This window comes from Myotis myotis, unplaced genomic scaffold, assembly GCF_014108235.1.
Source record: "Myotis myotis isolate mMyoMyo1 unplaced genomic scaffold, mMyoMyo1.p scaffold_m19_p_3, whole genome shotgun sequence".
In the NCBI taxonomy this organism is placed as follows: Eukaryota; Metazoa; Chordata; class Mammalia; order Chiroptera; family Vespertilionidae; genus Myotis; species Myotis myotis.
The window spans coordinates 173,220,300-173,292,388 of NW_023416335.1; the positions used below are offsets into that span (position 1 = coordinate 173,220,300).

At 39.4% G+C, this 72,089-nt stretch overlaps 1 protein-coding gene and 1 pseudogene across 1 annotated transcript; one reads left to right on the top strand and one right to left on the bottom strand.

Moving 5' to 3' along the window:
• Window positions 1-14,831: 14,831 nt before the first annotated feature.
• Window positions 14,832-21,897, bottom strand: LOC118650960 (dol-P-Glc:Glc(2)Man(9)GlcNAc(2)-PP-Dol alpha-1,2-glucosyltransferase). Its single transcript, XM_036299589.1, has 3 exons — window positions 21,571-21,897; window positions 19,872-20,069; window positions 14,832-16,630 (listed from the first exon to the last, which is right to left on the bottom strand). The coding sequence occupies exons 1-3, from the start codon at window positions 21,751-21,753 to the stop codon at window positions 15,575-15,577; spliced, it is 1,437 nt and encodes a 478-aa protein (XP_036155482.1). The 5' UTR covers window positions 21,754-21,897; the 3' UTR covers window positions 14,832-15,574.
• LOC118650696 lies at window positions 21,752-33,037 on the top strand (annotated as a pseudogene).
• Window positions 33,038-72,089: the final 39,052 nt, after the last annotated feature.

Below are 72,089 nucleotides of genomic sequence, written 5' to 3' on the forward strand. Positions count from 1 at the left end.
AAGAAAAGTAGTTCATTCATCAAACTGTATTCCAAACTCATAACGCAATTGCTGTGTTGCACTGTAGACACTAATAAGTGAATGAAGTAATAAAATGCACAAATATATGCCTCTGTTGTGTGCTTCTTAGTAGAAAGAAAATGAAGAATTGGGACCATCCAGGATATTTTCCTGTGTTTAGAAGAGGAACACTTCTTTCTTTGGAATTTCTTACTGTTACATGTGTTTGTGCTTCAGATCCAATGAAGTAGCATGGGAAGTAGAAAGAGCAAGATAATTCTGAGCTCATGGCATGGCATCCTGCCTAGCAGCTGAATGAACTCACATAGTTTCTGTGCTTCTTTGCCATCAATAAAATTAGACTAATACTACTTGCCTAACAGAAACCTAGAGAGGATTAAAGACTATAGTATGTGTATAGAACTCAGGGCTTTTGCATTTACTGTTCTCTTATTAGAATATTCTTCTTCTTACATTTCCATTAGCTGTTTCCTTCTTAATATTCAGGATTCAATACAAATATTCCCTTCTCAGAAGTGTCCCCTTCCTTAACCTCATCTATCACATCAGCCTTTAAAATTTTTTCTTCATGGCACTTACTATTATCTGAAATTATCTTATTTCCTTGATTATGATCTGCCTCTTCTATTAGAATGTAACCTTTTTGAAACCAGAGATCTTAACTAACTAGTTCACTGGTCCATCCTCTGCCCTGAAAAGTAAATGCATTGCATGAATTCATGACAATTAATAGTCCATGTAATTCATGAAATCTTATTTTTCTCCTTCTTCCTGGGGGCAGGGCCAATATTGATTATGGTAAGAGCACATAGAGTGTGATCAACAAATAATCTGAGAAAATACAGGAAAAATTTCTGTGCTGTAAGAACCTCTAGACCAGTGATGGCTAACCTATGACACACGTGTCAGAGGTGACACGCGAACTCTTTTTTTTGGTTGATTTTTCTTTGTTAAATGGCATTTAAATATATAAGATAAATATCAAAAATATAAATCTTTGTTTTACTATGGTTGCAAATATCAAAAAATTTCTATATGTGACACGGCACCAGAGTTAAGTTAGGGTTTTTCAAAATGCTGACACGCTGAGCTCAAAAGGTTTGCCATCACTCCTAGAAACATGTCCTTTGGTATCTGGTATTAACTTTGATTTGCACAAACCCATATGTGTGACTATTTTAACTCACACACACATTTTTTAAAAAACACAATAAAACACACACACACAGAAAAACACATTCTTTCCTGAATGTGAACCCATCTGGCAATCCCAATACCAGCTCTATATAAAGTTGGATAATTATGTCTCTAGAGGTTACAGACAAGTAAGGTCTTCAGTCAAAAATTCACCTCAGGATGATGAGTTTGCTTCTTTATCTTTGTTTATGGCATCTTAAGAGCAATGACTAGTTTCTAAACGGCTTTTCTTTTCCCTTCTGCTAAGGGCAGTGGTAAAAGAAGAAAAGGAATTGCTTCTGGATTTGATAAAACAGCCCAAGAGATGAGCTAGGCAGAGTCGTTAACCTGCACACCCCTTGCCAGCCTCTTCACTGATGACGGGAGTTTTCAGAATGAGGAACTTGGGATGTTCTATTGGGTTCAAATAAAATAAAGAAGCTTTATAACAGTCAACAAAGAATCAAAGGTAAAAAGGAGTTGAGAGAAAAACTCCCTCATTTATGGAAATTTAGCTTGCTCCACAACACTACATTTCAAAAGGTATCAATCCCTATTGCTTTATAATTTAAAGACTTTGTCCTACAATATGGAACTTTGATTTATGAATTACTGTAAGTCATTTCACTGCTTATGGATGTTTTATTTATATCCAATAGTACAAAGTACTTGTGCCATTTTTTATAAAATTACAGTTAAATCAATATTCTCTATAAAGTTAATAACTAATGCCCACATAAAGAACAGGAAATAATGCAGATCTGAGCTCAAGCAGGGGTAAGCACAATAAAAGTAAAATAAATCCAATAAAAGCTTTTGTGACAGGTCTTTGCTTTATGTGGTCATTTACTCTCCAGTCAAAATTATATTTAGGCCTTTTATGCCCCAGCTGTCCAGATAAACATGAGACTATTTTTTTTTTTCCAACTCTTAAGAGTACCGAATGGCATATTGCCAAAAAAATAAAAAATAAAACCCACCTACAAATGTATTTCAAATTCAGTCTTTAAAAAGATGAGCCATTGTTAGTTATATAGAGCTTTTTTGAACATACACTGTAATTTTCTAGGAGAGGCCTATGTAGAAATTTGGGAAATATTAAACTACTATTTTCTCAAAACATCCAAACTATGGTGGATTGACTAGGACATCACCCCTAGAGTTGCCTTCCCTGTACTGAATCATGGCTCTGCCACTTACTTGATGTGCAACTTCGGAAAAGTTACTTAGTCTTTTTGTTCTTCAATTTTGTCATCTGTAAAATGCACATAATATGAAATTATACCTACTTGATATGATTGTCTCCAATAGTTCCTGTGAGGATTAAAATTAGTTAATCATGGATAGCTCACAGAAAAGTACCTGGCAGGCAGTAAAATTCAATAATTTGTATTTAATGATGATAATAAGCTTTCCCAGCTCTGGAGCCAGAGTAATCAAAGGTAATGGATGAAAGAAATCTCAGCCCAAATCCTTCCACTCTGATTACTGAGCTGATTGCTTCTGCTGGTCATTCCTCCTGACTGAGTAGAGAAATCTGGCTGCAGTAGGAGAAAATAAGTCAACGGCAAACAGAAAGATGGAGCCATACACTATCTCTTTGTTTATCTGGAGAAACAAAGATGGAGGTGTTGGGAATTTTGAGGGCCAGTGGTAAATCTGACATTCTCAGAAGAGTTCAGATTCTTGCAGCTCTTTCTTTAATCTTCCAATAAATTCATTTTTATTTTATTTTGCTTTTGCCTAAGTGTGGGTTGTTTTTTTGCACCTTACAACTAATAGGCTCTTCCTAGATCCTGGGACTAACAGAACGACACCAGATGAAGTGGTCAGCAAGATCACACACTCAAGACTTGCCAGGCTCCCAGGTGTCAGTCTAGCTCCAGAGTCCCTTTCCATAGGCCTTTTGCTGAGGACCCTTTGACCCTGGCTTTAGGGACAGAAGGGCAGTATTGAATGAGCTCAGGAAAGTGAAATAGGAAGAGAAGGAAACACAGAAAAATAAAGAGACAGTGTATGGCTCCATGATAAAGAAAGAACATGGTTTTTTTAATGTGTGACTTCAGAATTCAGAAAATAATTCCAAGGAAGGAAATTCGAAAATATTTGGAACAAAATGTAACCATTTCAATGAAGGTAGATTATTTTGACAAAGAATCAAAGGTAAAAAGGAGTTGAGAGAAAAACTCCCTCCTTTATGGAAATTTAGCAAAGCTATCATTTAGAATGAAAGGACATATAAAGAGCTTCCCAGATAAGAAAAAGCTAAAGGAGTTCATCACCACCAAAGCAGTATTACAAGAAATGTTAAAGGGTTTTAATTTAGAAGAAGAAAATATATATTAATATGAATAAGGAATATAATGAACAACATAAACTGATGAACAAAAACAGATTCAGAGACAGAGGAGCATCGATCAGACTGTCAAACCTCAGAGGGAATGTAAGGGAGAGTGGGGGTAAGGGGGAGAGATCAACCAAAGGACTTGTATGCATGCATATAAGCCTAACCAATGGACACAGACACCATGGGGGTGAGGGCAAAAGTGGGGGGTTGAGGAGCAATGAAGGGATAAGGACACATATGTAATACCTTAATGAATAAAGAAAAAAATATGAATAATAAAATAACAATAAATACATATCTATCATCCATATATTCATTGCAGCATTATTTACAATAGCCATATGGAGAAACCTAAGTGTCCATCAATAGATGAATGGATAAAGAAGTGGTGTTTATATATAATGAAATATGACTCAGCCATAAAAGGAATGAAATTTTGCCATCTCCAACAACATGGATGGACCTAGAGCGTATGGTGCTGAATGAAATGTCAGATAGAGAAAGACAAATGCCATATAATTTCACTTAAATGTGATATCTAAAAAAAAAAAAAAAAAGTAAATGAATAAGAAGAATAGAAACAGGCCCAGCCAGCATGGCTCAGTGGTTGCGCATTGACCTATGAACCAGGAGGTCCACAGTTCAATTCCAGGTCAGGGCACATATCTGGGTTGTGGGTTCGATCCCCAGTGTGGGGTATGCAGGAGGCAGCTGATCAATGATTCTCTCTCATCACTAATGTTTCTATCTCTCTCTCCCTCTCCCTCTCTGAAATCAATAAAAATATTTTTTTAAAAAAGAATAGAAACAGACTCATAGATGCAGAATACATTTTGATAGTTGCCAGAGGGGAGGGGGACTAGGGGACTGGGTGAAAACGGTGAAGGGATTAAGAAGTACAATTAGTAGGTACAGAATACTCATGAGGATGTAAAGTGCAGCACAGAGAACATAGCCAATAATATTGTAATAACTAAGTATGGTGTGTTAGATTTATCAGGATGATCACTTCATAAGTTATATAAATGTCTAATCACTGGGTTGTACACTTAAAACTAATATACTATTGCAAATCAATTCCAATTGAAAAATAAACATTATTAAAAAGAAGAAAAAATAATAATAAATTTAAAAACAAAACGAGCAGAGACTTGATAATTGCTTTATGCATTGTGGCTTGCCCGCTCTTGCTGCTCTTGAGAGCCCTGACAACGCCGCCATGTGAGGGAGCCCAGGAAAGGCTGACATATGGCCCAGTCACCCTGACTACTCCAGTCAAAAGCTAGCCCCCTTCCTGGTCAAAACGGTTTAGCTAAACCTGTCAATCTAGTTGAGACCAACAGAAAAGCATGCAGTTGAGCCCAACCCACATTGTTGAGTCCAACCCACCAGAATAATGGGCTAAATAAATTGTTGCTTAACTATTATGACTTTATTGGTATTTACTTTAAGCTGTGATCTATAAGATCACAGAAAGGTATTGATTGTAAATGTACAATTCCATAGAATTGCTCAGTAAGAATTATAATGTCCTATTTCATCACATCAGGTATGAGTTAAATCACTGCTACTTAAATCACCTTTTATAAAGAGCACAAGAACTTCATCAAGTATAAGAATGTCTATTTTAAATGCCAAACCATTAAGAAATATAAAGGCCACATTTTATCAGGATTTTCTTCTTATATGCTTGCCAACTAGTTCTCATAATCAGCTACTTCCATTATTTCAATTCGATAAAAATTTGCTCCTGATAGAGGAAAACTGTATTAGGAAGAAAGTGAAATTATACTAATCCCTTATATTTTAAGGATAAATTTAAACTGAGAATTTATGAAGAAAATAACAGAGTAACTCTAGAGAGTCATAGATTGCATGCTAATGCACTTATGGTTTCCCAAACTGAATAATACATACACTAACACAAGGAAAGAGGCACTATAATATCAAACATTATAAAGAACAAAAGAAAGCCTAACAACTTTCTACTTTCTAGCTATACAAAAGTCAAACATAGCAAAGGCTATATAGCAAGTCACATAGTGAAGGAGGGATGGTAAAAGTGGGTTTACAGTTGTGAGTTTGCCAGTTGTGAGTATGCGAAGCAGAGTTAAGAAGCTATTATAATGATCATAACCTGCATATCTTTTTCCATTCTACCTACTTTTGCATACTTCTGTATATAACTGAAAACCAGTTGGAGACATGCAGAAACTTCCAAATTACATTTATTTTAGCTAAAATGAATGGCTATTTAAAAAATTTACTTCCTAGATCACTCACATAGAACCACAAATAAAATTACTTTGCTTTCTTTCCTTATCAAGTAAACTGTCTATCATATAAGCTGTTGGAGAATGGCTGACTTCTTGTCTAATGGCCAGGTAGAAGGGAATCAAGAATTTCCCATTAACTGAAGGTTTTCAGAGTCAGTGTGTGTGTGTGTGTGTGTGTGTGTGTGTGTGTGTGTGTGTGCGCGCGCGCGCGCGCTGTATTTATTTATTTCCACATGAATTTCAGGTTTGACTGGTATTCCAACTGGGGGAGAAATATAAATGTTTCCATATATTCTTAATATGGGGGATGAGATGCAGTTGCAATTATCTGACTCAAGTTTCCACTGGTCATATGTTTTCAAAATGCTCCGTGACAAAAATAAGCAAATCTATTTGCTCAGAGCTAACACATTCAAAGAATGTCTTTTAAAAAGAAGACAATGAAAAAAAATTAATATTTGTGACATTATGATGTAAATAAAATGGTACAAATTTCCTGTCAGAGTAACAACAGGCAAAGGTGTCTAAGATTGACACCTTGAGTGAAATTTAGGATAATGCATTTTGAAAACAAGATTAGCAGAAAAGGTTTAAAATTTGCCCAGCACAGTTATCCTCACTAAAAAAAAATCACATCATTCTGAATTTTTATTGTGCAAGCAGAGAGATCAGCATGATTTTCATCCCACATCCTACTGTATATCTCTTTCTTTTCACATCAGTATTCGGTACACATTCCATAGGAAATTAGCCTCCTGAATGAAGAGAGAGAGTGTGAGAATGACTAATGCATGAGGAAAGTCTCTCTCCAGGCCACCCTTCTCACAGTCAGGGGAAACTTTGTCTTCAGTCTCACCGCTGCTCTCTTCTCCTTTCCTGAGCAATGTCCCTCGAGTTCTCAGCTCCTCATCTCCAGTAGTACTTGCACTATGTCGTAGGCAGCGGTGGGGTTGGTGGAGTGGGCCGGGGGGTTGCATGGTTGCAGGGGACACACAGGTTTTCTCATCTGCTTCTAAAATACGAATGCCTGAGTAGCCTTCATGTGTTAATTTCCCCCTGCCTTTCAAAAGGGACAAAATCCTATGACCAAGACATAGATTTCGAGATGGGGTTCATTAAAATTACACTCTTAGATCAGCAAGGTCACCTCCTAGGTGGGGGTCTCCTCCCAGCTCTGAAACTTTGCAATCTATGTGGTCATCTGGCACAAGACCAAATGCGTACAGAAGCATCACTTTGAGTTACCGCTCCAAGTTTGTTCTAAATCTAGAGACTGGCAGGTTGTAAAAGAAACTCTATAAAAATGATAGAGAACAACACCTATTGAGAAAGATTGATAAGGCATCTGCCTCCTCTCGTGTATTTCAAGATCCTCTCAAGAAATGCTTCTCCTCAGAAGACGGCATCTCTCCTCCTGGCTTCAACACCTTTCAGGCCAAATGTTGTAGGGAACCCCCCGCCCTGCCCCAAACCCTTAATGCTTATTAGAACCACCCTTCTCCCTGGTCCCGGAACCACCAACAGGATTGAAGGTGGGGGTGGGCACTGAGCAGTTCTGTTCATCTTTGTGTTTTAATGGAAACTTAGCTCTCCTCTCCCAGGTATTAGCTTTTCTCCAACCCACTTATCCCAGGGTCTGTGGGTGGGGCGTGTGTTCTTGCTCCTCACGGCTCGTAGCAGAACATTGTGGTATTTTTTAACTTTCTACAAAGAAAGAAGCTCAGCTCCTTGGAAGCGTAGGCTGTGAGATTATACAGATGTAGAGGGCAGGTCCTGGAGCCACTTCCTAAGTCTGCAAATGGTTTCAAAATTCACGTGCCTTATTTCCCTCATCAATAAAATGGGAATCATAGTATTTTCCTTACAGAGATATTGAGGCTTAATTCACTCATGTTTAATATTTAGACTAAGTGCCTACCTAGCCTATGGCAAGCGCTCCATACCGTGGCTGCTGTTATTGCTGCCTATGGGGTAAGTGTGCATGCAATTCCCGTCCATGTCCCTCGGTTCTGCCTGGGAAGTATTTCAGTGTCTGCACAGATCTCCATCAATGGCTCCATCAGGCACCATTCTCCCCACAAAACACTGCTTTGTCCCTTCAGCCAGATATGGTTTCTATTCCTGTGTAACCTCCTTAGCTCTTTATGCCTCCTTGCTGGCCACCATTCTATACTTTGCATATTGAGGGCCCCAGTTAGGTGAACTCCTCCTGCCTGGAATTCTCAGTCACTTTTGCTTCTTATAACATTTTCACATAAGGGACCCTCAAAAAATCATTAAATTACAAATATTATGATTTACTATATTAGGGGGCCACATTAGAAGTCAATATTCCAAAAACAGATGGACACCGCCTGAACTGTTTTCAGGACTCCCCTACTTAATTCTTTAAAGCAAAAGTGACAACCCCAACTTCCTTGTACATGAGTAGAAAGTGACAACTCTAACCAACACCAGGCTCCCTCCTGGGCAGGTAATGGCAAGGAACTTTAACCACACTAACCCTCCAGCAGACTGACTGAAAAGGAATGCGAGGTAAAAATCGACTTGAAGGCATGAAGAGCAAACTAAGGCAGGACCTAGATGGGGTTTGATCACTGAAAGACCTCAGGGGTGACTTTCCCCTGACACACCCAGTCAGAAAGCTGCAATATTATTGGCTTGAGATGTGAGAGGATGGAGTTTAGGATGCCAGAGTGGCTAAATTAAGAAGGGAAATCCCAGAAGGGAGGGTTGCAGCGGAGCAAGCCCTGAGTCTGTGTGTCAGTCCCCGGCTGATCTCTGGCAGGAGCCCAGTGGAGAGCAAGAGCTAGAAGTCTGAGAATGCCAAGGGCCAGCCTCTCGGCTTGGAGTCCTGCCTAGCCAACGGTGTTTGGAAAGCTCTTTGGACTTTCTATAGACCTTTCTATAAGGAAGGAACCTAAGCTTTCGCAAGTTCCAAGTGATCAGCCAGTAATCTAACTGTCTTCCCCTACTGTGAGAATAAAATAGTCATACAGGCTAGTGATGGGTGCTTCAAAAATAGGACTCAGTCTTATTATTTCAAGAAGACTAATCAAACATAGGATTTGTGGGTGGGAGACAGGGACAATGGCTACTAATCCCAAGTGAAGGGAAGAAAAAGCCACTAGCACCCAGTTCAGAATAAGGGAATGTTAGACATGATACATTATAAAATATTACAAAACACGAAGTTATTTACAAATGAAATGAAATCATGCTATTTGAACAAACTTTTCAATAAGGAAAGTCTTTTATCCTTATAAAGAATAGATTAAGTTAAAAATCAAGTTGAAACTCCAGGAACCCACAACATAATTTTAGAAGTCAAGTAAGCCTCTCTATTTTCCAGAATAACATCTAACAAAATATACAATGCAAAGATTAAGCTTTTCCAGTTAAAATTTTTTTTTTAATTCCAAAATATGTCATATTTAACTGAGAATTCATTTCCAAATAGGAATCTCTGGAAAAGCTGTTAGTTTTCAAACAACCATGCTCCTCCATTTGGTAGCTGGACTCATTCTCACTAAAACAAGGTCTTTATTTCAAAGCAAATTAGTATAGCTAAAAGCTCAAATCCTGAGTTTTTAGCTATATTATTTATTTTAGCTATAATATGTCTCCCTTATTTTCATATGTACGTAAACATCACTTGGAGATGCCATCACAAAGACATAAATGGAAGACACAATGTCAAATGGACGATTACCTGCCTCTGGAAGAGCCAGAACTAGTGTGGGCCTCACTTCCTGACCCGTGCAAACAGGGAGTGTAACCACATTTTCCAAATCACATTTCTTCCTAAAATGTTGCAAACTCGAAGGTAGACATTGTGCCCACCTCCCCCCACCAAACTGACAGAGGTTAACATGGGTTCTGAGTCGGCCTGCCTAGGTTTAAATACCAGCTCTGGCAAAATACTCAATCGCTCTATACTCAGTATCCTCATGTCTTCACAGAGTGGAAATATTAACAGTGGTACTGATCCCATAGGGTTGTTATGAAGCATAAATAACATAGGTAAAGCAGCCATTTAAAACAGTGGCTGACACAATGCTATATGGGTTTTCAAAATTTGTCATCATCATCAGTGTTTGTGGCAAAAGATCTTGACTATGCCATATGAAGTAAAGAATGTCTATGGGAAGATATATTATGTTAAATTACCCAATATATGATTACAAAACACAGAAATTATTTTTAACATCTACCTTAGCTTCATACAATTCAGAAAACATTTTTGAATGACATTATAATAAAAAAACATGGATGCTATAAATTACTTTATAGTTCAAAACCTAAAACTATGAAAGTTAATTCAGACGAGTAAGAAAGTTTAGCACAAGAACACTTGGGAAAATAGCACAATATCGCCACCTAGTGGATATTTAATTTTAAACAATTTTGTGGATTGTGCTTATGCTATTTTATAGTTAGGGAAAAAATTCCTTTTCAAAAAGAAGCACATTCTCTTCACTAATGGTAAGAAAATTAAAATAGGAAAAAATTAAATGCTATATTAGCAGTTCTCTTAAACACTGTAGCTAAAAATACCTTCTAAGTTGTGTATCTCAAAATTGTTTCTAAAACAAGGTAACAGTTTTGGTTCAGAAATTTCAAGTATGTCGAAAACCGCATACAAGTCACCAGCTATTTCATCATGGCCTCCCAATTAATGCAAAAAATATTAGCTATAACATAAATTTAAAATCATAGAATTGTGAAGCATCTAAAAAGCCATTTACTCTACCTACTTGCTGAGTCTCTTCTGAAGCACCCCTGACAAATAGAAATCTTGCCTTCAGCAAGCAACCAAATTTACTTTTCTCTGGGTTCATTGCCCTATAGAGACTACACAATTAGAAAATGTATGTTTTTCATGAGTTGAAATCTGCTGATCCTTGATTTATACTTCAGGGAATATAGAATATTCCAATCCTTCTCCCAAATAATTATTCAATTATGAGAGCATATCAAGTTATAGGATCTCTGCTTCTCTGAGTTAAATATCCCATATATTCTTCTAGCCATTTCTCTTGCAACGTAATTATAAACACTTATCTGTTCATACTTCTTTAAACAGTTTCTAACATTTCTAAAAATGACTATAACCAATACAAAGAAAATATGCCATGAATGGCTTGGCTAATGCAAAGATATGTTATCACTTCTCTCTCCATATTCTACCTCTCTTATAAAAAACTTTCACAGTAGCAGTCAAAAACAGCCTTGGGAATCAGACCAAGCTATGTTCTTCAGGGACAGCGTGGACTTCTAGAGAGCTACCTTTCTGCTTGATCTTCAGTTTCTCCAGCAATCGAACAGAAATCAACATGTGCCTCACAGGAATATGAGTAGGATCAAACGTGACAGTAATTGTAAATCAGCTAGAAGTATTACACCCAGAACATTGTAGGCGCTCAATAAACGATAGCAATTATTTTGGGTGTGCCATACACACACATATATGGTTAACTGAACTGATATTAAAGTTCCTAAACAGTGTGAAAAATCAATACTGGATTTAATATTTTCTTTTGTCAAGAAAATACCATGTGTCTTTTGGTCTGATGGTGAAACACTGACTTCAAATGAACACTAAATTTATCAAATGCTCATTTTTTATTTTATAAAGCCCAACATAAAGGTATTATTGGATTACTTAATTGCAGCAAAATTTCTTACCCTAGAAATGATTTTCAAATGTTAAATAATTTAGTGTTGGAGTCGTGGGTAAGTTTTAAAAAATGTAACTTCAATATAACCCTTTTTATTAGAATTTTCTAAGCTATACAAGTTTTAGCATATTAAACATGTTTGTCTTGTCAATACAGAAAACATACCCTAAATAAAAGATAATTAAGTTATCCCTAAAGTAGTAAAATTAAGCCTAACTAAAACACAAAATAGTCCTAATTGATTGAAAATTCTTTTCCCTTAAAGGTCTAATCAGTTCTACTATTATAATTTAATGGTTGAAAGTTATTTTTCTTTAAATAGTAATAATTTTGAAATATTTACTTACATATATTTATAAGTAAATATAAGTATTAGGCACCATGGTAAAGAAAAAAATTCAAACTAAGTCAGTAAATTTAGGCAGAAAAAGTTAAGGTTGACTCTCATTGTGAAATATGTGATTTATTTCCTAAAATTAACTAATGTAATTTTTTCTAGGATATTCACTTCTTTCTATACTAAAAACTTCATTCAGTATTCATTTACTCAATATTTATTAAATAACTTATTTATGAACTTTTTGGATATATAACAGGGGCTGATTCTTTTTGAAATAAGGCTAGACATGGGCCAGGCACTGACCAGTTAGGACAAATACTCTACTCATTTGAAATGAGGACCAAAGGTTAAACCACTTGCCTATTGATTCCAAAACCACAGTCAAATATAAAAATCTTAACTGCCAAGCTAAATGCTCTTTCTACAAGCCCATAGTCCCTAAATTATGTTTAATTTTCCATTACAAAAAATGTTTCATATTATTTTCATGATACATTTTGTTTCACTTTTTAATAAAATGCTAATTGTTTTAAAGATAATAAATGCTAATTTAATGAACACGAATTTATTTCTTTATATGAATATTTTATTTTAGGAGTGAGTCTACACAGATACAGAGAACATTTTGATAGTTGCCAGATGGGAAGGGGGGGTTGGAAGCTGGGTGAAATAGGTGAAGGAATTTAAAATGTAAAAATTGTTAGTTACAGAACAGTCACAGGATGTAAATTACAGCATAGGGAATATAGTCAATAACATTGTAACAAGTATATACGTGTTCAGATGGATACTAGATTTATTAGTGATCACTTTGTAAGTTACATAAATGTCTAATTAGGGGGTTGTACATCTGAAACTAATATAATATTCTAGGTCAACTGTAATTTAAAAATTAAAAAAATAAATAAAAGTACGTCTAATATAATCGTCTATTTGGGGGTATAAATAAAAACTGAGGATCTCTTCTCTTCTCATGGCAGTTAAACTCAAACTAGAAATGTACTATAGTAAGCTACTTGTTTATAAAAATAGATTGCATTAAACTCTTTGTATTAAGGTACCTTATAATAGACGAAGCACATTTCAGAAATAACTTTAAGAAGAGGAGGAAGAGGTCAAAGAGCTAACAAAATTTCTCTTGCCAAATGACATGCTATGTTTAACCTCAGGAACTACAGTTCCAAAGCATTTAAATACACAGTGAGATGCAATAGAAAGGATTTTGGGGTATCCCCTAAGAGAAAACGCATGATATGTGAGGAAACAGCATACGGGAACCTTACTATGCTATATGCTATATAAACATAATACTCAGCTATGAAATTTCACAGAAGAAAAAAGTTCAAACATTTAATACTGGGGCTACACGTATTATGTACTAAATCCGTTTGACATTCTTTAACATAATCCTACTTATATACTTTAATACCAATAATTGTAAGTCTCCACAGGCTTCTTTTTTAAAAAATCACCTTTTAATCAAGAAATTAAATTAAGTCTAATTTTTTTAAACTTCATGTCAAAACATCTATTTGTTATCTCTTGAAAAATGTTCAAAACACAAAGATCACTTAGGATATTCCTAAAAGCAATGCTCTATAACAACTTCTAATTCACAGCATTCTTTTCTAAAATGTTAAGTACTATACTTTCTGTACTTTATAGAAAGAAAAAAAAGAAACTAAGCTAACCTGTTTTCTCTGAATGTAGATTTTAAACCAAAATATTTTTTAACAGGGTAGGAACTTAAAAATTAACTGGGACAGCGATTCCCCCAATGTGGAATGGTTTCCTCATTTTTGCCAGACTAGATTAGAGAGGAAAAGTCTTTCAGTCTCAGAAATATTCCTTAACACATTCATATACAGTATCAGACAAGAAAGCTGTTTTTCCTAAATTACACATTTCTTTTTTAATGTTGACTTCCTGGAATTCAGATTGTCATTATAAATAATAACTTCATTGAGTGTGCTTTCTTGTCTAGTTAAAAAAAAAAGTTTGAGTAAAAACCTCTGTCCTGCAATCACTGTTACAACTAAAAAGTTGATCTAGTTGATCTACTTCCTAAGCACTGAGCAGAGTTCAAGATTGCTCTTTATTTACTGCTCCATCACACTTGTCATTTTCACCTGTACACAATTTTATATTTGCAAACACAGAATACTTTCCCATCCCACTCATTATTTAAAACCCAGAGAAAGCATTAGTCAACATTTAAGACAAATAGGTTCACAAAGCTACTTAAAAATGTTTACAAACATAAAATGAGTTAAGAGATAAATTCTATTCACAGTTCTAAGTATACATGTGAGTTAACTTGTCCAAACACTTTTCTGTAATGGAATGATAATCAAATGAATGCACCAAAATAGCAGACACAGAATCCAAAATCCAACACACAAGATTACATCAGCTGTTCCCCAATCTACTAAATAAGATTAGGTCAAATGATTTCTAAACTTCTTTCAATTCTATCTTTTCTTGTATAATGGAATCAAATACCAGTTACCTCTAGTTTTATATTTGGCCTTGAAAGTTAGTGTTTTTAACCTCTCAGCAACAATTAAAATTTTATTTTAACTATCTCAGCAAAGAAATTATATCCTACACTTTTATGAAATGTATCCTAAAATCTCCTTTGGTAACTTTAGTGGGTTGAAGTGTCCCACAAAAAGACATGTCTGCTTGGAACCTGTAAATGTGATCATATTTGGAAAAAGGGTCTCCAATGGTATAACTGAATTAATACTGTCATCATGAGACCATCGACATTGTCCCTGTAAGATAAAGAAGAGAAGACCATTGGGAAAGCCATGTCAAGACAAGGGCAGAGAGACTGCAGTGATGCATCTATAACCGAGGCAGCAAGGGCTGCAGAGAGCCACCGAAAGCCAGGAGAGAGGGACGGGAGTGGTTCTCCCGGAGCCTCCAGATGGAACCAAGACTGCCGACACGGTAATTTGAGATTTATGGCCCCCAGAACTGTGAGATATATTTTTAAGCCACCGAGTTTGTGGTCATTTATTATGGCAACCACAGAAAACTAGTACAGTAACATATGTCAAAAAGAAAACCCCTTTTTAAAGGTATTATCATCAACACAATTTATCTGTGGCCATCACATAGTTCACATTAGAAATTAGGGAAAGAGCTCCATCATTCCTAGATTTTTAACCAAAACCAGTAACTTAAATCATAGGTAGACAAAGATGAGCCTGGAATTTCTAACACTTACTATCGATGTGAGTCTATTTTGCCTTATGATTAAAATTATATTTACTGAAATGTTAAGCAACTTTTCAATCAAAAATATTACCTGATCATTTGCAAAGTTTTCAAATATTCTGTCTACTATTGCTTTTTGGGAATTAATACATAAGTTCCAGTATTACAATGCGTGCCCAATTTTCTTAAACTTGTATCTATAAAAAGTTCCCAAGCTTTGAGTGGCCAGCAGTACAAAAATGATATCATGAGATAATTGTAAACAATTTTATTTTCCCAGTATTGCTCAGGCTTATGGAGCAAGTCTTAAATGTTTCTAAGTTTTTTACCACTTAACTCCCTTGGGTTTGTTATATATGTTTAAAACACATATAGCCGATGTTTAAAAATAAAACATCTAAAGTGATCTGAGGATCACCACTGTGCCTAAAAGTTCATAATTTTCACCTGTTCAGTTGCTTATGTGGAAATGTGGAAATCTATTTTAGAGTTCAAGATATCTGTGATATTACCACATAAACCTCTGAGTGTCCTGACTATTTGGCCACTGAAAAGTCTTGTTCAGAAAGATATAAAAAGTTATGAAATTAACAACTGCATAGCAACCTAGTTCACAAACAAGTCTAGATATTGGGGGCAGAGGTATGTTAAGCCTATAAATAACATAAGGTAAAATAAAGTAACGAAATTCTAGCAGTTTCTGAGGTACTATAACAGCAAATAAGCATATGAAAAACATTAAGTTCCAGAAAATGGACTTTGACTTCAATGAGTCAGTTATACTCCAACCAGCAAATATATAGACAGGAACTAGCAAATATTTCACAATTTCATATCTTTGAATAACTCTTCTCCACACATAGAATGTATAATGCCTGTTATCTGCTAATAAGTATTTGTGAACGTAAGTGAATTTCCAAACTAAAAATACAGAGACTACAGTGAGCACAAAAAACTGAATTCTACGTTTCCAAACTAAGCAAAGAAAAGCTTTCACTTTGCTAGGAGACAGTAGGTGAGGAAAGGAAAAAAAGAGAGTGAAAGAGAAAAAATAGAAGAGCTGGGGGAAGTGCAGACAGACTTCATGACTGCTCCGATCGCCGACAACAATCCCCCCATTCACTACCACGAAAGCACAAAACAGAAACAGGAGAAGGATGTACGGCCAAGTCAAGATGAGAAGCATACTCAAGTTCTTAAAGGACATGGAATAAACCAAAAGAAACTGAAGAATTTTCCTGAATTCTGAAAACGGTCCTTTGATTGGGGGAAGCCTCTCTTCCTTCTTCTTTTGCAGCTCAGTTTTCCAAGCTTCAGTTAACTTTTGTGCGATGACGTTTCCTGCGCAGAAGACAGCCCAGACAATATTTGTCTGACGAAACATGAAGCCACAAAATCCAAGCAACGCTGATGTTTTATGATTCCCATAAAGACACATCAAATAGGCAAAAAGAGTGAAAAACATGGATCCTGCTTCTGTATAGTAGAGGAAGTTAAAGAAATAGAGTGTAGGAAATACTGCTAGGGTTAATGTTGACAAGATTCTCTGGGCACTTGAGCCAACCTAGGAGGAAGAGAAATCACAGTTAAACTTATTTTCATGATAAAACAAATATGCTTTTTCTGTGGAGATAATGAAGAGACTTCTTAAAAAATACAAAACCACATGAGTCATATTTAAATAAAATTATTCAAGATTATTTCTGGCTAGGCAAAGACACAATAAACATTTAAATATGTTTTTACTGATTTTTAGAAAGAGAGGAAGGGAGAAGGGAGACAGAAATAGAAACACTGATGAGAGAGAAACTTCAGTAGGTTGCCTCTTATATGTGCACTGACTGGGAATTGAACTTGCAGTCTTGCAGTGCACAGGGGACAATGCTCCAATCAACTGACCAACTAGGCCACCTGGTCAGGGCCTTCATTTACACTAAATCACCAAATCAAATCATGCAATTGCCTTAATTAAAATTAAGGGCTGTCCATCACCTATTCAAGTTCAAAATCCTTTCCATGACTTTTAAGGACACTCATGACTTCACCCCACCTACCTCTCCAGCCTCAGAGGTCTATCCTATCTAATAAAAGAGAAACATGCAAATTGACCATAACCTCGACACCCTTCCCATTGGCTAATCAGCAGGATATATGCAAATTAACTGCCAACCAAGATGGCGGCCGGCAGCCAGGCAGCTGAAGCGAATAGGAGGCTTACTTGCTCCAGTGATGGAGGAAGCCAAGGTTCCCCGCCTGCCACTGCCGGCCTCTGAGCTTGCACTCTAAGCAACTATGTTGCAATTATAGAAGCTAAACAAACCCCAGAAACCTGCTTTCAGCCGTCAGAGTTGGAGCGTGCAGGACTCCAACAGTGTTACAATTATAGAAGCCAAACAAACCAGATACCTGCTTTCAGCAGCCAAGGTCTCAGAGCTGGAGCCGAGCCTCAGAGCTAAAGCCAGCTCTTAGCTCCAGTGACAGCCATAGAAGGTAAATAAATCCCAGAATAAAAAGAAAAAGAAAAAAGGGAGAGGTTGGGAGCTTCAGTCACCCGCCAGCCTGGAAACGGCCCTCAGCCCCTCACCCAGACTGGCCAGGCACCCAAGCAGGACCCCCACCCTGAAGGGGGTGTGACCAGCTGCAAACAGCCATCATCCCCTCATCAAGGCTGGCCAGGCACCCAAGCAGGACCCCCACCCTGATCTGGAACACCCTTCAGGGCAAACCAGCCAGCCCCACCCATGCACCAGGCCTCTATCCTGTATAGTAAAAGGGTAATATGCAAACTGACCCTAACAGCAGAAGGACTGGGAATGACTGGTCACTATGACACACACTGACCACCAGGGGGCAGACGCTCAATGCAGGAGCTGCCCTCTGGTGGTCAGGGCACTCTCACATTGGAGGAGCTCTGCTCAGCCACAAGCCAGGCTGATGGCTGCCAGTACAGCGGTGGTGGTGGGAGCCTCTCCTGCCTCCTCAGCAGCGCTAAGGATGTCCCACTGCAGCTTAGGTCTGCTCCCCGCTGGCAAGTGGACATCCCCCAAGGGCTGCCGTGCTGCCAGAGGGATGTCTGATTGCCATCTTAGGCCCAATCCCCGGGGAACGGGTCTAAGCCAGCAGGTGGTCATCCCCTGAGGGGTCCCAGACTGCGAGAGGGCACAGGCCGGGCTGAGAGACACCCCTCCCCACCGAGTGCACAAATTTTTGTGCACCGGACCTCTAGTGCACCAATATTTGTGCACCAACTCCCTGCATCTGTCGCTCATACTGCCTACTGTGCTTATGCTCCTCCTGCCAGGATTCCCCACCCTAAAGCCCTATCTGTGCATCAAGATTCAGCTTAGGTACCGTCTTCTCTCTGGAGCCCTACCCAGTGCCACCACACCCCTCTCTCCCAGGGCTGCAGTAGGTCTCCGCTCCTTCTCTGTATCTGAAGAGTGTCTTACGCCTATCCCCTGCTCATAACTTACACGACTGAAATAATCTCAAGTTAAAATTAACTGTTGTAATTAATATTTATTGAGTCCTTAACATTACATCAGGCACTATTCTAAGCATCTTCCACTATTAATCTCCTTTACTCTTCATAACAGTCATATAAGGTAGATTGTGTATTATTCCCATTTAACAGATTAAGACTTGGAGTCACTGAGGGGTAACCTGCCTCAATTAACATAATTAGTAAGTGGACAGAATTCAAACCCAGGCATTTTTACCTCCAGGGCCTACATTAAGTCACATAAAAATTCCTCAGGTAGCCCTGACTGGTTTGGCTCAATGGATAGAGCGTCAGCCTGCAGACTGAAGGGTCCAGGTTCGATTCCGGTCAAGGGCATGTACCTTGGTTTCAGGCACTTCTCCAGTAGGGGGTGTGCAGGAGGCAGCTGATTGATGTTTCTCTCTCATCGATTGTTCTAACTCTCTATCCCTCTCACTTAATCTCCGTAAAAAATCAATAAAATATATTTTTTTAAAAATTCCTCAGGTAAAGTCTGTTTCTCCTAATGAAAATACAGCTTTCTTAAGAAAATTATCACCTCATTTACCTCTGCAGTTTCAATGTTAAGCACATGGAGTAAGTTCAGTAAATAGTAACTGAAATGGTTTGATTAGTGAAAAAAAATATTTACTTTAGATTTTATAAGTAAACTAGAGGCCCATTGCATGAAAATTCATGCACTCGGCGTGGGGGGGGGGAGAGCCCCTCAGCCCAGCCTGCGCCCTCTCACAGTCTGGGACCCCTGGGGGATACCCACCTGCCAGCTTAGGCCCGCTCCCTAGGGATCAGGCCTAACCTGGCAGTCAGACATCCCTCTGGCAGCCCAGGAGCCCTCAGGGGATGTCCAGCTGACAGCTTAGGCCTAAGCCGTCAGCCGGACATCCTTAGCGCTGCTGCGGAGGCAAGAGATGCTCCCGCCACCGCCACTACGCTCACAGTCCCCAGCCCGACTTGTGGCTGAGTGGTGCTCCCCTTGTGGGAGGGCAGGTACCACCAGGGGGCAGCTCCTGCGTTGAGTGCCTGCCCCTGGTAGTCAGTGCGCATCATAGCGACCGGTCATTCCCAGTTGTTCCATTAGGGTCAATTTGCATATTACCTTTTTATTATATAGGGTAAGTTATTAAAATATTTAAATATAATCTTATTCTAAAATGGAGGTAGGGGAGGTCTTACTTTATCTTTACAAAATATACACAAATACCAAGTGCTAAAGAAATTTTCCACCAAATCTCATAAAACCAATTCATCATAATGGTGGAGCTGAGGGCATATAAACTTAGAGTAAAACATTTTGAAAACGTACCTTGTGTCTGGGTTGTACCTTGCGGAAAAGCAGATACAGTAAGTAGAAGTTGCCAACGCTGAAGAGCAGATTCACAAATCTGAGCATTCCAATGGAGCAGACAACATGTTCCGACCAGCCGAAGATCCAGCGGGCAGGCTTGACCACCCCGACCGACAGCAGGTAGAGGCCAGGCAACGTGGTAATCATGGGGTCCCACTGCAAAAGGAAAGGCCCCAATGAAGCAGAAGCGAGAGGACGGCCACAAAGGTGTCAGGCTCGAAAGCAACTTTACCAACAAGTAGGCATGTTTAGAAGTTACCCCGTGACACAACTACCAAGTCCTCGGCAGAGCAGATGTGCTGCTCGTATTCTGCCCCTGCCCCGGCTTCTGTGACTGTGAAGCTGTCACCAACCAGTGGGCAACAACGTAAAATCAGGGTCTGCTCTTCAGAAAGACCTGCCTACTCTTCCAGAAGCCCGCATGGTGGTGATTACACCGCAAATGCTCCATTGTTTAAAAGTGTGGAAACATCAGCTGGAACTCTGATGAGCTTGGAGGGAAAGAAGTGTGTAGTTTTTTTTTTAATATATTTTTATTGATTTCAGAAAGGAAGGAAGAGAGAGAGGGGGGGAGAGAGAGAGAGAGAGAGAGAGAGAGAGAGATAAAAACATCAATGATGAGAGAGAATCACTGATTGGCTGCCTCCTGCCACCTTAGGGACTGAGCCCACAACCTGGGCATGTGCCCTTGACCGGAATCGAACCTGGGGCCCTTCGGTCCACAGGCCGACGCTCTACCCACTGAGCCACACCAGCCAGGGCCAGAAGTGTTTCAAGAGACTAAACCGCGGGCTCCATAACGAAAGCTAACGTGCACAGCGCTACACCCTCCGAAGCGGACCCTGCAACTGGCCACAGTCCTGTCGTTGCCACACAACTGGTACATAAACTCCAATTTAAAGCCAGGCCTTTCTCTAACCAGACTTCGTGTTTCTAACCATCGCCCTACACGGTCTCCGCAGCCGCGGGCGAATGACACGCCCACAGCGCGTCCTCCCTGAACAGCTGCCATGGGTTCTGCGCCTGTGAGCCAAACACATAGAAACCCACCATCGCTGGGTCCACTGCCATCAACAAGGGGCAAGTTCCTGCCACATCGGGGAAGGTGCGGGCGCAAGGAAGCGGTTCCAGGGCCCGCAGCGCTTTATTCTTGTATCTCTATTATGTGTTTACAGTCAATTATGCACTCAAACAGGCTGCCACTCGGCCGGCTGCCACGAACTTGACCCAGTTAACAACAGAGCCTCCACCCCCAACACCCAGGATGGAACTAGGCAACTCGCAGCTGCTCGGCGGCTGGCGATCCCCGCTCCCCACCCGTCCCCGTCCCGCCCCAAACCTCGGCGGGGCGCTGGCCGGCGCGCGAGAAAGTGAAGTGTCCGGCCCTTTCCGGGGATCCGCCCTGGGACCAGGGGGGAAAGCGGAGATAACGGGGCTCCGCGTCGGCTCCGGTCATGACCCTGCTTCCCAGAAGGCAGATCTGCGGCTCGGGCATCACTTAGCAAACAGGTCGCAGCTTTCAGAGGCAGGAACACGGATCACCCAGTTCCCTTCCCGTCTGAGGCTGGGAGGCCGGGGCGGGGGTTCGGATCGGGGTGGGAGAGATGGCGCGGGGGCTGCCCCGGCCGGCAGGGGCGGGTTCGGGCGGGGACCCCACCTGCGAGAGGGAGAAGCGGCCCTCGCAGTAGCGCTGCGCCTGCGGCAGGTGGAAGATCTCGTCCATGTAGGGCTCCCGGAGCGCCCGGCTGAAGGCGGAGAAGAGCAGGCAGGACACTAAGAAGGTGCAGCTCAGGGCCGCCGAGAAGTAGTAGCCCTCCAGCGGCGCCGTCCCCGCCCCCATGGCCGCCGCCCCAGGACGCAGCCCTGCGAAAGCTGGGCCGGCTCCCCGCGCCTGGAGAGTCGGGCTGGAAACTCGGGATCGAAATGGGCGCGCAAGGCGGGACTGGCCGGAGGGGACTGAACTTAGCCGGAAGGCAAAGGATGCTGGGAGGGAGCGGACGCTGAGCTTCCGGAAAACACCCGGTCATTGTTTCCGGAGTGAAGAATTTAAGTAACGGACCCGGGCTGTTGGCCTGTCAATCACATCGATCGGGGCTCGCTGAGTGGTCAGAGCCGCCTGGAGAGGCGGGTCCGGGGCGTCAGGCTTTGAAAGGCAAGAAGCTGCTTTCCCCACGAGTCAGTCCGGCTTGTTTTTCCTGGTCGTTCCCATTTCTCACCAGGAGGGGGCGTCAATTCCCCACGTTTGCAATCCCAAGCGCTAAAAATTTGCTCATTCCCCTTCACCCCTCTTCCCAGTTTTTTCTGTATTCTCTTAAATAATCTGAATGATTAAAACTTGCAATTCCAAGGCACTTTATTTCATCAACTCTGGAGAATGGGAGGGGAACGTAGGTTGTGGAAGCCAATCTGAGGGTCTGGAGTGACCATTCACTGCTGAATGAACTTCACGAATTAGAGGATTGTTTCAGTTAAAAGAGAAATCTTTCAAAAGGTCCATACTTTCAAAGGGGATGAGTTAAATCTGCATTCACAGTACCCTCTGGCAGCCAGGTTACAGTACTCTATGGGAGTTGGGAAAAGCAATTATTTTCGAATTTAGGGTGTTTTAGATAAGGAAGGCTTTTGTGTGTGTGTGTGTGTGAATGATTGTTCCTGTTAATCTCTGTTGAAGCATTCTATTTTCCCTTCTATGTAATAAGTGTAAGCATCCTCATGGGTAGCGCTATGTATGACTTGCATTTGTAGTCCCCACCATGGCTTTCACATATTATGCACTTTGATTTATAGACCTTTACCGGCTATGTAGACTTCACATATTTCTTGTATTGGAGCTTGGGAGCAGGAAGTACTTGAAGAATGCTGAAGATAAATTATGTCTTGGAATTTTGCCTTGACCATAGTTAGCTAGGTTTTGTAGAAAAATGATCTCTTGGGTCACCTCAGTCAGATTGTGTTTGTCTAGAATACTTCACAAAGGAGTCGGGATTGTTTAGAGTTGCAAACCTCAGCTCTTTCCCTGGGTCAAAGCTAATTCAGACTCTCCCAATTTAGGCAAGTTTGTCAAGTTAAACTGACTGACCCTCTATTCCGTATCTGCTATTTCCTCGTTAATCAGAGGGGTAAGAGGTGAATTGGGGGTGGGATGGGAATTGACTGAAACCATTAGAATAAAATCATGTCAGGATCCTACTCTGATGTAATGCTTAGCTTTGTTTTTCCTATTAGCTCCCATTTTATTATTGAGTACATGCTGTCCTGATCTGTTTGAGATTATGTCCAGATGATCCAGTTTTCAAGAGGTTGATATGATCTATGAGTAATTGGCCCCAGATCCCATGACTTGTTCAGTTGTGATATATGTATTGGAGGGGGAGGGGATATCTTTTTCCTCTCCCCATCTAAATTTTCAACTGGGATCTCTAGGACAAAGACAGGTCAACAACAGAAAGGTGTACACATTCACTTAACATAAGTTTTATGAGACACAGAAGACTTCGTAGGGAGTAAAGTACCAAAGAAATCGTTAAACCTGAGCATTTCCATGCTAGTTTGATGAACGTTGGAAAGTTGTGGAAGAATATGATAGGACAAAGGGTATGAGGCAAGTGTTGTAAACTGGAGGAAACTTAGCAAGGCCTGTTTATTCATATTCCTCTGTCTCTCCTTGACTTTGGAAATAAGGATGGGCACCTCCTATGTGAGGATTTTGTGGCCTATTTCAGGGGAGGATCAGAAAATCCTCCCTGCACATGCCATTTCCCAAATTCCTTCAGTTTGAAATATTTGATATGCCAATCAAAGAGCATGTCCTGAACATCCCCCTCCCCCACCCCGTCAGTCAATGCCCTGCAGGCTACTGGCCTTCTCTAGAAACACTGTGCATTTTCTTAAAGGCAGTAGGACGAGGCCAGACATTCCTACTACACATTTCTCTCAGTAATTGCCACCAAGAGCCCACTTTAACATCTGTGCTCTACATATCACCACCCATTTAAGGTCATTAGAAAGTTTCGAGGAAATATGATGGGGGTTCAGACTGTCTGAGCTCTTCATTAATAATCTGCTTGATTTCACTTCACAGAGGAAGCTGAAGTTAAAGTGTTTCACCTGAATCGCATAGGAAATTAGCGGCAGTGCTATGGGTAAAAATTAGAATGTGGGACCAAGAGTAATAAAATAAGCCCTCTAGCACTGGCCAGGTGCTCAGTTGGTTGGAGCAATGTCCTGTACACCAAAAGGTTGTGGGTTCAATTTCTGATCAGGGCACATACCTGGGGTATGGGTTCAATCCCCCATCAGGGCACATACATTGCCCTTGCTTTTCTGGCCACCCATGCTGCTTTGTCCCCTCTCTACAATCTTTTCTTTGAATTTTTTCATCTTTTTTTCTTCTTCTTCTTTAATTCCAGGCTTTACACGACTGAAAACACAAAGCTCATCACCAAGCAACATAGAAATTCCTTCCTCCTCAGCAGGTGGAGAGGAGTAATTTAAATATTTACAAGATTAATATTTTTCTGTCATGTGTATTCATATTCAGACACACCTAGTTTTTCTTTTAAATAATATCTATGTGAAAGGAACTGTGCTTTTGGGGAAAAATGAGTAGCTGGAGCAATAGTCCTACAATTATTGCCGACAGTTAAATGAGAACAATTCTGGGGAAAAGAACATTCACTAAGACCTTTGCCCTTACACTATATAAAATTTAAGAGAATCAGAAATTGATTATTAAATGAGTTGGGCTATTATACTGAGAAAATTGCAAGACCCTTAAATCAACCAAAGTAAAAATTTAGAAAGGAAGAGAGTGACAATTTTGTTTTGTTTTTGCTGTTGTTATTTTGATAATCTTCACCTGAGGATATTTTCTTTTCCATTGATTGTTTTAGAGAAAGTGCAAGGGAGGGAGGGCTGGGGGGAGGAAGGGAGAGAGAGAGAGAGAATCATCAATGGGAGAGAGACACGTGGATTGGTTGCCTCCCACACTAGCCCTGACAGAGGCCTCAGGCTCCTGCCCTTGACCAGAATCAAACCTGCAACCTTTCAGTGCACGGGCTGAGAACACAGGTCAGAGTTATAATATTAAGTTTTTAATAAGTAGTAATATGGTTTTACTAATTTAAAAATTTCAGAGTTTGGACTGAGATTTATGATACAATTGTTATTACTAAAGAGATGCTCATCCAACTTAGTGTGAAATTGAAGAAGATTTCAGTTTGCTCATTTCCCTTTCGGGTTTTTAGGCAGAGCCAGGGAAGACCATGAGGACATCCTTGTGCTGATCCCGTGGTGCTCTGCACCCATTGAAAGTTTGGCATGCATTGAAAATATTATTCTCATTATTTCTATGGTATTAATTTAGTGAGAATAGAGATAGTCTGAATTTTCCTTGTTCTTGTTCTGTTTTGTATTGCTTTTCTAAAAAAAAAAAAAAGGGAGAGACTACAAATATAATATTAAATGACTTGCTATTATTTAATATAATCATATGAAACACTACATTGTTTATTACTGTCTCAAAACTTTATTTCCTGTAACGGCCAAGTTCAAATGACTGATGTTGTATCTTCGCGAAATTATCTGAGATAGGTCTGGGTTAAGGAAGTGTTTTTTCAAAAACCTATTTCCAGAGGGTGCTGACAACTTCAGCAGGGTCAGGACCAATGTGTTCCCTTTCCTAAATCGATTTTAGAAACAGTTTAGCCCCGCTGACTAATCAGCACTCAAATATCTGCTCCACTCAGGATGGCTGTGTTTGAGGTTTTAAAAGTTCATTACTTTCAATACTTACAATAATTCATTATTTTTTTTATATTGAAGATGCCTGCTCATAATCATGTCACCATGCAAGAAGTGTTGGGGCAAGTGGGAGACAGGAGAGAGCCTGACCGAGTCACAGGGTTGCAGAGGGTGACTTGTTGCTACTGGGAGACAAACAAACAAAACACTGCACACTTCCCTGGCCCCTCCAATCAAGTGATGGGAAAGCCTTAGTCATCTGGGAAAGGTGAGGTGTTCTTACCGCAGGACCCTGAACAAGGTCCATTGATGCTGGGGGGTGAGGGGGAGATGAAGTCAAATCCTTCTGCCCCTGATGGAGGGACAAGAAAGCTTTTGGGCCCGGTGTCCTGCACCGACTCAAAGTAGAGGCCTGCTGCCACTAAGGGAGATGCAGAAACTCCCCCTCTCGCTAGAGCTGCCGCAAACTGCAAGGCCGAGTGTGACTACCTCACAGGCAGGAACAGGAACAATGTGAAAGCCCACCTCTAAGGACCAGACACGCAGGGCCTCCGTAAACCAGAAGATGGACCAGGGGCACTGAGCCTCCCTTCTCACCTCTCACCATGAGCCTGGAACTGAACGGCAAGCTGTCTACTGCTGTTGTTATGGGTTAACTCAGCAAGATAGACCACCGACTCAGAATTTAAATTTAAGAGCCTTTATTAAGCTGGCCAGCAGACTACGGTTACAGCACCCTGCTGAAGCAGAGGCTGAACTGCAGCCCTGACTACAGGAGTTACATTTTATTACATTTTGTGGAGGCCCAGAGAAAAATGTGTCTTTCAAATTCTGGGCCCCCCAATATGGAGGACACTCTCTTTATTTATACTTTTTCCAGTCTTTTGTCTCCCAAATTTGGGATGAGGCTTCCGGGCCTTCTGAGAAAGAAAGCCTGCGTGCTGGGAAGGGGCCATGAGACATATCTCAAGGCCTGGCCTGAGGTCAGTACCTTCCTATCTGTGTGTTTTAGGAACAGACAGCACAGCATGACCCGTCTGGCCAAAGCGCCAGATATGCAGCCCAGTACACTGTGATGTGGCAAAAGCAAAGAGAGGAAGCTGCTGGGTGCAGGCTTATGAGGGCTGCTGGAGGTGGAACAGGTACACTGAGAGAAAACGTTTGGCATGAAGGCCCATCCTTAAGCCCAAAGTAAAAGCAAACCTCTTCTAGAAATTGAAGTCCATGGTGCACCTGGGTGTACATGCATGTATATATGTGTGTCTGTGTGTATCTTGCTTATATAATGTAAGCACAGATTTCTATATAGTATATATCTAGGGTAGTAATTGCTTTGTCATAAATTTATGCATTTTCTAGTTTAAATTGAAAAGAGGTTTTCTGAAGTGGTTGTACCAATTAACACTTCTTCAAGCAGTGAACGGATATATTACTTATTTTGTATTTTTGTCAACACTTGGTATTGTCAGTTTTTTATTTTACCCATTCTGCTGCATATGTAATGGTATCTCATTGTAGCTTTAATTCGAATATCCCTGATGACTAATGGAGGTGTGTTTTCATGCATTTTTTCATAATTTGAATATTCTCATTTCTGAAGCTCTTATTTAAGTCAATTTCCATTTTTCCGTAAAGTTGTCTTTTACTTTTTTATTTATAGACGTTCTTATTATATTCCTGATACGAGCCCTTTGTTGCTTTGAAAATGTCTTTCCCACTCTCTGTGATTTTTAAAAAATATGTGACCACTACTAAATTTATGTATTCTGATTTTTCAGTCTTTCTCTTTATAGTAAATTTTGTTTATGAAATCCCTCATACTGAGGCCAGGAAGATACTCTTCTATAGTATTTTACAGAATCTCATTTGTTTCCCTTCAAATTTAGATCTGCGATCCACCAATAATGGATGGTAGTGCATCATGTGAGATATAGACCTAGTTAATTGTTTTCCACAAATGTAAGCAACATTTGTTGTTGTTAATTCTTACCCAAAGGATATTTTTCCATTGAATTTTAGAGAGAGTGGGAGGGAGGAGAGACAGAGAGAGAGAAACATCTATGTGAGAGAGACACATCAACTGGCTGTCTCCCATATGTGCCCTGACTAAGGCCAGGGATCCAACCTGCAACCGAGGTACATGCCCTTGACCAGAATAGAACCCAGGACCCTTCAGTCCATGGGCTGATGTTCTATCCACTGAGCAAAACCAGCTAGGGCTAAGCAGCATCTTATTGCCACTGCTCTGCAGTGCTACTTATGTCAGATGAAGAAATCTAGGGTCCATATTTGCATGTGTCTGTTTCTAAACCTTCTATTCTATTCCATTGCTGTGTTTGCCATTGTTACAATATCACACTGTTTTACTGTAGAGCATGTCTGGTAGAGCATGTCTCTCTATTATGTTCTTCCTCTTTGAGAGTATCTTGGATATTCTTAGATATTGCATATTCATTTATATTTTACTAGAGGCCCCATGCACGAAATCGTGCAAGAGTAGGCCTTCCTTCCCTCGGCTGCCTGCACTGGCTTCCCTCTGACACCCGGGACCAGGCTTCCTTCACAGGCCCGGCTTCATCCGGAAGGTCATCCAGAAGGACATCTGATCTAATTAGCATATTATGCTTTTATTATTATAGATTAACTTCCAAACAAAAAAAAAATGCTATTTTAAGTCATATTGAATTGAATATGTGTAATTATTTGGGGAGAGAATTGAAATCCGTACCATAAATATTATTTCAGTTACCCTTTTTGTTTTTGACATTGGTAAATTGTCATTCCTCTTTCCTAGTGCATCAGTCAGGGTCTTGTACTTAAGTGATTCCTTAAATTTAAACAAAAAGTTTAAAGACCTCTACTTGGAGGATGTGAGAATAATGTTCTTTACCGTGTGTAATTTGAGAAACTGTATTACCTTGTGATGTAGGCAAATTTAACTCCCAAAACAAGAACAAAACCTTTGTACTATATCCAGAGATGTATAAGGTGACTTTATTTTTAACCTCGTAATTTAAGAAATGTAATATAACAAATATCTAAGCATAGTGCTTCCATCTGGCTAACATCATTTAATATAATGTTCAACACTCGATTTCAAATTTGCCCATATTTCTGTCGTTTTTGAGTAAAATTTTGCTCTGTGAGTAAAGATTACCCATCCAGCTAGCCTACACTAATTTGGCTTTTTGGTAAGTGGCAGAATTATCTTCTCTTGTGAACATGAGTGCTCTGCAATTACAGGGACAGGCTGGCAAGACGTCCAGTTCTCCACTTTTGCAGACTCATTATCACATGGTTCTTTGCAGTATAAGTAAAGCCTGAGGTAACTCCTCAGAAAATGGACATTTATTAGCTCTAATAAGGCAGAAGCAGCCATCAAATCTGTTTTCAGGTTGGAGGAGTTCCTCTTCTCTGCTGTTTGTTGTGTATCCTGGCCAGGACTTTCATGCATGTCTCCTTTCCAAGCGATGTGGTGACATTCTTATAATATAATTGGCAAACCTTGAAATCAGCTCTTGAGGCTGGTTTCTTTCCCTTTCTTTCTTTCAAGTGGAGAAAAACTATATTATTATTTCTAGACCCCTACTGTAGTGGATCCGGTTATACTGTTAACTATACACTTAGCTTAAAAAGCAATAATATTAGCAATCAAAATAAATGTTTCATAAAACTTAATTAATACAACTTAGAATGTCTATACAGATACAGGACCTTTTAAAAAATTAATTAGTTTGATTGAGATATAATATATGCATAATGAAATTCACTCTTTTTAACAGTACAGTTCTATGCATAATTCTTCATGAGCATAGCACAAGTTCCCCATATAGTCTTTTCATGTGCTAATTAGCCAAACTGAAATGGTTGAATCAACGACAATTAATATGCTAAATATTTGATCAAATATTTTGATTTAATTAACCTACTCATAAATATACAGAATGGGGCAAAAATAGGTAGACAGTTGTGAGTATGCAAAATTATTTATTAATTATTGAATTATTTTCCTTATGAACAACTGTAAACATACTTTTGCCTCACCTTGCATTATTTATCAATCTGATATAAAATATAACAGCTAAAATATCACATGCTTTCCTTAGTGTAGAATGCTTAATTACCACTAATGCATTAGCACCAATTGCTTGCACAACTTTATTTCTTAAAATTTTTATTTTATTTTAATTTATTATTTATTGAATTTATTGGAATGACATTGGTTAATAAAATTATATAGGTTTCAGGTATACAATTCTATAATACATCTGTATTGTATTGTGTGTTCACCACCCCATGTCAAGTCTCTTGCCATCACCATTTCTCTCTTCTACCTCCCCTCATTCCTGTTTTCCTCTTATAATCATCACTAGAGGCCCAGTAAGTGAAAATTCATGCACTGGGTCGGGGGGAGGTGGTCCCTCAGCCCAGCCTGCCCCCTCTCACAGTTCAGGAGCCCTCAGGAGACATTACTGATGGCTTAGGCTCGTTCCCCACAGCAGGCCCTAAGCCACAGTCTGGCCTCCCTCTGCAGGAAGCGACCAGGCTGATCAGGAGAAGGCACCGCCTCCATCACCCCGCTGCTGCTGCCACTGCCGGCCACAGCAGCTGCGAGGCCTGAGCCCCGGGCCTTGCAGTCACCAGGGCTGATGACTGCCTGAACCCACAGCTGCCTGAACCCATGGCTGCCATGAACTCAAGGCCTAGCAGCTGCCGGGGCTCAAGGCCTGAGCCCACGGCTGCCTGAGCCCCAGACATCACAGCCACTGTGGCTTTGTCTGGATGGACATCTGCCCTAATTAGCATATTACCCTTTTATTAATATGGATACTATTCTCTTAATCCCTTCAAATTTTTCACCAAGCCCCCCAACCTTTCCTCCCCTCTAGCAGCTGAACATAAACAAAATAAAAACACAGATACAGACAGCAGCTTGCACAGCTTTGTAATTGGCTTACATTCAATTCCACTGACATAGGCAGGAAGCTCTGGGAATATGAGAACTTCTGAGGAGTGATATTAGTTTTCAAAGTTGTTATTCATAACTAGAGGCCCAATTCACAAAATTTGTGCAAGGGGCTTGGCCCTCGCAGCCCTGGCTGGCCCTCACAGTTCCTCTCAGCTTCAGCTGGCCCTCGCAGCCCTGGCTTTGTACGGAAGGTCGTCTGGAAGGATGTCTGGAAGGTCATTCAGCTTTTTGGTCTAATCAGCATATCAGCTTTTTATTATATAGGATTTCACTGTTAATTGTCTTTTCTTTTACATGTATTTTACAAATATGAGGCCAAAGTTGACAGACATTTTCTGGAAAGATCCAGAGAGTAAATGTTTTCAGCATTGTGGGCCATATGCTCTTCATTGCAACTACTGAGCTCTGTTGTTGTAGTGTGAAAGCATTTATAGGCAATACACAGAGAAAGAAATATGGCTACATTCCAATTAAAGTTTATTTACACAATGAGTGGCAGACAGGATTTGCTGCACAGATTACAGTTTGCCAATCTCTGGCATTAGCAATCATTAATAAACCTCATAGTTTCCACTTTACTATTGGCTTGTATTTAGATCTCAAAAATATTTTTTTTTTAATATATTTTATTGATTTTTTACAGAGAAGAAGGGAGAGGGATAGAAAGTCAGAAACATCGATGAGAGAGATCGATCAGCTGCCTCCTGCATGCCCCCCAGTGGAGACGTGCCTGCAACCAAGGTACATGCCCTTGACCGGAATCGAACCCGGGACCCTTGAGTCCGCAGGCTGACGCTCTATCCACTGAGCCAAACCGGTTCGGCTAGATCTCAAAAATATTTATCACAGTTATATTAACAAAAAAGAGATTACCAGGGAAGCATTCAAAAGCCCATGTATCTCGTGATTACCAACAGTATTATTTCCACTAAAATTAGCTACTATTTATAACCTGGAAAAACATAAACACGTATATTCCTTCCCCTAGCCAGACTCGTATAGCTGTGATACCTTAGGGCAGTGAATCTAGTGGGAGATAATTTAAGGGCACCAGCAATTCATTAATTTTCAAACTACACTTCTGCATTAGAGAGGATGCTTCTCCAGATCACTGAATCTCTGGTTATTTTTACTGAGAGAAAGGCAGAGCTGTTACCTGTAAGAAATAGGGATTTTGGACCACCTTTCCTGGCTCCTTCATCTGTAGGTATACTTTCCCTGACTGGGAACTGCTTGTTAAAAAGCGTGTTAACCAGGGTTGGGGAAATGTTCCAGCATGATGCTACCATAGCAAGTTTAGTGGCACAGTCAAGGTTGAGAACTGGAAGCTCGTCATCAATGGAAAACCCATCTCCACCTTCCAGGAGCAAGATCCCACCATCGTCTAATGGCGTGATGCTAGTGCTAAATGTGTTGTTAAGCCCACTGGTGTCTTTGCTACCTTGGAGAAGGCTGGGGCTCACTTGAAGGGTGGAGCCAAAATGGTCATTATCTTTTCCCCTTTAGCAGTTGCCCCCATGTTCCTGATGAGTGTGAACCATTCAAAGTATGACAACTCCCTCAAGATTGTAAGCAATGGCCCAGTCAGAGTGTCTCTGTGGTTGAGCATAGACCTATAAACCAGGAGGCCATGGTTCATTACAGTCAGGGCACATGCCCGGGTTGCAGGCTCGATCCCCACTGTTGGGTGTGCAGGAGGCAACCAATCAATGATTCTCTCTCACCGTTGATGTTTCTATCTCTCTCTCTCCCTCTCCCTTCCTTCTGGAAATCAATAAAAATATATTTTAAAAAGATTGTCATGTCTCCTGGGCCACCAATAACTTGGCCCCTTGGTCAAAGTCATCTGTGATAACTTCAGCATTGTGGATGTGATAACTTCAGCATTGTGGATGCGATAACTTCAGCATTGTGGATGCGATAACTTCAGCATTGTGGATGTGATAACTTCAGCATTGTGGATGTGATAACTTCAGCATTGTGGAGGAACTCATGACCAAAGTCTCTACCACCACTACCACCTAGAAGATTGTGGATGGACCCTCTAGGAAGCTATGGCATGTTAGCCATGGAGCTGCCTAGAACATCATCCATGCTTCTACTGCTGCTGCCAAGGCTGTGGGCAAGGTCATCCCTGAGATGAAAAAGAAAGTCACTGATCTGGCCTTCTGAGTCCCCACCACCAGTATGTCAGTCATGGATCTGATCTGCTGTCTGGAGGTGAAGCAGGCATGGAGGGCCACCTAAAGGGCATTCTGAGCTACCTAGAGCACCAGGTTGTCTCCTGTGACTTTAACATGACACCCACTCCTCCACCTTCGATGTTGGGTTGGCATTGCCCTCAATGACCACTTTGTCAAACTCATTTTCTGGTATGACAACAATGAGTGTTGCTATGGTAACAGAGTGGTGAACCTTATGGTCCACATAGCCTCCAAGGAATAAGAGCCCCCTGGACCACCAGCCTTAGAAAAAGGAAGGCAGGAAGAGAGGGGCCCTCAGCTGCTGGGGAATCTTTGCAACTCGATCACCTACCACACTAAGAATTTCACATCCTCAACAGTTTCCATCCAAGGCCCCCAGACAAAGGGGAGGGACTTAGGGAGGCCTAACTTGTCATGTTCCATAAATAAAGTACACGATCCAGACAAAAAAATAAATAAAGTCATCCAGGACTACTTGAGTAATTGGAAAAGATTGGGTCCTAGGAAACATCAAGAAGTCATTTGCCTGCATCTGTGCAATGCCATTTGCCTAAGATTCTGTAACTAATTCAGTGTAGGCAACAGTTTGGTGAAGCCTGAGTAATAAATCTTGTGCTTGACATTCTGCCAGTAAATATTTAATAAATATCTGTTTATTGCAATGCTATTTTAAAAAACATTTCCTGAAAAAAAATGTATCCTGCCTTATTAAAATAAGGAAATAAACCAGAACCCAGGGATGATCCATCAAAGATTATAACATTTTTTTGATCGAAAATGAGTGATTAAGAAATTCCATGTGGCTAAATCAAGGTCTCAGCAACACAAATTTACTTCATTCATTTGTTTTGAAGAATAAATTTTAGCTTTAAATATTTATGATAGTTTTAAGTATGCTCACAAATTTATTGCCTGGTTTGGAATGTATAATTAAATCTCTGCAGTGGGAGATATTAATGTTATTAATGTGTAAAGATAAATCTGAAAGTACACAGTGAAAATGGAAGCACTAATAGCTTAGTTCAAATAACTGCCTTTCTCTCTTAGCAACTTTAAAAATGATGAGTCATTTACATCCAGAAGAGTTAAAGTTGATATAAAATCAGACTCCTTGAGACTGCTACCATTTTCTCTTTTTCAGTATTGCAGGCAGGTAATATGTCAATTATGTGAGTTGCAATGTCACAAATGAGAAGAATGGAGTTTGGAGAAATTGGCTCAGTTACATAGTAGGGAAGGTTTTCTAACCTCAAGTTTAGCATTATTTATAACTAGAGGCCCAGTACACGAATTCATGCACAAGTGGGGTCCCTCAGGGTGGCCTGAGGGGATCAGGTTCCAGCTCATTCCCCCAGGCTCTCATCCCAGCAGCCTCAACTGGAACCCTGCCTTGGCCTGGCACTACCCCCTCACCTGCTCCACCATCCCGCCCTTGGGGCAATCAATCAGGGCTGGGACCCCCCACCTGGCTCTCTCAGCATCTGGGAGCTGGGTGGCGGCCCCACACCCTGCCGCCACCACTGGTCTATGAGGCGATCAGTGGGGCGATCCTACCCTGCTCACACCTGTCTTGGCCTGGCCCCACCCGCTCACCTGCTCCACCATCCCACCATGGGTCAGCTCTTTTTGGGGCCCATTGGGGCCATCAGTACTTCCACTGCCGTCCACTGCTAGTGCTGGGTCACTGACGCCCACCATGTTCCGTGCAGCCCCCTGGTGGTCAGTGCATGTCATAGCGAGTGGTCGAACTCCTGGTCTCCAGGTTGAACTCCTGGTCAAACGACTGCCCAAGGGGACAATTTGCATATTAGGCTTTTATTATGTAGGATAAGCGTAGTGGTAGAATAATGAACTAAGGGAATATATTTATTTTAAATATGTTAATGTAATGTTTGATAAATAAAGGTATGAATCCAATCTCCTACCCCTGGTATGTTTACTCTGTCACAAAACTTTTTAGTTTTAAAATGATTTGTATACACACCTTTCTTTTCAAATCAGCAATTTAATTTTTTAACAAGTATTTATTAAGCACTAAGACTTGAGGGGGGAAGCAGTTAACAAGATAGAAATAATTCTTTTATTCGTGGCTTGTCATCTACCATTGTGTCCCTTACCATCTGCCATAGTTGTCTTTCAACTATGTGTCAAAAGAAGGCAGAAGTCCAGTCAACCACACGTAGGACACACTTAGAGAATTCCTGATAAATGTATTCTTCTCCTGATCATTACATTTCCAGTAGTGTTTGATGCCTGGTAAATTAATAGGCCACTAATTAATATTCAATTAATGGATTGAATGGATTTCAATTAATACTTTGAAAGTATTAGCTTAGCCATCCCATAATAGATACTTTTGATCTAGAAAGAAAAAAACTGCAGAACCTCGAATGTTGTAAAAAAGAGTGCTTTGAGAATTATCCACTGACAATATTAGTATCCTATGCTAACAATGGAAATTGAAATTTTCCACTAGTAAATCAGCTCTATTTTTCAAAACAGAAATTACAAAGTACCAGGGTGAAAAGTGGAAGAAGGTAAAGAGAAGGGGCAGCTTGCTGTGTTTTGAAAATTATGCTCTGTGAAAATGCTAAAAGAAAAAAAACTGTCAATGAAAGTTACTATATCCAGCAAAGCTGTGCTTCAGAAGTGAAGAAGCGATAAAGACTTTTTTTTTTAATTAAATCTTTATTGTTCAGATTATTACATTTGTTCCTCTTTTTTTTCCCCCCATAACTCCCCTCCTCCCAGCTCCCGCCCCACCCTCCGCCCTCACTCCCCACCCACTGTCCTCTTCCATAGGTGCACGATTTTTGTCCAGTCTCTTCCCACATCTCCCACACCCCTTTCCCCCCAAGAATAGTCAGTCCATTCCCTTTCTATGTCCCTGATTCTATTATGATCACCAGATTATTTATTCACTTGATTCTTAGATTCACTTGTTGATAGATGCATATTTGTTGTTCATAATTTGTATCTTTACCTTTTTTTTTTTTCTTCTTCCTCTTCTTAAAGGATACCTTTCAGCATTTCATATAATACTGGTTTGGTGGTGATGAACTCCTTTAGCTTTTCCTTATCTGTGAAGCTCTTTATCTGACCTTCCGTTCTGAATGATAGCTTTGCTGGATAAAGTAATCTTGGTTGTAGGTTCTTGGTATTCATCACTTTGAATATTTCTTGCCATTCCCTTCTGGCCTGCAAAGTTTCTGTTGAGAAATCAGCTGACAGTCGTATGGGTATTCCCTTGTAGGTAACTGGGTTTCTTTCTCTTGCTGCTTTTAAGATTCTCTCTTTGTCTTTTGCTCTTGGCATTTTAATTATGATGTGTCTTGGTGTGGTCCTCTTTGGATTCCTTTTGTTTGGGGTTCTCTGCGCTTCCTGGACCTGTAGGTCTATTTCTTTCACCAGGTGGGGGAAGTTTTCTGTCATTATTTCTTTAAATAGGTTTTCAATATCTTGCTCTCTCTCATCCTCTGGCACCCCTATAATTCTGATGTTGGTGCGCTTGAAGCTGTCCCAGAGGCTCCTTACACTATCTTCATATTTTCGGATTCTTTTTTCATTTTGCTTTTCCAGTTGGGTGTTTTTTGCTTCTTCGCATTTCGAATCTTTGACTTGATTCTTGCGCTCCTCTGGTCTGCTGTTGGGTGTCTGTATAATATTCTTTATTTCAGTCAGTGTATGCTTAATTTCTAGTTGGTTCTTTATCACAACATCGAGGGTCTCATTAGATTTCTTGAGGATCTCACTACATTTATCGGTGGTCTCACCAGTCTTTTTGAGGGCCTTACTAAGCTTATCGGCAGCTTCTAGACAGTTCTTAAGAGACCTTAAAAGTGTGGTTCTGAACTCAATATCCTCCATTGACAGTTTTGCCCTGTTTCTTTGTCTCCGCATTTTCTATGCTTTCTTGGTGCACCCCCTAGTGGTCTTTGTCCGCAGTCTTGTTGCCTTTAAGCCTTGATTGATGTCGGCAATACCGGGGTGATTTGACCTCCAGGCTAACTGGCTATGAGAGTCAGCTGTGTCTGTAGTGGGAGGGCTTCTGTGCTGGATCTCTAGGGCGGTGCTAATCTAGCGTTTGCCTGAGGCTATCCGGCAAATGGTTCTGTGCAGGGCTTGGGCGGGGCGGGTCCCCGGGGATCTACAGGGAGGGCGGAACAAGCAGTTATGGCGACTCTCAGTTCCTTCCCCAGGGGCTCTGCCTCTCAGAGCCCCAGCAATGGCTGCAAACCTCGGAGAGAAAGCTGCCTTCGAGTTCCGACCGAAGCCAGACAGTCCCGTTTCTCCCGTTTGAGTCTCGGTCCCCAGAGACTCGCCCGGATCTGGAGCTCAGAGTCTGAAACTCCCTCCCGATTGAAAACAACAACCGCGCCCTCCGCCGCCAGCCCGCTCCGCGTGCACTCCGCACCTTAGTATTTCACTTCAGCACTGTGCCTCCTCTGAGTGTGGGTATGATATTCTCTTTCCTCCTAGTTGTAGAATTTCCACTCAGCCAGCCTTCCCGTGATTCTGGGTGATGTCCGTTCTGTCCTTTAGTTATATCTCTGAAGTGGTTGTTTGAGGCAGCGATCTCCGGCGTTAACCTATGCCGCCATCTTGGTTTTCCCTCCGATAAAGACTTTTTTAGATAATCAAAAGGAGAGGGAGTTTATCAACACTAGGCCTGCCTTATAAGAACTATTAAAGGAAGATTTTCTAGTTGAAATAAAAAGACACTAATTAATACTATGTAAACATATGAAAGTATAAATGCACTGGTAAATGTTAGTATACAGTCAAGTTCAGAATACTCCAATACTAAAATGGTGAAGTGTAAATTACTCATAACTAGTATAAAGTTTAAAAGACAAAAGTATTAAAATAATGATAGCTACAATAATTTTTTCATGGATATACAATATAAAAAGATGTAAATTGTGACATCAATAACATTAAATGGGGGCGGGGGGGGGGTAAAGGTGTGGAGTTTTTGTATGCTATTGAAGTTATTATCAGCTTAACACAGACTGCTATAGCTACCAGATGTTTTATGGAAGCCACAAGAAAAAACTTCTAGTAGTTACAGAAATGATAGAGTAAATGATCAAAGAATACCACTACAAAAAAAAAATCATCAAATAACAAAGGAAGACAGCATGAGAGAAAGAAAGGAACAAAGGAAGTACAAAATAGAGAACAAACAAAAAAAAAAGAGGGCAACAGTAAGTCCTTACCTTGCTTTAACTAAAATGGTTAAATTCTCTAGTCAGAAGACATAGAGTGACTGAATGGATAAAAAAACAATGCTCAAAAATAATGCCGGTGGTCTTAATCCAGCATCTAGAAGGGTTCAGGAATCTGGAGAAGCACTGTGCGTAAATTAAATAATAGTCCAGAGATGAAACATAATTTTGAAAGGCATTAGGGGTGTCAGAGGAGCTTGGCTAAAGAAACCAAGCTCTCCCTTGTCTCAGGACCCCTTGCTATTTATTAACACAAATTGTCCTAAGGCAAGTAGATATACACATCAAAGTGTAGGGTTAGGTGCACAGAACCCATTGTCAGATTGGGGAAAAACTGCCTATGGCCATTCAGGTGTTTGACCAGTAGGAGGCAATAGCATGTAGATTAAGATGCCCTTAGCTGTCTGGCAGCAAGCAATCAATTTATGCATCCTTTTCAGGGTTGGGGAAATGCCCTCAGCCACCTCCAGATGATTCAGCCCCGCTGACATGTTAGAATTGGCTCCCGGCACAAAAAATATTGGCTGCCTACAGTAGCATGTAGTGTGATGGGCATAAACACAGATATGTAGCCAAATGGAACAGAATTGAGAAACCAGAAATAAAGCCAATTGATTTTGATAAGGCTACCAAGAACACACAATGGAAAAAGGATAGTCACTTTAATAAATGGTGCTAGGAAAACTGGAAATCCACATGTAGAAGAATGAAATTAAACCCTTATCTAACACCAAACATAAAAGTACACTCAAAATGTATTAAAGACTTAAATGTAATACCAAAAACTGCAAAAGTACTAGGAGAAGACATAAGGAAAAGCTTTTTGACATTGGTCTGGTCAGTGATTTTTTGGGTATGACCCCAAAAATGCAGGCAACAAAAGCAAAAACAAGCAAGTGGGATTGGATCAAACTAAGAAGCTTCTTCAAGGCAGAGGAAATAATCAACAAAATAAAAAGCCAACCTATGGAATAGGAGAAAATGTTTGCAAATTATCCTATATAATAAAAACCTAATATGCTAAGTGTCCAGTTGTCCGGCCATCCATTTAACCAATCAAAGCGTAACATGCTCATGATATGCTAAGGCCACTCAACCGCTCACCATGACGTGCACTGACCACCAGGGGGCAGATGCTCCAATTGGTAGGTTAGCTTGCTGCTGGGGTCAGGCCGATTGGGACTGAGCAAGATGGGCCCGACATGCCCTGGAGCCCTCCCCAGTCGGCCAACTTCCTGTGTCCCACCCCAGCCCTGATTGTGCACCATTGGGGCCCCTCGGCCTGGCCGGCACCCTCTCACTATCCGGGACCCTAAGGGGGATGTCAGAGAGACGGTTTTGGCCCAATCCTGCTAGGTGCAGGAGCTGCCCCCTGGTGGTCAGTGTGCTCCCACAGGGGGAGTGCCACTCAGCCAGAAGCCTGGCTCACAGCTGGCGAGCACAGTGTCGGTGGCAGGAGCCCCTCCCGCCTCTGCAGCAGCGCTAAGGATGATGTCCAACTGATGGCTTAGGCCTGCTCCCCATCAGTCAGACATCCCTCGAGAGCTCCTGGATTGTGAGAGGGTGTAGGCCTGGCTGAGGGACGCCCCTCCCCCGAGTGCACAAATTTTGTGCACCAGGACTCTAGCTAATATAATAATGGATTAATACCCAAGATATATAAGGAACTCAAATAACTCCATAGCTCACCCCCCCCCCCCCCCAATAACGTTATTTTAAAAAATTGGCTAAGGACCTGAATAGATATTTCTCAAGAGAAGATATCCAAATGGCCAACAGGTACATGAAAAGATGTTAACTTCATTAATCATCAAGGAAAAGCAAATCAAAATCACAGTGGGATCCTACCTCACACCTATTAGAATGGTTATTATAAAAAAGAGAAAAGATAACAAGTGTTGGTGAGGATGTGAAGAATTGGGGACCCTTATACACTGTTGGTGGGAATGTAAAATTGTGCAGCTGCTATGGAAAATAGTATAGAGGTTCCACAAAAGAAATATATATATATATATATAATAGAACTATCATATGATTCAGCAATATCACTTCTGGGTATATATCCAAAGGAAATAAAATCAGTATGTCAAGTATATCTGTACCCCTATGTTTATTGCAGCTTATTTTTAACATTAAAATAAAGAATAAAACCTAAGTGTCAATTCAAAGGTGAATAGATAAAGAAAATGTGGTATACATATTCAGTGGAATATCCTGAAGCTTTAAAAAAGAAAGAAATCTTGACATTTGTGAGAACATGTATGAACCTGGAGGACATTATGCTGAGATAAGTCAAACATAGAAAGACAAATAATGAATGATATCACATATGAGGAGTCTAAAAATGTTGAATTCATGAAGATAGAGAGTAGAATATTGGTGCTAGGGGCTGGGAGGGTAGGGGAAATGTGAAAATGTTGGTTAAAGGATTCAAAGGTTTAGTCATACAGGATAAATAAGTTCCAGAGCAGCGATTTTTGACCTTTTTCACCTCATGGCACACATATACTAATTACCACAATTTTGCAGCACACCAAAAATATATTACATTTGCTGATCTGACCAAAAAAGCTATAATTTTGATTCATTCACATCAGATGGCTACTGTTGCATTGGCTGTTGTCAGTTTTTTTGTTTGACAATCTAAGGGAAAAGAGGTCAGTGCCCTGACTAAATAGTCAGGTAATGCCTGTTTTAAAAATTCTTGTAGCACACCAGTTTAAAATAGCTGTTCTGGAGACCTAATGTATAGAATGATGACTACAGTTAATAATACTGTATTTTATACCTGAAATTTGCTAAGAAAATTGATCTTAAATGTTCTCACTTCCCACTATCACAAAAAATTGTAACTGTATGAGGTGATGGTATACTAATTAGCTTGGTTATGTTAATCACTTAACAATGTGTGTGTATCAAAGCATCATGTTGTGCACTTTAAATATATCCAATAAAAATTATTTGTACCTCTCATAGCTTGCTGGAGAATTTTAATGTTGCTATAAGTACCAAAGATAATAACTCACTTACATATATATGAGATAGTTGAAAAAATAAAATACCTTTTAATACCAAAAAAATAATGCTCTGTAAATCAAATTCACTATTTCACACTGTATTGTGGGTGGGGAAGTGAAACTGTCACATCGCATACTCTTAGTTCAGCAAATGATGTGATCTCTCCACTTGTCTCATGATGGCGCTGTTTCCTGTTTTTTACAGGACCCTGAGAGAAAAGACTGATGGCTGCTTTTTCACAGGTTACAAGCTTTCATTTCTCTCTAGGTACAGTTTGTAAGAACAGAAAAATAAATCTGGAATACATATACATATACATACACATATACATATACACATACACACATATACATATACACATACACATGTACACATACACATATACATGTACACATATACATATACATTTACTTTACTTGAATGTATTCAAATATACTAGGGAAATAATAATAATAATAATATCACTTATATTTATAAAAGTCCCAGATTTATAAAGTTGAAGAGTATGAGTTTTTGATCATGACATAAAACCTGCAAAGATTGGTCAAGCAGCTATAGACTATCATTGTATAGCTGAAAACATTTGGGCTAGAAAGGTCTACATGCAGACAGAAGTGGTAAATCTACGACTTGAACCCACATTCCTTCACCGAGATTGCTCTTTTGATTTATTGGTGAGCAAGTCAGTAAACGAAATAAGTGATCCTAACACCTAGGAAATGAGAATCATCCATCTGGAGAAACAGCTGATTTCATTATAGAACCTTGGATAGGATATTAAGGAAGGTTAGGGAAGGACATTAGCTTGAGTTTTAAAGGTTTATATAGGAACTAGTTTCTATCTTTTCTAGAAATCTAGAAATCTAGTTTATTGTGCTGGAACTCAGAGGCCATAGATATAAATAGTAAGTTAGTGAATTGATCATTCATTTCTTAGGTTTTTATCTCCATCATTAAAAAATCTCATATTTGAACTTTCTTATATATAAGTTGTAATGGGCTATTTATGTGCATGTTTTGGTGTCCTTCCTGGCTATTGGTGATGGATGTATTGGCAATCCAATGCTTGGTTTTAGCTGCTAGGCATTTGCGTGTAATCTAATGTAATCTTCACAGCAGCACTAAGTTGCACAGTATTTTCCTACTAGAATCCATCAGAGATTGAGTGCTCTGCCAAGTTTATTCACTGAGGAAGTGGCCATCTCACAGCCATTCTTTCCAACATCATTCTTTCCAACATCATACAGCCTCGCACTAAATTTGAAGTGAGTTACTGACTCTCCCTTTTAGCCCGGCCGGCATGGCTCAGTGGTTGAGCATCAACCTATGAATCAGGAGGTCATGGTTCGATTCCTGGTCAGGGCACATGCCTGGGTTGCGGGCTCAATCCCTGGTATGATTTTCTCTCATCATTGATGTTTCCTTCCTTCCTTCCTTCCTTCCTTCCTTCCTTCCTTCCTTCCTTCCTTCCTTCCTTCCTTCCTTCTTCTTCTTTTCTCTTTTTTTTTAACCTATTCTATATGGGCAACATCTATAAATTAGTTAAAGGAGATTTCTAGAAAAGACAGAAACTAGTTCCTGTATAAACATTTACAGCTCAAGCCAATCTCAATTTGTACTTTCATTCTTCTAAAGCTTAGGCTCAAGGACTGCTAATTCCCTTCTGTTTGTATACGTCTTCATTTAGATGTTTCACCTTATACATGGGGATGCCCTGAGATTCCCCACAGTGGTGCTTGCCCTTTCCTCTGTAATGGAGGGGAACAATGTAGATGGTTGTTGGGGAGCACACGAGACTCAGTTGGAAAGTTGTAAGGAGGACAGTCTGAGAAAAGGGAAGTGTGTGGGAGGCTGCCTGTCCTGTTAATTGGAATTCTGACCTAGGGGAGACTTAAGGGAGTGTTGAAGGCAGTGCCCCTAATTATCCCTTAACCTTTCCAAACAAGTCTGTGCACGTGCAGATCCCCAGGTGTTTACTGGAATCCTTATGCTTAATCTTTTGAGTGTCCTCGCTTAAAAGAGATTACAAACAAATGTGTCCTCCCAAAATTACTTACCCTGTTGATTGTATCTAAAAGATAAACTTTATCTCAAACTGCTGCGACAATAGAAGCCTAACAAGGCAGGCAATCAAGGCTGCCTGGTCCCTTTGTCCAGGCCATCCTTTAGCCTCTCTTTCGCAGCAAACTTTGTGTCAGAGTAATCCATTCATCCATCGCTCAGGGGCTGCCAGTCAGCCCTAGCAGATGGTCTTGATTTCTGAAATGAAATTGGGATTGACAGGAGGTAAAGTGGACATGCCAAACTGCATTTCCACAGTATGTGACTTTCTGCTGGAGACTGGGAGCTTACTTGTGTGTCTCAGTAGTCAGATACTGTCGAATGGAGCTATAGGCTTTGCCTAGTCCTGCACTGTACTTAGCATGTTTGCTTGATGTTATTTGTGCAAGGACAGTGTACTGAGTGGAAGGTGGCTACCTCCCCAGAAGAATGCTGGTCTTCGTTAGGTCACTCACAACATTCATTCAGGCTGATCCCCGGGTTCTATTAAAATGCACATTTTTGGAGCTAGAAGAGCATGATGGTTAAGACTGCATGTTTTGGATGCAACAAATCTGGGCTTGAATCCTATCTCTAGCACTTCTTCAGCATACATGAGTAAAATGGAGACAATAATATGAACTTCTAGAGGTTGTTATACTTTCAAATGAAATAATATGCATAAAGCACCTAGCATAATGCTTCTTATATACTTCACTGCATTTTAGAATTATTATTGTCCAACATTCCTATTTTACATGTGAAGAAAATCATGGAGCTGCCTTCTGCCCATGACTAGAGATTCCAGTCTAGGCACTGATTTCTGATTTCTATAGATTTTCAGCCTGTTGTAACTAATCATTGTTCCGGGCTCAAGGTGGGTGCACAATAAATGGAAGTGTGCTGCCAGCTTCTTTTCTTCCCTTTTACTCTCTTCTGTGTGCCTGGTTCTTTAGGGAAAGGGAAAACCTCGCTGACTCTCGCCTGTTAGCATCATCCATCTCTTTGTGTTCTGCCTATGCCAAGTCAGAGACAGTCAGCAGGGCATTACTGTAGATCACCACCGTTGGTGAAATAGCATGTGGGCAATTTCTGTTACCTTATGATAAATGAAATTGACAAACCCCATGGCGCTGGAAAAGAGAGGGGGAAATATTGCCTATAGTAAACAGATGCATGGCTTTATGAGTTTGCCACTTTGAATAGGGACAGGGGCATTATGTACAATAGAATGTCCTTCAGGCAATATGTATTCAAGATAAAGCTGAAATCAATGTTACCACCTTCCTGTTACATGGGGAAAATATTGGATATAAAAAAATACTAATTACAATGCTAAATTCTTGAAAATGTGTGGCCCTTCAAAAGCTACATTGTCCTGCCTTTGTTTACATGCTCAAAATATTGTGGCAGTGCTGGGAACCCTAGAACTAAACTCTATTTCTGACTATGGCACTAGCTAACTAGGAGTTTTAACAAGCCAGCAAACCTCCCAGGCCATGGTGTCCTTCTCTGTGTAATTATACTGCTGCACTACATGATGGCTAAAATTTCTTTCTATTCTACAATGTTTTGTCAACAGTGAACTCGATTCAACTGAAGTTTCCAGTAGGTCCTTCAATTCAATTTAGATTTCCCAAATATTTGAGTACAATATTAGGTACAAAAGTTAAAAAGGTGAAAAGAAATAAGCTATGGTTGCTTACAGACATGTAGACCAACAACTATAATGTAACATACGAAAAACTCATATGAAGTTACAACATTATGATCCCAACGAAATGATTAATTTTGGGAGAGAAGCAGGTACTAGGAGGAAGTGATATTTAAACTGGATTTTGAGGGATGAATAGGAGTTCCCTTTGAAAAAATTATGGAGAAGACATTCCAGGCAGAAGGAATCGGTTGCATAAAAAAGACAGGTATAAAATTGCCTGCAGCATTCAAGGAACAAAAGATAGTTCAATACTGCTGGAACATTCTAGGAGGGGTTAGTATGCATTTCATAAAATGCATAAGCCAGAGTCAGATTCAAAGAGCCATGTAACACAGATTAAAAATGCTGGTATTCATCTTGAAGTTTGTGGATAATACAATTTTAATGGAATTATGTTTTCCTATACAAAGTGTGCCATACAGAGAGTCATGTACTTTTACAAATGAATATGGAGACAAAGATTCAGCGTCTTACTCAGCTTCAGACCCTGGCAAACATTCGCTGAGTAGCTTAAAGGGCAGGAAAGGCGTCTAGCAGACACTCTGGGTACTCAGTTAGCTTATTGCTTTTCTCTAGGGCTTTGTACCTGCCAGTGGTCTTTGATTTTCCAGGAAGCTCTCTTAACAAAGATATGGGGCATGTCTACATGTGCATTTTAAAAATAGCAAGGCGCTGAGACCTGTTTGGCTCAGTGGATAGAGCGTCGGCCTGTGGACTGAAAGGTCCCGGGTTCGATTCCGGTCAAGGGCATGTGCCTGGGTTGCGGGCATATCCCCGGTGGGGGATGTGCAGGAGGCAGCTGATCGATGTTTCTCTCTCATCGATGTTTCTGACTCTCTATCTCTCTCCCTTCCTCTCTGTAAAAAATCAATAAAATATATTTTTTAAAAAAATAGCAAGGCCTGGAATATACTCATCTCTGTAGTGATCTTTGTTTGGGGCAAACATACTGCAGCTCATCAGTTTCGCTAGAAATGAGTGCAAAGCGCCCTCTGAAGAAGGATCGCAGCCTCAGGCCACTCTGAGCACAAATGAAAGGCCACCCAAGCACAGCATGTTTCCTTGGAGTCAGAGCCGAAGAGGAAGTGTATCAGGAGCAAACTCAGGTCAGAGGATGAAGGGCATTCCTGAAGCAAAATGATACCCTATCCCTGCGGCTCAGTCTCAGTAGATGAAACTAGTTTTGTTTGTTTTTTACATAAATACCTTATAACATCACAAATGTTTTCCACGCCAAACAGAAGCAGAAAAGGGAAGCAATTCATACTTGTTTTAGTTAAAGACCGTCTTGGGCCCACAGCAAAACAGACAACATAGTTTGTTGTTGTTGTTGTTGCTGTTGTTGTTTTGTTAAACCTCACCTGAGGATATTTTTTCCGTTGATTTTTTTTTTTTTTTAGAGCGAGTGGAAGTGAGGGAGGGGGAGAGAGAAAAAGAGAGAGAAACATTAATGTAAGAGATACACATTGATTGGTTGCTTCCTGCACATGCCACGGCCGGGGATTGAACCTACAACCCAGGTACATGCTCTTGACCAGGAATCAAACCTTTAACCTTTCAGTGTGCGGGATGGCACTCTAATCACTAAGCAATGTGGTCAGGGCAAGGTAGTTATTTTTTTTAAATATTATTAACTACATGCAAAAGTGCATACATGGACTCATCACAAATGTTCGCAAAGTGAACGCTTGTGATGACCATGAAGATGTTTGTTTTTGGAGCTACTCACCCTTTTTTTCCTTGCATTTCTCAGAGGCATCTGTAGGCTCCTTGCTGTCTCTGTGTGCCAACTTTGCCATCCTATTCCCCGGATCCCTCTGATCAAAGTGTGCACATCCCCTTAGTGGCTGCTTTAGTCCTTACTCAGTGCCTGGATAGGTAAGTGATTCACTTCTAAACATGACGTAATATGCCATCAGCTGAAGACCAGTTCTTGCACAGGATGTTTGCAAAGGGATAATAATTATGGGATTTTCCAACACAATGTCACACCAGCAGGATATGTGTTGTAATAGACCAGAACCTTGCTACTTGAATTGTGCTCTGTGGGTCAACACCAAAAACATCACCTGGGAATTCCTATGAAAGCCAACTCTCAGCCCCACCACAGATTAAACGTGATTCAGATGCATATAACAGTTTCCAAATTACTCCTTTAGATCTGATGCATTTAGAGACCGGGCCCATAGTAGCCTCTTTACATGTGTTTATTTTCTATCCTGACAGGTTTTCAGGACCGTCTCTAAGCCATCGAAATGCTAGTACGAGGTCCAGGGCTGAGGACACAGCTGCTGCTATCTTTCTAATTAGGAAGAACGAATAATGAAAGAAAGGAGCTAACACTTCGAAAGCCTCTGCTTGGATTCATGACTAGGGTTTATGGCAATCTGGAGATTAAATACTTTCTTAAAATATCTTTCAGGTAATTGTGTTGCGTTTGATTGGTGTCTATTTATCCCAGAGGGTAACAGCCATTTACCCAGGACCTGTAAACTACATGCCATGTTCCTTTCAGGCAGCCTGTCAAGGCCCAAGGCATCAAGTAACATGTTGGGGGCAGGACACTAGTATGATTCAATAAGCTGGGTGGAAAGGAGAAAAATCAAGGCTGGAGGGAGAGAGAGAGAGAAAGAGAGAGAGAGAGAGAGAGAGAGGAAGGAAGGAAGGGAGAGTGAAAGGATGAATATGCTATTTAGGGTGTTTGAAATTTGTTCCAGGAATCTTGGGGGTGGGGGGAAGGTCCCGGGGTCTGGGGAATATGTGTCTTTTTGGAAACGATTCTGATAGTACAGTGGAGGATTGCAGGAAGGTAAGACTAGAAACCGGATCAGTTAGCAAAATATTCTAACATTCAAGGTAAAATGTAGTCAATCCCTTTGAACTGAGGTAAAGGAAGTAAGATGGAGGGTAATAGATGTTTTAAGACATAGTAAGAAGAGTGAGTTGAAAGGTATCAGGGACCGATGTGGCTGTGGAGTTGGGGGAGAAGGGAGTTAAGATGGCTCCCTGGTTTCAGCCTTGCATAAAAGGATGTTGCCATTTACAAAAATAAGGCCTAAGAGAGAAGGAACAAGTTTTGGAAGAAAGATAGTTTCAGTTTTATACATTTTGGGTTCAGCTTGTCTATGACACATTCATATAGGACAATCTAGTGGATAATTGTGTACATGATCCCAAGTGCAATATAAAAAACGATTATGTTATGTCCTGTAGAATAAGTGCACTAAATTAATCCTTAGTCTTTCCTCTAAATTTTTGGACCACTTCTCTATTCTGGCATCATTTCATTACCTCCTCCAATATTCTGCTTGCCAAGAGCATGTCACAGTAGGTAAAGCTTGGCTCTTAGAGATAGAAGCAGTAATAACTACACTGTTTCTTAGATATTTGACATTGGAATAATTACCTTAATTTTGAAGTCCAGAGGTCTTTCATCTTCAAGTGGCATTATGAGTATCAAATATACATATGTGGGAGAGGGAATATAGCACAAGGTCTGAAAATAATCAGTTCTCAATAAAAGCCAGTTTCCTTCACCATCTTTTTGGTTCTTTTGTGTGTTTTGTTTTGTTTGTTTTGTTTTGTTGGCTTTCAGTTGAGGTGAGCTAACTATCCTGGCAGAATATTTTAATTAGTTGTTGAAAGTTAAGTGTCAATATTTCTTGAGGAACAGGGCACTGGAACATTTATGTTAACACATTCTACATTATTATTGCAGGAAAGATGAATTTCTCTTTTAGGTTTGTTGGGTTTTTTTTCTTTCTTTTATCCTAAATTTGGTAAACAAAAGTTCTCTTGCCACAGCTATGAATTAATTAGAATTTGGAGACCATCAAACAAATACATTCATTTCTTTATGTGTGATTGTTTTACCATCTGTATTTAATAATTCTGGTATCTGAAGTCTTTTTGATTCTACTTTTATTACAGTTTTCAACTGGTTTTAACTTATAGACTCAAGTTCCCTGTGTTTTCTATTATCTTTTAATATACATTAAATATTGCATGTGAAACAGTTTGAGGTGTATTATGAAGGTATTTTCTCCACAGAATACTCTTGGCTTCTGCTAGGTACCACAGAGCATTACCAATCTGCAACTTCTGAAACCAAGTTTAAGTTTTGATATCCCTTGATTCCAAAACAGTCAAACCTGGGCCCTCAAACTTGGGTCCAAATTCCATGGAATAGCATTCTCACTTCTGACTTTGCAGCACTTTGGGATAATTACCTTTTGCAGTTATCGTAGAGATGGTTCTCTGTTGAACTGATTCGGCAGCTAAATTATGCCTCTATCACCTCAGCAAATGGGGAAAATGAAGAACCCAATATTACAGTAACCGCAGTGCTCTCAGGGCAAATTATTTAATCCCTTATTTTAGTTTTTTTTGTTTTGTTTTTTAGCATGAACCAGCTTGCTGAACTGTTAGCAAACATTGTTGGAGGAAATAACAATGATACAAAAACTTTATTGACATAATAATTTATTTAAAAACTCAGCAAAGTGCCATGCATGAATTATTAGAATTATTCCATTTTACTCTCTTGAGAACTCAATAGAATAAGATACTATTATCTATGTTTTATTACTGAAGAAACTAACACTAAGAGATTATGTAATTTTCCACATGTCATATCATCAATATATGTAAGACTGGGTTTCCAATCAAACTGTTTGACTCTAAAAAAATCACCTCTTTTTGGCCACTCAACATTGTATAACAGTGCTTAGTCAAATGTCATCTAAATATAAACTAATGTGTAAAGTAGAATGCTAATTATATGAGCAATAGGCAGAGGTATTCAGGAAATTCATCACTTTTCCTTTTCTTCCCAGTGATATAAGATGCCTTCAGGTGAAAACCTAACTCGGTTAGAAATACACTATCAACCATGAGCAATGGGGACAATGTGGTCTTTCCTGTCAAGTAGGGCTTTTGAATTAGAAGCACAGGGCCTAGTCCTTGTTAAATAGCAGGGACTCCAGCTGCCTCACCTCTTTCCTTAGATTTGTAACTATGAACATTCACTGTTACTCACTGAAAGCCAGTTAATATGGCAGCTTGAAAAAGAGTCCTCTTTGGAGAACAAATTTTTAACTGGATAATTGATCAAAAGAACTCAATGTCATTCCTAAATTTTATGCTGGTTGCTTTGACTAAGAAGGTTAAGTGAATCACTCTTATGAACAACAACTTATCTTTTTCTTACACACATCTTAAGGTTTATAATCCAAAAATCTCCAAATAATTGACACTTTAACACTTCTGTCTTTCCAATAAATATCTGTTCTTGTCTTGGCAGTTGTGTGAAAGAATGCTTAAGTGCATACATTTTTTTTGGGTGAAAGACGATCTGCACCCATAGGTAAGGAAAATGGAGAATTAGAAAAAGAAAGAAGCCACTCTTGCAGGGAGAGGCAGAGAGTGACTAAGAATGGAACAGGAAAGCCCAAAGTAGATCATGATTCATTCCCCAAAACGTCAGCAGGATAGTGAATAATGACTTACTGGCTTAGGAAACATAAAGTGTTTAAGATCATAATTTGGGCCTAAAAACATATGAAAAACTTAAGCATTTTTGTTACTTGAGATTGGTGACCCAGTTGTGAGTAACATACACCATGATGCCCTTTGTCAAGGCAAAGCAAATGAAGTGACCAGAGACAGGAAATTATTTATCAATTGGAATAGGACCAGTCAAACTAAGGTATATTCAATTCTGTACTCTAAAATGAGCATGAATTAGAAAACACCAGCTATTCCTCAAAAGACATATCTTGCTAATTTGAATAACCTTAGATATTGTTGCTCAAATACATTGAAGGTTAATTCTTGCCTGGTCTTCAAAGTGCTCCTTATATTCTGAAGAGCTCAGTGATTATGAGAGAGGGTAGCATGACCATTATCTCTTGCCTTGTTGAAGTTAATCATATTCTACCCCTAGGGAAAAAAATTCTGTTGATCCCTCATAGAGTAAATCTATGCAACTATGCAGAATTCAATGTAACTGGAAGGTTTAGGTTTTATTCTCCCCTTATTCACCTTAAACTTATTAATACAGTAAAAAATGTTCTCGGAGAGCCCAGCAGGTGTGGCTCAGTGGTTGAGCATCAATCCATGAACCAAGAGGTCACTGTTTTGATTCCCAGTAGGGGCACATGAGCTGATTTTGGGCCTAATCCCCAGTGGGGAGTATATAGGAAGCAGCCAATCGATGTATCTATGTTTCTCTCTCCTCAATGTTTCTATCTCTCTCTCCCTCTCCCTTCCTCTCTAAAAAGCAATAAAAACATTTCAATAAAGTTATAGGAGAAATGAATGTAGGAGGTCAGAAGAGTTGAATCTTTTCATTCCATTCTGTAATTGTTATTGTTGTTCTCTGTTTTATATAGAAAGTTATTTTCATTCTGTTCAGCAGCTAATAGTTACTTGCATGAACAGCTCATAAATATCCAAGGTCAATGGGGATAACTTCATGACTTTTTAGGACTCTTAACTAATGACTTAGACACTAAAAGTCATTAGTGACTTAGTTAGTGAATCAGATGATAGTGAATTCTAATCAGATGCTCCTGAGGGTGAAATATCCAGCATAGTCTTCTTGCTTGTTACAAAGCATAGACTCAAAGTAAAAAGAAATAAAGATATATACACAATTGGCCTTGTTTATTCCTTTTAGTGACTTGGGAACCTTCAGGGCAGCTACAGAGACAAACCTGTAGGGTAACTTTGGATGATCATCTTAAAAATTCAAGAATCATACATTCTGAACAGTAGCTGGCCAGTCATTTAATTCAATAAATATTTATTGAGTACTACTCTATGCCATGTACTGTTATATGTTTTGGGGTGGTAACATTAATCAAAACAGGCAAGATCCAAATTCTCATGGAATATACAGTGAAATAGAAGAGACAGAAACTAAAGACAAATGAGCAAGAAAATATTAGACAATTGTAAGTGCTGTATAGAAAATTAAAAGGGTGGCAGCGATTTGGAAACTACTTGAGACTAGAATAGCAAAGGACTCTTGGAGGAGGTAATGTTTAAGCTAAGATCTGGATGCCATGCAGACCCTGATATACAAAGATTAGGCAGCAATAGTTTCTGACCAGAGAACAGCTAGTAGACCGGTTTTCTCTGATTACAAACTAAGACCTAAAAGAGAGAGCAAACCTTATGTAGTAGGTAATAGAACAACATGATTAGGACTTATGATATATAAGGAAGATCAGGTAGACAGATACCTGATCATGGTATTCTTTTAAAGGGAGAATAAAGAATTATTGGACTATCTGGAGTCCAGCACTCACTAAAAGGAAATGTGTGTGTGTGTGTGTGTGTGTGTGTGTGTGTGTGTGTGTGTGTGTAGGAGGGGTATCATATTGAGTGACATTATGGGCTAGAATGGTACCCCCTCAAAATGTATATGTTGAAGTTCTGACCCCAGTATTTCAGAATATGACTGTATTTGGAGATAGGGCCTTTAATGTGGTAATTAAGGGAAAATGAGATCATTAGGGTGGGCCTTAATCTGGTATGACTGGTACACTTATAAGAAGAAAAGATTAGGACACAGACAGGTACAGAACAAAGATGCAGAAAGAAGGCAGTCATCTGCACCAGGACTGGGAAGATATCAACCCTTCTGACACTTTGCTCATGGACTTCTAGCCTCCAAAACTATGAGAATAAATTTCTGTTGTTTAAGCCATTCAGTCTGTGCTACTTTATTATGGCAGCCTTAGAAAACTAATACCAACGACTACCGAATCTCTTCACACATAGGATAACGCAGTAAGGAAAGCTCAGCCAAAGGGTAAATCACAAGTTATGAGCTTAGAATTCCTTCATTCCCCCATTTTTTTTCTCTCAGAATGCTCTTCTTTCTAGAATATGCACCTGCAATCCCTAGAGATTTCCTGGGATGTCAAACATATTTATATGGTATTTGATTCTCCTTGGCTACCCATTAGTGTTGCAGGGGAAGTCATACATGAGACCAGTTAGTACACCATTCTTACATTCCTCATATTATTCTAACAACCTAATATGTTCAATAACATAGAGTTCTTTTCTCTTCATCTGTTTTGTTCTAAAATGTTTGAAAATATAATTTTTCACCAGACTTAGATAGTATGCTTCAAATGGTCTGATTTAAATTTAGGCTCATGAAGAATTCAACCTGCCCTGGTCAATGCGGCTCAGTAGGTTGAGCATGGTCCTGTGTACCAAGAGGTCACTGGTTCAATTCCTGGTCAGTCCACATGCCTGGGTTGTAGGCTCAATTCCCAGTAGGGGGCAGCCAAGTTATGTTTCTCTCTCACAGCAATGTTTTTTTCTCTCTATCTCCCTATCCTTTCCTCCCTCTGTAAAATTAATAATAATAATTATTATTATTATAAAAAGGAATTCCAACTGAGGGATAGGGACCTCAAATAGTTTGACCTCTTTCAGTACAGTGAGAGAAATGTGTGAATGTTGAGAGACACACCACATGTAGTGAGTCCCAATGCACAGAGAAGAAACAAAGTTATTTAAAATATTAGATAAAATATGAGTTAAAAATCCCATGGACAGACATTCTGAATCATATAAGCATTGTTTTTTCTGTCGATCTACTTTTTGTATAACACAGAACTTTATTGAAAGTGATTGATATGCCTGAACAATGTATGAAAAAATTTTTATACTCTATCTTCCATTTGTTTGCAAATATTAGTGCTTTATATAACATCATAAATATTATATTTTATCTAGATCTTTGCAAATCTTACAAAAACCCTGCTTTTCTGTATTCTTTCTTTAACAATTTGTTCTATCTTTACCAAAATTTCATCTTCAGAATGATATGACCCTCTATACCTTAGATGATAGTGGAGTCCACAATGTTTTTTACTTTGATTGTAACCACAGAAAATAATTGTGTAATGGAATAGGGTTGGGCAGAATAAAAAGGGCCAAATGGAGGAATAGTGGGAAAAAATACAAGAGCAGTGCAGAAATAGCACAGTAAAATTCTCAATGGTTTGTTACCCATCATTTTTTTAGTCTCAAATTAATACTTTGTTTTGATACTAAATCTATATGAGACTCCAGTTAAGTGCTATGACATTTTCCTTAGTTGATGCTGAAATCTGAGAAATTTAAAACCCTTTTGTGATTTATACATTTTTTCCTATTAGATTCTGGGAGTCTCAGAAGGGTCAGCCTAAGAAATTATTAATAAAGCACTTGAAGTTGACAAGCCAGTGTAATCAGCTCTCTTGGAAATAGCTTGTTAATCTACATCTCAGTAGGCTTCAGAGAAAGGTCTAAGTGACTTCCTTGTAATAGAGTAGATGGGATCAATTATAACCTGGTAGATTCTGAGTTTGAAAAGAGACATGGAAACCTTTGGTTTCAGTCCAATTTAACCTGATCTTCCTAAGTTATAACATTTTTCCTTCCAGAAAAGCCTTTTACTGAAAGAAAATAGTTGAATTATTGCATTTTCTAAAATTAGGATATATTAAAATCATTGAAGCTACATTGAAATAACAGTTACAAAATACTGAGATTTTTTTGTGCTTCATGATCAAACTTCATTTTCAATCTACTTTCATCATGGCATATGTGAAGCTTGGGTCTTTTTCTTTCTTTAAAAAACAGCTTTATGGAATATAACTGATATAGAATAAACTGCACCTACATGAGGGGTAATTTGATAAGTTTTGACATGTCATATGACCCATATAACCATCACTACAATCAAGATAATGAACATCACCCTGCAAATGTTCTCTGGTGCCCCTTTAACATCTCTCCTCCCTCCTTTCTTTGCCCTTCCCTCAATTAATCTTCTAACTGTGTTCAGCATCTGCACACTAAACAGCTCAATGGAGTGAAAGTGTGCTGGTAGGGAATAAGGAGACTGTCTTTAGTCCTGTATATGTTATTATTTGTATGGCTGGGTGATTTTTTTTTAACCAAGTAATTGAATATCTCTGTGATTTAGTTTCCCCATCTTTTGAAAAAGGGAATTGAGTTAAAATAATTTAATATTTTCCTTTTGATGAAATGTTTTCTGATTATCTAGTTCTAATACAGCCACAGATGTAGTGCCATATTATCAGCGAAATTATCAGTAGTAAATCTTTTAGGAGGGAAAGATAGTTTTGAAAGGGATGTCCTGACTCATCACTTCTCCCATTAGCCTATATCAATGTCTTACTATTCTGCCCATCTAAATGACTGGAATTGCCTGCCAAAATAAATAAAATCTTTCTTAAAATGAGGGATATAGATTCCAATGGAATAGAGAACAATTTGTTCAAGGTTTCTATTCGAGGCTTTTCAATATTGCAATGGATAGAATGAACACAGTGCCAAAGGAAAGTATTTCAGAAATGTTCTCTATTTCTCTGAAAATGATTTCATTTGAGCAGTAGCAAGTATGTAAAGAAATCTGTACTATATAATATTTGATATGAAGTTTACGAGCCTTTTATAATCCTTATGATTTATTTAAAGGTGAACTCTGGAATTATTATTTCTAATTATTATTATTTTAGATGTTAATGTGAAGATTGAAGTTGTGAAAGTAAATTCTAATTATTGAATGTTCAACTCAAAAAGACCTTTTATTTAGCAACTTTCTGTTCTGATATATTCTCAGTAAATGTCTGACATTTACTGAGAAAATATCAGAAAGTTGATACATGAAGAGGTGTCATAAAGGTAGATCCATTGAGTCATAGTGAGTTATCTCTGGATAACTGTCTATTTTAACCGTACATTGGAAATGCGATAAACAATACAATCACTGTTCTATTTAAAGAACTTTGTGCTTAAAAATACCAATTTTGATCCAGCATGGACTCATAAGGTTACTGTGACATTGTTTTTAGTGACATTTTGAAAATAAAATTTACATGTTTAGGATTGAACTAATGATTTTACTTTGGACTGAAAGGAAAAAAATGTTATTCATGGTAAGATAGAATTAAGTTATAAACAAGCACTTGCATGACAGGTAATCCATGAAAATTTATTTTATTCAAACACCATCTATATATATAAAACCCTAAGTGACCAAATGACTGAACGACCAAACAACTGGTCGACCAGTTGCTATGATGCACACTCACCACCAGGGGGAAGATGCTCAATGCAGGAGCTGCCCCCTGGTGATCAGTGCACTCTTACAGCCAACCTCGATAGGCCCTGATGGGAGGGTGGCCAGCCAAACTCCTGTAGTACCTCCCTTCCCCCCCGGGCCAGGCCGAGGGACCCCACCTGTGCACGAATTCGTGCACCAGGCCTCTAGTTATCTTATATTAAGAATGTATGGTTTGCAATAAGAAACAATGTTCTAGACAAGAAGTGGTTTATTCAGTTCCAAGCCCTTGGAACTTCTGTTTATTTTGCATTGCTCTGTGTTCAGTCCCTCAGTGCAAAGCTACCCAGTGACACTGGTAATCACTATCCTTAACAAAATGTCTCATTGCAATAGAGACATTAACTATCCTTAACACTATCCTTAACAAAATGTCTCATTGCAACATTCATTTCAGCCATTAAAGAAAGCAAATATATTGTTTAACCAGAGTCTTCAGAATCTTATTTTAAGCTTCTTTGTTTAGGTGATTATGTCTTAAGTGATGCAATCTTAAAGCAAGTTTATTTGGTTTCCCACTTTACTCATTCAGGCTAGTAATTTCCCTGCTTCTAAGTAAAAATGTATGGCTTTATGGATCACAAAACCCCTGTATCAATTGAATAATTAGAATATGCAATCTCATAATGTCTAAACATTGAGGCCTTTTCTCTTTTCCAGCTCAGTCCTCCTGGAGAGGAGAATTCTAGAAAATGTTAAACCTGAATTGCCACTATTGTATGTGCTGTAGAGACTTCCCTTTATCCTTGGGAGTCATTCTTCTGAAGTTCCCTTCCCCTGGGTAAATGTATTTCTTTTCTGGAGTGTCACTTTTTTCTTCCTCATCCTTTAAACAAGTGGAAATACACTTCAGCTTCTCTCTGCTGAAGTCTCTGTGCTCTGTTAGCCAAGACCCGAGGCAATCTCACCCTGGCTATGTCTCTTACAGTGGTTCTTATCTCCTTCACAGAAAACTTTCATGTGTTATTGTTGTGACAAGCTCTGGTTGTGCACCTCTCCTTCAGCCATTCTTTTGTCATTTCGATTTTTTTAAAATTTGTCTTTATTGTTGAAAGAACTACAGATGTCTCCTTTGTTTGTTGTGTTGTTGTTTTTCTCCAGTGACACCTTCACCCCACCCCTGCCCCTCTCATGTCTTCACCACTCTATTGTCTGTGTCCATGGGCTGTGCATATATGCATATAAGTTCCCCTGTTAATCTCTCCTCCCCCACCCTGCCTTTCTACTGAAATTTGTCGGTCTGTTCCATGCTTCTATATCTCTGGATCTATTTTGTTTATCGGTTTATTTTGTTCATTAGATTCCACATATGAGTGAGATAATGTGATACTTACCTTTCTCTGACTGACTTATTTCACTTAGAATAATACTCTCCAGGTCCATCCAGGCTGTTGCAAATGGTAAGAGTTCCATCTTTTTTACAGCTTTGTAGTATTCCATTGTGTAAATGTATCCCATCTTTTTTATCCACTCATCTGCTGATGGGCACTTGAGTTGTTCCCAAATCTTAACTATTGTAAATTGCACTGCTATGAACATAGGGGTGCATATGAGGAGTAAGAAGACATCATTCTACTCAAATGCAGGGGATACATATTAGATTTAGTGGTTGTTATGGTAATTGTAGACTACTGGCCTCTATTATGTAGAGACTGTTTATCCCTATGGATGTTAACTTTTTGTTCATGCTTCTAAGATCTACCCCAGCAGTGAGTTTATACCATTTCCTGAGTCCTTGCTAGGATGCCAAGTCCCTTTTCCTAAGAAAGTGCCCCCAAAACAGTGAATTCTTGTGTATTCAGTCTTATATTCTGGTCCCCTTTGATAAAGAACCTTCAAAATCCAAAGCCAGGAGTGTTCTGTGATCACTTCCTGGTCAATGCAAACTGGTTCTTGGAACATTTTAGGTGTATATTCTCTTCCCCCCACATCAGGCTTAACACACCTCTAGCCAGGTTATGCTGAGATTGAATGCTAGTTATTAGCCTGGCAGCCAGGAGAGGGTGTGGGAGCAGTTCCTGAATGAGGAACACCTGTTACCTTGTGGGAAGGAGGTTTCTATGGGAACTGCTAGCTGTTACTGGGGGAAAGTGAGTTACCTCTGCAAGCCCAGAGGGTCCCAAGAAGTTGCTGTGTCAACATCCTTGAGACATCCATTCAGGTATACCTGATTCATGTTCCACTATCCCAGTCTTTCCTGACCAGGGACCTGAACTTTGCATAGCAGACCTGACTTGGTGAGCATTTAAACATCTCAGAAGTTCTAGAACTCAACAATTAGTCCTTTGGGAAGCTGCCCAAGTGTGCCTTTTCTTCCACTGCAGGAGACACTCTCTGGCTTTTATATTTAGCCACAAAACTGACTGATAAAATCCCTCAGTCATTATCCTTCTTCAGGGAATCAATACAACTTAATAATAACCATCCAGCTCTGCTGTCTTTGTAGGAATTATCCCCTAACATTTTTCAAGTTTTGAGTCACTGTACTTACCACGGCATTTTCCTCCACTGTGACATTTTCCCAGGGCATCACTGGTTATTAAAGCTTTAGCAGTTGGACTACCAGCTTGTACCAGGGACTATCCCTGCTCCACAGACCAATCAGAACAGAATCCACTTTACCTGCCAGGCAGTAGGTAAGTCAGTCCCACCATCTGTTACTGCATGATTGCCATTAAGTTAGTTTGGGTCCCCCAAGAAGCAGATGACAAGACAAGCTTAAACATCGGGGGAATTAATTCATTAGGAGAGATGCCTGTAAGATCATGTGGGGAGGGAGTCAGAGAAACCGAGGAGAGCTCTGAAATGGCAATGAAAGCCTGACCCCTCCTGAGGGATAGAGGAGGAAAGGCAAGTTGGAAGGGTTATTGACTGCAGTGCTGTCTGAGGAGGGTTAGGCAAGGCTGTTGGGTCATTTTCAAGTCTAAGGTAGCAGCAGAGGATGCTCATATCTACCAAGAATGCTCCACCGTTGCCTGGAGGTAGCATGATAGATTTCAGCATGCAGAAGCTGAGGTCCTTAGTTTTTCTCCCTGACATTAGAGGTTTGCAATGTTCATCTTTGTGGCTTTCACACTAGGCTGGGATGATGAAATGAAAACCTCATCCTTCTCCTTCACCCTGGCAGTGGGCAGATTAGGACTTACGGACATCAATAGCCATTTCTAAAACTCCTCATCATTAAGTGTCCTCATAAACCCTCACCCCCAAATCATTTATATCCTCAATATAAATTATGGAACTAAGAGTCATTTTACTTTTTCTGATTTAATCAACTTTACGATCTCAATATAATGATATACTTTTGCACATTTATGTATTGTCTTTATGCCTTGGTTGAAATGAAGACAAGAAGAGCATCATTTTACTATCCTGTGAGGTTTGCAGGGACTAATCTGTAAGAAGGGTTGTTGATTATTGGGTGAAAGGAATTCATTTTGGTGATAGAAAGGAGATAAATGGAATGGAGGAGGATTATGCAGATGTTATGGAGTCTCCCCAATCCAGTGTTAGAATTGAAATGGAAGGAAATAACTTTTTAAAAAATGAATTAGTGAAATTCTTGGCAAGGATTAATATCTAGAGGATGAGTTCATAAGAGTGTCAGAGAGTTTTGTGAAACCCTGGGTACAATATGGACCCAAATGGCAAACTATAGCTCAGACTTAGGGATGAGGCTATGTTACCCCCTCTGGGTGAAAATAACAAATGTGTTGGCAGCATGCATGAAAACTTTCCATAGGCTGGAAAAAACTGGGCAGTGACAGCAGTGGTCAAGCTTTTCAAGTGACTTTACATAGTGTAGAAACAGAATGATGAGTGATGGATGCATCACAGTGACTATATCCAATAAATGATCTTGAGGTTCAGCTTCCCAGAAATAAGGGTGTCAAATTTCTCATGAGACTACTTTCTGATAGAATACTGAGGCTTATCTATGTGTATGAGTCAGGTGTCAGACAAAAACGGGAATTATTCGGTGTATTCTGATTATGAGGAATGTTAATACAGGAAATTAGAGGCTTATGTAACCATTGCTGGCTGTCAAATGAAGGCAGGGCCAGCTTCTAGAGCAGCGGTTCTCAACCTGTGGGTCGCGACCCCTTTGGGGGTCGAACAACCCTTTTACAGGGGTCGCCTAAGACCATCGGAAAACACATATATAATTACATATTGTTTTTGTGATTAATCACTATGCTTTAATTATGTTCACTTTGTAACAATGAAATTGAGGGTCACCACAACATGAGGAACTGTATTTAAAGGGTCGCGGAATTAAGAAGGTTGAGAACCACTGTTCTAGAGGCTACCTCATTCCTTGGCTTGTGGCACCTTCATCTTCAGAGCCAGTTTCTCAAGTCCGGTGGATCAAGTTTCTTTCACACTTGAATCTCTCCTCTGTCTCAACTTTCTGACACAGGCAAGAAAGGCTCTCCACCTTAAAGGACTCATGGGGTTAGATTGAGCCCACCAGGATAATCAAGGCTATGGTCTCAAGGTCCAGTTACTTCAATTACATCTGCAAAGTCCATTTTGCTATGTAGTATAACATAGTCACAGTTCGTGGAGATTAGTGCATGGCCATCTTCGGGAGCAATTATTCTGCTGACCATGCTATAGAAATGGTTTTTGAAAAAGAAAAATGAAGGAAATAATGAAACATTTAAATTTAATTATTAGATCATTAATAGTAATTGTGAATAACTTTTATTAATGTAAAGTTAATAAATTTACTCTTAATGATAAGAAAGTCAACATTCTAAAAAGAATTGTGTCTTGGAGCGCTGTGATTTGTGACAATGTAATGTAAACTAATTGAGTGGTTTTTGTTTTTTTTTCTCCAAAAATGATACTCAGAGGAGAGAGTCTCAGAAACTTTTCTACTCTTTTTATTAGGAAACATGAATTCCAAGTAAAAATTAAAACTATTTACCTGATATACACTGAGTGGCCAGATTATTATGACCACCTGACATTTGTAGGCAAATTAGTCGTACACTGCATAGTATGGGATATGGAAGCCAAAGGCCTGTTTGAGCACCTTTGCTATCTGCAGTTACCAAGATAAAACATCTCCAATTCACACAGGAACACAAGGATTGGACAGTTGAACATTGGGAAAAAGTCATGTGGTCCGATGAATCATGTTTCCAGTTGCATCATGCAGATGGCAGAGTGAGAATTTGGCGGAAACAGCATGAAAGCATGCACCCTACATGCATGAGTAAAACCCTGCAAGCTGGTGGGGGCAGTGTTATGGTTTGGGGCATGTTTTCCTGGCATGATTTGGGCCCTTTAATTCGTGTGGAACAACATCTGAATAGCACAACATACTTAAGTATCGTTGCTGATCAAGTTCATCCTATCATGGTGGTGTATACCAATGGAGATGGCTTCTTCCAACAAGACAATGCGCCATGCCACGGTGCTCGTATTGTGCAGGAGTGCTTTCAAGAACATGAGGGAGACTTTACCTTGCTTAGGTGGCCCCCGCAATCACCAAATCTCAATCCAATTGAGCATTTGTGGGCGAAGTGAAAAGAGCCATCAGGCAGCTTGTTCCACAACCATCATATCTCACAGAACTGGACAGTGCTATTCATCAGGCATGGTGTCAGATTCCTCGCATCACCTTTCAATATCTTGTGGGGTCAATGCCAAGAAGAATCACTGCAGTATTGAAGGCAAAAGGTGGCCCAACGAAGTACTGATGGGGTGGTCATAATAATCTGGCCACTCAGTGTATAATGCTTACATTGGTATAACATTTTGTGTTTCATAAATCATTTCATATGAAGTAGACCATATTGCTGGTTTGGAACTAATTAAAATAAAATAGGAGAGTGACAATATGCCTAAAACAATAATTATTAAAATGTTCATTCAAATGCTTGATATCTTGAGAAAGAATTTAAACCTAATTATTTTTAATTTTACTTTAAAATCTTCCCTTGAGATTTTGTGTACTGCTTCTTGATTTGAGTATGTTCCTAGAGAGTCTTCCACTGGCAATCTTTAAGGGTAATATAAAGCTATTCTTTCCAAAGTATGGGAAGGAGAGATACAATGCAGAGTAGAAGATGTGAACTTAGATGCAAAACTGTTCAGAAATCTGAGAACTTGAAGTAGAAGCCTGTTGTTGGAATAAAGTCCACATTCCCTGATGTTCAGGTTTATTTTTAATGAGACTTCAATCCCCTTCACTCATCAGATGGTTTAACTACTCTGGCCTATTTCTCAATCATAAACTTCACATTTCTGTATCGTTGGTCATTTTTTCCCTTTATTGGAGTGTTCTGCCCTGTCCTTTTATATATTTGGCAAATTGTTGTTCATTTTTTAAGACATAGCTAGCTATCTTAGTCAAATATTGTTAGTGTGCAGTAGTAGAGACTCCCCTAAGCTAGATTGTATGAAATGTGTAAATTTAATAGGAGGACACACAGGTCATCAAACAGAACCTAAGGACAAGAGGACAGGCAGGCCCCAGGAGAAGTCAGAAATTGCAAATAGACTGGAATCAAAACTCTCTTCCTCTCTCCCTTTGAAACTACATGTCATTTCCTCTCTTTCCTTCAATGTCTGCCTTATACTTGCCTGTCTCAGAGATTGGACTTAAAAAAAAAATCATGTACATGGTAGAAAATAGCTAACACAGACTACATAACCTTTCAGTTTAATTGATAACATAATGGGCTAGAATTTTTATTTCCAAATTAAAAATTTCTTGGGAAAGCAGATCAATTACTTTAGCTTGGGCCAGGCTTCTATTCCTATAAGACAACATTGGCTAATGGAGGCAGGGGTCTGTACTCAAACATGTCTTCAGGGTCCCACCCTTTAATGCGAAGGAAAGGATGCAGGGATAGAAATGGGTGTGTGCAGGGCAGGAAGCCTGGATTAATCTCTTAGAGCATATTCAGAATCCTGCCAGGTAGAACTAATGAGTCCCCTTTGTGATCCTGTGGAGTGTGTCAGATGATACTATTGTTAATTATATAGCACATACATAAATATCCCCATTAGAATGTGAGCTCCTCAAAGATTGGTGGGTTGTCTAATTTATCATTATATTTCCAGCACTTGATAGTGGTATAGCCCTCAAAGAGCTCGATCTAGGATGGAAAGACCAAGAACAATGCCAATTTCAATACAAGGAAATATTTGATAAGGGAAATGAGCCTTATAGGAGTTCAGTGGAACTAGAGATCCTTTGGGGTATGAGTGATTGAGAAGTCTTCATGGAGACAGCATTTGACTTGTAATTTCGAAGATATGTAGATTGCACCAGGTATAGAGTTGAGAGGAAGGCCCTTCTAGCCCTGAGACAAACAAGAGTGAAACTGTGAAAGGAAAATACGAAGATGTATACATGGAAGTGTAAAGGGGGATTCAGTAAAAGTCTGTGGCTATTTAGAATCTGTAGACGGGATGAATGAGAGATGAGGTGAAAAATACAATTAATATAAATTGTTTTCAATTTTTTTATTTTTTTCCATTACCATCTATCCCCTCTAGGCCTTCTTCCACCTCCATGGCCCAGCCCCTACAATCACCACAATGTGTCCATGTCCATGAGGTCTCTCTCCTTTTTTTCTTTTTTACTCAATCCCTCCATCCCCTAACCGCTTCCCTCACCACCAATCAGAGCTGTCAGTCTGCTCTTTATCTATGAGTCAGTCTATATTTTGCTTGGTAGTTCAGTTTGCTCATTAAATTCCACATATTAGTGAAATCATATGTCTTTCTCTGATAGGCTTATTTCATTTAGCATAATGTTCTCCAGGTCCATCCATGTTGTCATAAGGGGTACATTTTACAAGCTTGCCTTGAAACAACATTTTGTTGTTTTTTGCAACATATTTTACCAGAAGACATTCAAGTAAAAATATATGTTAAAATGGTTGCTTCTGGAATGGGAGATCACAGTGCAATATGAGGATAAAAGGAAATAATAAACATGTAGTTAGGAAGTTAAAAGTCATATTACATTTTCCCCTTTGCCTAGAACACAGTATATTTTATAACAACCTCTTTATAGAGTAAGTTTATTAATAAATAATAGTCAATGAATTGTCAGATCAAAGATATGTATTTTAGTTCCATCTGTGTGGAAACAAATAAGGACTACTCACATGAGAGTAAACAAAGTCTATTATTCTGAGCTCACTATAGCAAGAGAGTTAGGCACCATTACTTCTGCTTAGCAGAGACTCAAAGGCAGTCAAGGAAAGCTTTATGGTAGAAAAAGGGAAGGTTTCAGGTGTGTCCTGACTAGAGGTGTTGGTTATGAGATGCGTTGGTTAACAATATTATATTAACGAAAGGTAGAGCATTCTATGTGATTGGTTTGTGGAACACACTTGACCTTTTCTGGTTGATCCTAAATTGAAAGTGAGGGCAAAAATTGGGGAATCTGCCATTTATTAATCAAGTCCTGGTTCTTTGTACAGCTTGTTACGAGAATTATTGTTTGGTTTCCTGGACTGTTTGCTTGGAGACAGTAATCAGATTTGCCACAGTCTGACTTGTAGATAGTGGGTGAACTTCCTGGGCTACAGATTGTGGATCAGAGTTCTATTTTTATATGTGGTCTAGCCATTGTGCATTTGTATGTTCAGTCTCTCATTTGCAAGAATAACATTATATGCTTCTCTCCCCAGTCTCACTTGCAAAGATAATACTAAATGCAAAAGGGATATTTTGATCCTCACCCAAGTATTCTTTTTTAAATTGATTTTTAGAGAGAAGAAGGGCGAGAGAGAGAAACATCTATGTGAGAGAGAAACATCTATCGATTGCCTCCTATATGCATCCTGACCTGGGATAGAACCCACAATCTAGGTATGTGCCCTAACTGGGAATCGAACCTACAACCTTTGATGTATGGACAAGGCTCCAACCAACTGAACCACCAGGGTGGGATCTTTTTGTCTATACAGGTATATTATCAAAGACTACAACAGTTCTTAGTAATTATAAATATGTTGAACAAATTCAATATACATGTAGTTGTAAATGAGAAAAACAAAAATTCTTTACTTACTAGCCGTGAATTTTCCTAGACCTAGGAACATATGGGCATAACAGTATCATGCTGGTGATAACAATACTTCTTTAATTGGCTCTTGTAAGGTATTTTTTTATTGTTCTCCTGGTGTTTTAATGTTAGGTCAATTACCTAGAAGCTCCTGCTTGGTGCCATTTTTTGCTACCCCTCCCCCTTCCCTCCCCAAACTCAAGGCCACTTTTTTTTTTTTTTACTGGGTCAAGTATTCCTTGCCTGGTTCTTTTCTCTGTTATCTAGGAAACTCTTTGTTTCCTATTTTTAAAAGATTTATAGAAAGCCTTTCTCTTTATTTAGTTGGCCATACCCAGGCAAGTATGTATTCCATTTTATTCTGAAGCTGGAAACTGTGCTGTATATAAATAAAATACTCACGACCAAGTCAGTGTGAATGAAATGGAATTCCTCAGCCTTTGTCACTGGATAATCACCCAGTAAGTGTGCTCACCTGCGCTGTGCAATACTTGATGCTTTTGACAACTCTCCCTTTCTTGAAGCACTTTTGACTTTGATTTTCAGAATAACACATCCTTTTTTAAAAATAATCTCTACTGTTGAAAGTATTACAGATGTCCCCTTTTCTCCCCAGTACTGCGCCCTTCCCAGGTCTTCACCACATTATTGTCTGTGTCCATGGGTTATGCATATATGGTCTTTGGTTAACCTCTTCCTATTCCCTCACCCCTTCCCCTTGGAAATCTGTTCCATGCATCCATGGACCTATTTTTGGTCATCAGTTTATTTTGTTCATTAGATTCCACACATAAGTGAGATCATATATTTGGCTTTCTCTGATTGGCTTATTTCACTTAACATAATAATCTCCAGTTTCATCCATGTTGTTGAAAAGGGTAAGAAATCCTTTTTTATAGCTGCATAGTATTTCATGTATAAACGCACCACAGCTTTTTTTATCCACTCATCTACTGATGGGCACTTGGCTGTTTCCAGATCTTAGCTATTGTAAATAATGCGGCATAAACATAGGGGTGCATATATTCTTTCTGATTGGTGTTTCAGGCTTCTTGGGATATATTCCTAAAAGTGGGATCACTAGGTCAAATGGCAGTTCCATACTTAATTTTTTGAGGAAACTCCATATTGTTTTCCATAATGGCTGCACCAGTCTGTATTCCCACCAGCAGTATCCTAGGGTTCCCTTTTCTCCACATCCTCACCAGCACTTGTCATTTGTTGATGGTAGCCATTCTGGCAGGTGTAAGGTGGTACTTCATTGTTGTTTTAATTTTCATCTCTTTGATGATTAGTGACATTGAGAATTTTTCATATGTCTCTTGGCCATTTGTATCTCCTCTTTGGAGAAATGTTTATTTAGGTCCTCTGCCCATTTTTTTGATTGGGCTGTTTGTCTTCCTTTTGTTGAGTTGTACGGGTACTTTATATATTTTGGAAATTAACCCCTTATCAGATGTACCATTGATAAATAAGAATAACACCTCCTTTTGGCTTTCCTCTTAGGTAACTGTTTAATTTCATCATCATGAACAGATTGTCCATTCTTTGTTCTTTCCTTTGTCATCTGTGGTTTCCAAGATTCTATCCTCAGAAGTCTTTTTTTTCCTTAATAGACACCCCCTAATTGATCAAATCACTCCTGTGGCTTCAAAGACTATTTATTTACCAACCCTATATATGCTGGTATATCTCTTGTAAGTTATACACCTGCATTTACAGTGCCTTATTGGATATCCTTCTTTGAGGTTTGAATAATATAATAATTGCCCTCCTTTTTCCTTTTTTTAAAAATTTGTTTGTTTGTTTTGGTTTTCACTGAGGGAGGGAAAAAGCTTAAGGGTCCATGTGGAGAGGAAAATAAAACACTGACCCTAGATTAGAGAATTCTGACAATTTCTAAACTGGAGAATGTGGCAAAGCTTCCATTATTTTCTTCACTCTTCTGCCAACCTTACTTCCTACACACACACACACACACACACACACACACACACACACACACACACACACTCTGTCTTCAGGCTAGACTGGAAAACCATTGCCTAATATTCAATGATGCAGAAAAGCAGATAGAAAACAGATGAATCTTCACTAAATTCTGATGTTTTTATCCCATTCTGTTAATTTAAACTTATAGACATCAAACTCTCTCTAACTTGATAAACAGATAACTTGTTTTTTCATACACAAGTAGGGAGGTTTGAGGAAGGTGTAGTAAGTGGGCAGAATAGTATTCCTCTGATACCTACCTGTCTCTCAGAACCTAGAAGTCAGATAGAGAAAGTCAAATACCAGATGGTCTCATTTACACATGGAATCTAAAATACAAAATACATATACAAACAAAACAGAAATAAATTCGTAAATACAAAGAGCAAACTAATATTTGCCAAATGGGAGCGGGTGTTAAGGGGCCGGGTGAAAACGGTGAAGGCATTAAAAAGTACAACTGGTAGTTACAAAATAGTCACTGGGATATGAAGTATGGCATAGGGAATACAGTTAGTAATATTGTAATAACTGTGTATGGTGTCAGGGGATACTAGACTTACCGGGGGAGTCACTTAGTAAATTATATAAATGTCTAACTACTATGCCTATGCTGAAACTAATATTGAATGTCAACTGTAATTGAAAAAAAAATTTAAAGTCATAAAAGAAAGCATTAGGTTTCACCAGCAGTCTCCAATTGAATGTTCCAAAGGAACAACAAATTCAACAGAATCACGGTCCCTCATTTACACTCTCACCTCAGCCTGCTTTTCCTCCTGGTCTCACTAACTCAGGGAATACAATCACTTTCCTGTAACTGAGAATAAAGAAAAGACAGAAAAATATGCAATTCCTGTCTTTCCTACATATCTTCCATGAAGCATTAAAGTATTAAAATTAGAAAGGAAAAATGTATATTCTTTTGGCAGCTATATCTCTTTTACAACTAACTGATCCTCTGTATTTCATGATACTAGCTGCACTTTGTGGCTCTTATCAGTTCTTTGATAGACAGTCATGAATTTGCATTGTGATAGCTGATACTTGTGCCTCTAAATCCTACAGTCTTATTCCTAGCTGCCTATTTTTTTAGAATTCCATTTTTCCATCTGACCTATAATGACCTGTTCATATCAAATAGTTTACAACACACAGGAATGCTCAAAAGTATGTGTGGAAAGCATACATTTCTTTGAACCTTGTGAAATAGATGGATGATATATAGATTATTACAAGAAAAAGACTATTTTAAAACATCAGTCCTACATTAAATGCCAGGTTCTTATTGAAGACTGAACATGAAAATGGTCACTCTAAAAGTTAATATGACCTCTTTACACATATAAAAAATAATGTTCTCTAGAAATTACATTTCTTAGAATTGCAAAGAACACAGCAATATTCACAGAAATGCACTAGGTTTTATCACTTATTTTACTTTTTATCTTGGAATAAAATGTATTTTAAAATTTACCCATTAAGCCTGGCTGGCATAGCTCAGGGGTTGAGTACCGATCTATAAACCAGAAGGTCACTGGATCAATTCCCCATCAGGGCACATGCCTAGATTGAAGGCTCAGTCCCCAGTGGGGGGCATGCAGGAGGCAGCCAATCAATGATTCTCTCTCATTGATGCTTCTCTCTCTCTCTCCCTCTGAAATCAATAAAAATATATTTTAAAAAATTACCCTTAAAAGTATATCACCTTAATATTTGATTCTGTTCATAGAAAATGGCTTAGAGTTTTCCATGAAAATAGTTTTCTTAACACTTCTCAAATATTATAAATTAATAATTATAATATATGTAATAAATTGGACCTCTTTATAATAGCACTACTGTAAACTCTTGATTATAAAACAGTTTAATTAAATGTCAATGTGCAAGGTATCAATTTTGTTTGTTAAAGAATAATGGCTTTTTTCACTCCTTTGTTTTGAATGTAAGAATTAAATCTTTGTGGTGGTAGTAGTTAATATACTATATATTTACTATGTGCCAGATATTGCACTATGCATTTTATCTATAAATTCATTTCACCCTGTGGTGTGATCAGTACTACAGGCGTACAGTCCTTATCCTGAAATCCTTGGGGCCAGATGTGTTTTGAAAATGAGAGATTTTCAAGGTTCACAAAGATAATACAGTGCATACACTGTGGATTAGGTAATACCTAGAGAGAGGGCTAGGGCAGCATTCCAAATCAAACACATCAATATTTCACTAGAGAAATTTATAGATGTTCACATTACATTGGAAGATAAGGCTCAGATTTGTTCTTGTTGCCAGGTAAGTTTGTTAAAAAACTTAAAGTTTTCAGTTTTGAAAATTTTGGGGTTTTATAATTGTGCATAGGGAATTGGTGGCCCATGTTTTGTGGCCATTCCTGCATTTCACAGATGAAGAAAGTGAGGTATAGCATTATTAAGTAACTTATTCAAAATCATGTTGAAAAGCTAGAGATTAAAGTGAGGTATAGCATTATTAAGTAACTTATCCAAAATCATGTTGAAAAGCTAGAGATTAGATCCTGCTCCAGAATCTTTCACCCTCTATGATCTACTATCATCCTTGAGGCTGGGCAATACAGAGAAGACAAGTTCCCATCCTCACGGTGCAACAAGATTGTATTGCATCCCTGCAGATGTAATTAACCACCTCACAAGAACCCATTGAGAGGAGATTTAACTTCTTCCTAACCTCCATTCACCATTTGTAATTTTGACTTTAGGAGCAACAGGTAATAAATACTCTCCTAAGTGACAGTATTTCAAATATCTAAGGATGGTCCTTACCATTTTCCTTTTGTTTATTTAAATACTCCCAATTCTTTCATCTGTTACATTCTTTCCTTTCCATAACAAGTCTAAATGTCTTTCTGACAAGTACCATGTTTTTATTAATGTTCTTTTAAAATCTATTCTGACCAGAAGCTGATTTGGCTTTTGGTGTAGAGTACCGTGGGATATAGTTTCTGTGATAAGAACACCATTCTTATATTGGAAATGAACAAATGTTCTGACTTTTTACTATCTGTATTCTGCTATTAACTTATTATTGCCTCTGTGGTTAACTAATTCCCACATATTTTTATCATATGAGTTACAAGCAATTTTCACTATCATTTACTTAAGAATTTTTACTAAATGAGTTCATTTCACTAAATATATTTAAAAATGCAAAATCTAGTATTACAGATGTATTGTAGTCATATTTTTTAATATATATTTTTATTGATTTTTTTTACAGAGAGGAAGGGAAAGGGATAGAGAGTTACAAACATCGATGAGAGAGAAACATCCATCAGCTGCCTCCTGCACACTCCCTACTGGGGATGTGTCTGCAACCAAGGTACATGCCCTTGACCAGAATCAAACCTGGGACCCTTCATGTTACAGAAAAAACCGGACCAGAACCAAACCAAACAATGCTCTGAGAGTTTGGAGTTACACTTTATTCACCGCGGCGGGCTCAGGGAAATGAATCCAAATCTAAGCACAGCTACAAGCAGAACTTCCCTTTTTATAGAAGAGCCAGCCCTTTGTGTGCTTGCTGGCGGCGGCCTTGAAAACTATACAGTTCTATCCAATTAAAAAATGCACCTGGCATGGCATTGGGTGTATCTAGTCTCTGGCCTACAAGGTCAGATAGCTAAGTTTATCTCCCCCACTATTCAAGCAGGCTACAAAGCAAAGTTACTTTTTCAGAATAAGAGGCCGTCCAAAGAATAGCAGAGAATTCCAAACAGTAGTTTTACAGAATAGGGGTTTTCCTTCACATTCCCCCCTCTTGTTCCACAAGCTTTTCAGCCTTGTGGTACAACAACCACGGGATGTTAAGGTGAACAGGAGCATTGACCGATCTTTTACTACTTCCTGCTGAAAAAGGGTGACGTCCAAGGGGTTAACATCCTGTTTCTTCCTCTTGGAGAGGTTAGTAGGGAATTCTTCTGGCTTGTAGGACCATTTGAAGCTTAAAGGCATCTAACTGGGATGAGATAAAGCGAGTAAACAGAATTGGAAGATATGGTCCTAGGATTATGGCCATGAGTAGCATTAACAGTTGTCCTGTCAATGGAAGGAGCTATTTCCAGATCCCCCCCCCCCCCCCCTTGCAGCTCAGGTCTCAGATAACTCCTGTTTTATTCATCTTGTTTCTTTTTTATGTAGGAAGCAGTAATTTTATGGTGCTTCTGTATTCCAGCAAGGGCAGAAGAGTTCTCCTCCTGGGACTAGCCTCAGGTTCCTGCGGCACTCATAAAAAGACAAAATGAAAATTACTAGAAAGATAAAAACAATGATAATCCAGAAATATCAGAGCATTTTGCCTTTAAGAGAAGATAAGAAACAAAGTGTAAGGAAGAATTCAGCAGGGTGTTCTCTGAATCCTTTGGAGCAGGTTGATTAGCCAGGTCCGTTGTCTTCTTGATCTGCAGTGGGTGTGTCTGGTCAGAGATCACCTTCCAGTCAGGCTCCTTGCTGTCCTGGGCACAGAAGGAGCCGGGCTTGTGACCTGACAGAGACAAACTATAACAAATGGTCCGGTGGAAGGGAAAGAAAACATTTCAGTTTTAACAACCTCTATTGAAATAGGATTTTTCTTCTTAAAATTCCTCTATGGCTATCAAAAAGCCAAATCAAGACTAATTTATCTACTGTATTCAATTTGGCCTGATGTTTGCATAAATAAAACAAGAATGGTAACTGACTACCTTTGCTGGAATTTCATGGTTGAATCTTAATGTGCCCTGTAGGGCCAGGAAGCCAAGCCATCCAGCTGCCATCAGGCTTGCCTGCAGTATCTGCTGAGTTAGGTGAATCCCTCACCTGTAGCAACTCCACCTGAGCCCACGCTCCAGGTTTTAAGACCCATCTCAGTAGCCCTCCTACTCATTGCAGCCCAGAGTGTGTGGGGGTTCCGCAGAGATGCAGAGGAATCCTATTGCTCCCCTTCTGCTCTGACCAACTGCCAGTGATGGTAGGGCATGGGCCTGACGCTCCAGCCCCAGCCATCTTCAGGGCTCCCAAGAAGGATACCAGGCTTTTCCCGTGGCACTCTTATTGGC

Excerpts from the sequence above, each read along its gene's own strand:
- LOC118650960 (XM_036299589.1), bottom strand. The coding sequence starts at position 21,753 with ATGGGGGCGGGGACGGCGCCGCTGGAGGGCTACTACTTCTCGGCGGCC. Across the intron at positions 20,070-21,570 it reads GCCGCTTCTCCCTCTCGCAG|TGGGACCCCATGATTACCAC; the intron begins GTGGGGTCCCCG and ends TTCCTTTTGCAG. Across the intron at positions 16,631-19,871 it reads AGGTACAACCCAGACACAAG|GTTGGCTCAAGTGCCCAGAG; the intron begins GTACGTTTTCAA and ends TCTTCCTCCTAG.